Here is a 72,089-nt window from a genome sequence, read left to right on the forward strand (position 1 = left end):
AGGAGTATCAACTTTTAAACTTCAAACACTTTTGTGAGTGTAAAGTCTAACCTGTAGCCCAGATTTTTAACTCAAGAATTCATATAAAGATAGATGAACATATACATTACATATCCTGAGTGTACACTGTTAGAAATGTGATCATAAACCAAGTTGTTGTGAAATTTGAGGATTGGGGTTTAAAGCCAGCATGGGTAGGAAAGTCCTGGAGACTCTTTTCTCCAATAATTACTAGAAAATTGGAAGTGGCACTGTGGCTCAAGTGGAAGAGCCCTAGCCTTGAGCTGCGTTTCAGAGGGACAGCAACCTGTCCTATATTTCAAGTGCCACAAACAACAACAACAACAACAAAAAGAATATAAGAAAAGGAAAGAAAAAGAAATGTGATCTTAGCCACCAGGTTCATTGCTAGTATAATTCCTGTTCTCTCAAGATGGATTCTTTTTTTCCAGTTACGTCTACTCTCCTATATCTGACTTGCATTGGAAACATAATCATTCTTCCATTCTCCTTTTTGCACATTTACGTGATTAGCAAGCGTGATTTAGAAAGGCAGTGGCCTCATGCTTCATGTTCCACTTAAGAGTAATGCTTTCTCTATATCACTCCCATAAATCTACATATTGGATTTGGCTTTATTTTTTCAATGTTTTCTTATTTGTTGAGTCTTCTATATTTTATTGAACACTTATACATAAACACAGAACTTCTTTTTCTCCTATAATTGCTATTGTTTCTCTTACTCTTAACTCATGTACACTTGGGAAATTAATGTACAGCACATAGACTCACAAAAATGATCTGAGAACCTTCTTCCCATTTAAAATTCACCTTAATTTACAGAGCACATAGGAAGATGGAACAAAATGTTCTCATGGATAATGTATTTATAAGCAATTTAAATTTCATTTCTCTTTACTAAGTTGTCTCTGAAACACCTGTTACCTCATGGCCAAAAGTATCCTTGTGCTATTTCAATGAAGCCAGAAAACATTCATTTTTTTCTGGAGCAGCACCATAGATTGTTACTGGAAGTAAGTGGAAGTAACTGTTACTGGATGTGGAAACTGATCCTAGGAGAGGAATTGAACGTAGAGAAATGACAAAGTTCAAGTTAACTATTGCTTTCCTTTTTACTGTATAAGAAAAGAATTCAAAGCTTGAAGGAAACTCTGTCCCTGACTTTTGTGAGTGTGTCCTTTACTCATATAAAACTTGTCTGTGAACTTCTGGTTGAGAGTATTACAAAAGGAAACAATATGTCATTTGAAGGCCAGTATAGAACAAAAGGAAATCACTTTATTTTAAAAATATTCTACTGCAAAGAAGCAAATATATGGAGGTTTTAAAGTGTCTTATGGATGGATGTTTCACTCCTGAGATGATTCTCTTGTTGCAGGAATCAGTTATAGTCAAGTCCTGAGTTTTCCATAGCAATAAGGATTCCAAAAAAGCAGGATCCAGTGAGTATGATCAGCAAAAGCAGCCTATTTTCGGACCACCACTATTTTAAGGAGAGTCCCAAAGAAATACCCAGGGTTTGTTTTGTTTCCTTGTTTATTTAGTTGTGCTGGTGCTGGGGCTTGAACTTAGAGACTGGACCCTGTCCCTGAACAGTTGTCTTTCTTTCCCACCTGGCCCAAAGCTAGTACTCCGCTGCTTGAGCCAAACCTCCACTTCTGGCTTTTTTGGTGTTTAATTACAGATAAAGGTTGACAGACTCTCTTGCCTGGGTTGGCTTTGAACTAAGACAGTAAGAAAGCTAAGTGACATCCACTGTATGTACTTCTCTTTTGAACCAAGAAATATTAGATGAAGTTTATTATAAAGTTACTATTTGACAATTTTTAAAGAAGAGAATATGTTTAGCAAAGAAGCCATAACAAATAACTCAGCAAAAGTAGGTGCACTACTAAATCATTTGGGAAGATTACTATTGACTTCATCATTCCTTTGAGGGAAACTTAAAGCCATATTTGTAATTTTTTGTTGGTTGTGATTATTGAATATTGATCCTGGGCATTGTCTCTCAGCTCTTCAGCACAAACTGAGCACTCTACCACTTTAGTTACAGCACCACTTCCGAGTTTCTGGAGTTAATTGAAGGTAAGTGTTTCATGGACTTTCCTGACCAGGCTGGCTTTGAACCACAATCCTCTGGTCTCAACCTCCTGAGTAGCTAGGATTACAGGCATGAGCCACCAACACCCGGCTCATATTTGCATTTATGTGCACTTAATGTCACTATGTAGACAAAGAATGGAAATCTGAACCAAATGATGTGACATTGAAGCTTGTCAGAATGATTGAGTTAGCAATAAATATGTCCTCCTTTCCCATTTTGTTACATTAATGACCCATGAGCTATGGGACTCTTACATTAGCATCCTCTTTCATCTTTGTAGGTGTATTTAGTATCAGAAAATGTTCACAGAGAAATATAGAAAGACAGATTTTTTGAAAGCAAAGGAGATCAGGTATGAAAGAACAACATAGAAGGAGATACATTTATCACACAGAGATTAAGAACTAGCCTAGGAGATTTTGAATGCTAAAGGCAATGAGGAATAAGCCTAGTTGATAACTAGTTCTTCAATATCCAAAAATGGTTTCCTAGAACGGTTTCTGCTATACCTTAGTTACTATCATTTTTTCTTTCCATCTGGAGTTATTCCTTCTCTTCTGTCACAACTATTAATTAGCCTCTGCCCTTTTGGTGTGATGGCTTGCCAAAAGAGTTTCCAAATCTCACTTAGACTGTTGTTGTTGTTGCTGCTGTTGTTGTTTTGGCAGTCCTGGAGCTAAAACTCAGCGCTTGGGAATTATTCCTCAGCTTTTTTTTTTTTTTCCTCAAGGCTAACCATCTACCATTTGAGGCACAGGACCACTTCCAGTGTTTCCTTTTCAATTTATGTTGTACTGAGGAATTGAACCCAGGGTTTCATGCATGCTAGGTAATCACCATACCATGAAGCCACATTCCCAGAACCCTAAATGACTTTCTTAAGATGGCATTACATTTTCATTCTGTAACTATGTATCATAATTTTAACCAGAAATTTTTGCTAGAAAAGAGCATTGAACACAGTACTGAGTCCAGTAAGGCTAGTTGGACAATGGATTACAGTCACAGTGTAGCCAGGGCACAGAGGGAATTACCTCATGGAGCTGGTACAACAGAGTGAGCAAGACAGAGCCTGACCCACAGACTACCTCCAGAATGAGAGGGCCACCTTGGTTCCAACCATATGGGTATGCTGGGCCACCTCCTCCAGCACCCATGGAATCAGTTCCTGAGAGAGAAAGAGAAAGAAAGAAGGTCAGAATTATACTTAAGCCAGGTGCCGGTGGCTCAGGCCTATAATCCTAAGTACAATGGAGGCTGAGATATGAAGATCGTGGTTTATAGCCAGCCCGGCAGGAACACCTGTGAAACTCTTATCTCCAAAAACCACCAGAAAACTGGAAGTGGTGCTGTGACGCAAGTGGTAGCGTGCTAGCTTTGAGCTGAGGAGCTCGGGGAGCTGCCCCAAGCCCAAAGTTCAAGCCCCATGACTGAAAAGAAGTGGACTTCCCACCACAAGAAGTGGACTGAATAGCACCCATTGTCCTAAGGAGCATGGCAGAGAAGTCAGGCCGAGCTTCCTGTCAGCTAGGAGTCATTAGTAGGTCACCTGGCTTCTCTGTGCCTGTTTCCCCAGCTTCAAAAGTGAACAAAATGAAGGATCCCGTTACTCATGGGGATAGGGTAATAAAGAAAGAGAGCCATGTTTTGTTTCATAATCCTATACCTGTTTCACCATTAATAACACACACCATCTGAGATCTTTCTGGGAATCTTCCTATCATATGGTCACAGAATTGCCAAGAACAGGATCAGATGGCCCCTCCCTCTGTGCCTGTCCCTGCTCCAGAGATCCCTCTGTATTAATCCCTTGTTTCTTCAACTGTACCATGAGGAGATTGAAGTCCAATGGTTGAGGCCCAACCCAGAGCTTCACCTCTGGTCAAGAATCGGCTGCCGTGGACTGAGTTTGGGACAATCCATCTAAACTAATGACTGAGCGTGGTGCTACATGTCTACCATCCCAACTACAGAAGACGGGCCTGGTGGCTCATGCCTGTCACAGATAGGAGGACCATGATCCAGCCCAGCCTGAGCATATATTCATTCTCCATCTCAGAAATGCCCAAGACAGAAATGCTTGACTTGCATGGTAGAAGACCTGACTGGCAAGCCTAAGGTCTTTAGGTCTAACCCTAATATACCAAAAAGAACCAGAGTCCCAGTGCCAGAGGCTCATGCCTATAATCCTAGGTACTCAGGAGGCTGAGATCTGAAGATCACAGCTCAAGATTTAAGATAGGGTTGGTCTCGCCCATCAGACATCATGATGAGAAGACCCAGAGTCTGACCTATGCTGTTGCACTCCATACTAGCAGAACTCGTATCCTTACTAAGTGTTGGTCATGCTCTCTGTCCCCCTGGGAAGCCATCCCCTGCAGGCCACACTCCCAGGCCCTCCAAATCTCCCACTGCCACCAATCAGGCTCAAGGGAGTACCCAGCTCCATTGCACACAGATCCCTTGTTCTTGTAATTTAACAGTGCTGTGTCCCCTCCAAGCCTCTCACCTTTCCAGACCCCCAGACCTCAGCTGTGAAGCCCATACATGCCTCAAAGATAGCAGGTAGAAGTTACCAAAGCATTCTGCCTCCTTGTTACAACCCAATTCTACACACATACACACACACACACACACACACACACACACACACACACACACACATCCAAACCGGCGACAGAAGATTCATCCATGCAGCACCTGCAATTTGCCAACTGATCACTCACCTGAGCACAGTCAGGCTGTACAAGGAAAAAGATTATCTCTCTCTCTCTGTTTCTCTATGTCTCTCTCTGTGTCTCTCTGTCTTCAGGTGAAAGGTTGACCGAACACAGAACACAAGGGCTCACACAGCAATGGTGTCTATCTTCTGCATCCAACACCTCCCATCCCCAGAAAAAAAGAAAACGACCCCAGAAGGCAGGTGTAGACATGCTCCTCCCCACCTCTGACTAAAGCCACCGGGTTTTCACCAGGGAGAGGAAGGGTGCAGATGTGCGGCAGTGTGGCTCCCACTACTCCAGGCCAGGGGATCTGTGGCGCCCACTCCTCACCCAACCATATATCTCCCCATTTCCTGGGACACTAGCCGCTGGAGATGGGGTGAGATCCTCGGCTCAACACCCACCCTCACCCCTGGGGCACATTTGTGGCAGGGCGTGGGCCAGACTGTGGGGCACAGGGGAGGCGCAGTCCGGGTCAGAGAGGAGGGTATATGGGGTGCAGGGTGCAGGGATGTGTGGCAGCCACTCACATGTGTTGCTGGCAGAAGCTGTTGGCAGCTGCTACAGATGGGGCAAGCAGCAATGGCAGAGGCATGACACACACTCAGGCCCTGAGCAGAGGACAGGGGAGCCAGGACCAGGTCAGGGCCGCAAGCTGGCTCGTGGCACACCATTGCACCATTGCCTGAGGAAACCATGGGTCTGAGCCCACAGCACCAGGTTAGAAATGCTGCTCCATGGAGAAGGGGGGGAGGGGGCCATGGCTCAGGCAGGCACATGATGGGACTGAGGAAGGCCTTTCCTCCTAGGCCTCGAGTATCTTGCTCACCACTCAGCCACCTCTACCTCCTTCCTCAACTGCTGGTAGTGGTGTCAACAAACAGAAGGATTCATGGTGCTACTGGTCGGCATGGAATGTGGGCGTGGCCACCATTCTTGTATCCTATTGGTCAGAAAGAACCATGAAACAATGGGGGTGTGGCTGGAATTGTGTGATGCAGGCAGAATGGGCGGAGTCAAAATGACGCAGCCCATTTCCCAGGTAACTCTGTCCATGCCAGTTGGGGACAGGAGGGTGACCTGCTTTAGCCGGATGGCTGCACAGATTGTTGTCTATGTCTGTTTGTTCCCAGATGTTGAACTCAGGATCTGGGCACAATCTGTGAGTTGCTTTTGATCAAAGCTAGCTCTCTACCACTGGAGCCACATGGCTTTACTTCTGGCTTTGTTGGCACTAGTTCAACAGGAGTCTCAAGGGCTTTCCTGTCTAGGGTGACTTTGACCATGATCCTCCTTTCACAACCTTGTAAGTTTTAAGGAGGACTGCTGAGAGCCACTGATGCCTGGCTAATCATTGGTTTTGCTGATGTTCTTGGACAGACCTGTGAGTTCCCTATCCTCAGGTTGAAGTGGTAGGAGCTGGAGCCCACAGTTTGAATCCTGGTCCTACCACCAACAAATGGCAGGAGATCCTATGAAACTCATTCCTATTCATATGACTACCAAAGGAATGTAATGTATATCATGATTAAATGGGCAGTACTTGAATGATTTGAGGATAAAACTATACACAATTACATTATAGGACTCTGGTCGATATTAATTAATACTTTATGAAGCATTTAAACAATCACATTCATTAAATGGAGGCCAAATGAAATACCTACGAATTGGGCATCACATAGCATGGAGATGCTATTTTTTTTTCTGCCAGGACTGGAATTTGAACTGATGGCCTAGGTATCCCTGCTGTTGCACTGTGTAGAAAGGGGAAGCTTGCCTCCTTGAATTCAAGAAATTCAAAGTCTGTTCCTTAGGCCTGAAATCGATGCTCACCACGAGAAAACATCCTATTTGTGTACATTTTAAATATATGATTTATATTTATATATATATGTTGAGTCTATATTGCATTCAGTGTAGTTATTTATTTTATTTTTTGTTTTATTCATGTATTGACTTCTCATTTTATTGACTATTATGACTCATAGAACAGTGATTACATTGATTACATAGGATATAGGTTTGCATATGTATTGCACGTCCTTCCTGACACCCAGGACTTTCACAGAAAAGGAAAACGTGTTAGCATCAACTTCTTACTACATGACTCATTTTTTGGGAGTGCTGGCATCTGAACTCACAGCCTACAAGGCCCAATTCATGAATGGGTGAGTGTCAGCTTGGCATCCTGTGGCAAATTGAGCTGACAGGCAGTTCTGAGTACCTGAGATCGAGCCCCAGTGGTTGACAAAATAAGAACAGATTGCCATGCAGATGGTAGTACACAAATAAATATATATCGTTATAGAGTGCCAGAGATGTCTATACATTATTCGGTTATATAGACTACATTCCTACCAATTCTTGGGTATTTATAATGCCTCCATATAATTAATGTTATTGTTTTCATTCTTAACAAACTATTAAGTAAATCAATCAATATCCTGAAATTATTACATTCTGTAAGTAATATTATTTTAATGCTTCATAAATATTAAATAAAATCAGTCTTATGAAATGATGCTGTCTAATTTTATAGGAGCATCATTCACCATCAACTCATTCAACTGTGACATTGATAATATTACCTTGTTATTCCCATGGATGGGAACGAGTCTCTTAGTATCTCCTGCCATTGATTGGTGTCAGGACTAGGATTTGAAATCAAGGCCTACATTGCCACGTGGACCTATGACTTCCTCAATAGTCTGACAACCTTCAGCAATGCAAGGTGAAGTACCCTTTGCAACAGTGTCATTCAGACCCAGGAGGGTCACCGTGCAAAGGAAGAAAACACAAAAAGGCCATCTCGCTGCATTTTTTCTGTACATTTTTGCCACACAAGGCTTGGGGGTCTAGGATCTCAGGATCTACTGTATGTCCAGTGGCTGCACCCCAGCATAGGGTGTCGAAGCTGAGGCAGTGTTACCACAACCTGAGTTCAAACCCCCTACTGAGCAAAAAATAATTAAAAGAAATTAGCTCCCTGGCTTGCAATTCACCCCGTTTATTCTGCCAGGCTTTGGATTTGAACTCAAGTTCTGGGTAAATCTGCAGCACTGTGTTAGAAGGGCAAGCTCACCGAACTTGAAGATAAGAAAGTCAGGCCTGTACTCTAAGCCAAAATTCAAGCCCCAGCCTTGGAAAACATACTATTTATATACATTGAAAATGCAGGATTTGTACTTACCTATGGATGTTCAGTCCATACACGTTTGGTGTGGTTGTTACTTGTACTTTTTGTTTTATTCATTTATTTACCATTGATTTTACTATGATGACACCCATTCCCTTTATTATATTGATGACATCCTATCACATGGAATCTAAATTTGTAGACGTGTTCTCCATCATGCCTAACACTCAGGACTCTCAGAGAAAAGGAAAAGTTTCACACTTGGTTTCTTACTGCATGATCCAATTGTTGGTAGTGCTGGGATCTGAACTAAGGGCCTAGCAGGAACAATTGGTGAATAGTTCAAAGTGACCACACCAGCCTGTGAGCAACAAAGGAGTTAGGCCATTCCCAGGATCTGACATTGATCCCCAGTGTGGGTCACGATAGTCATAAATTAATAATTAAAACATAGGATCAATATTTACATATATGTTTGGACAGCATCTTGCCTTTGGAGTACTTTTTCTCCTTATTTTCTGTCTTATGTAAGTATTGTGTATTTTACTGAGTAAGGTAACAAATATAACAGTGCTTACGTGGAAGACAACTGGCTATAGGGTTTCCTATGCATTCTCCATCCAAGCTGAGACTCAGGACTCTCACAGGACAGGAAAATAGGTGAATCGATGGGCTTCTCACATCAGGATTCATCTTTTGGCAGTGTTGGGATTTGAACTCAGAGCCTATCAGGCCCAATTGGGGAAAGGGTCAAGGTAAGGACACCAGCTTGTGAGCAACGAAGCAGATAGGCCATTCCCAGGACCTGACGTCAAGTCCCAGGGAGGTCCATATAGTCATGAATTCATAATTTAAACATAGGGTCTATATTTACATACATGTGTGGACAGCATCTTGCATTCGGTGCACTTCTTAATTTGTGTCGAATTCATGGAGTTATTTTGTATTTTACTGAGTATGGTGACAGGTATAACTATGCGGACATGGATGACAACCTGTTCCCATAGTTATAGGGTTGCCTATGCATTCTACATCCTAGTGGAAGCTCAGGACTTTCACAGGAGAGGAAAACATGTTCAACGACTGGCTTCTGACAACAGAATGAATCTTTTGTCAGTGTTGGGATTTGAACTGAGGTCTGGGTAGCTCTGTTGCTCTTTGGGGGAAGGGAAATCTCACCATCCTTGAATACTACAATGTCAAGCCTGGTCCAGGGCCTGATTTGAAGCCCCAGTGCTGGACAAAATAACAAGCCCGCCTTTTTAAAACATAGGATCTCTCTTTACCTACAAGTGTGGTATGCATCTTGCATTCAGTGTAGTTATTCTTTTTATTTTGTGTCTTATTCATGGATGTATTGTGTATTTTATTGAGTATGGTGATAGATATAACTATGCTGACATGGATAACAACCCATTCAAATGGTTATAGAGTTGTCTATATAGAATTCTCCATCCTCATTGAGACCCAGTACTTTCATTGGACAGGAAAACAGGTGGATCGACTGGCTTCTCAAATCAAGGTAAATCTTTTGGCAGTGTTGGGATTTGAACTCAAGTCCTAGCAGGCTCAATTGGTGAATGGGTCACGGTGAACACACCAGCCTGTGAGGCACTAAGGAGGTAGACCATTCCTAGGACCTGAGATGAAGCCCTGGTTGGGGCCAATATAGTCATAAATTCATCATTTAAACAGGGGATCTATATTTCCATACATGGATGGGCAGCATCTTGCATTCGGTGTAGTCATTCTTTTATTTTGTGTCTTATTCATTGATGTATTGTGTATTTTCTTGAGTATAGGATAACAGATATAACTGTGGTGACCTGGATGACAAACTATTCCCATGAGTATAGAGTTCTGTATACATTCTCCATCCTAGCTGAGACCCAGGACTTGCACAGCACAGGAAAACTGGTGCAATGACTGACTTCTCACATCAGGGTGAATTTTGGCAGTACTGGGATTTGAACTTTGGGCCTGGGAGGCCCAACTGCCCAATGGGTCCAAGTGATCACACCAGACTGTGAGCCACTAAGGAGCTGGTCGGTTCCCAGGAACAGAGATCGAGCACCAGGGGTGGCCACAATTGTCCTGAATGCATCATTTAAACATGGGATGTATACTCAAATCTATGTGTGGACTGCATTGTGCATTTAGTGTAGTTATTCTATTTTGTATGCTATTCATGGATGTATTGTGTATTTTCTTCAGTATATGATGACAGGTATAACTGGGCTCACATGATAACAACCTATTTCCGTGGCCACAGAGTGGCCCATGCATTCTCCATCCTAGCTGAGACCCAGGACTTGCACAGTAAAGGAACACAGGTGCAACAATTGGCTTCTGACATCAGGATGAATCTTTTGGCACTGCTGGGATCTCAACTCGGGGACCAGCAGACCCAATTGAGGAATGGGTCGATGTGAGCACACCAGTCTGTGAGCCACTAAGGAGTAAGGCCGTTCCCAGGACCTGAGATGGACCCCCAGGTGAGGGTGTGGGGGGAGGGCACACAGCAGTCATCCATCCATTCATAAGTTGAAGGTAGTATGCAAATAAGTACACAATTGTATAGTGTAGGAGAGATGATAACCTGTGATGGAATCCAATCTACCATGTGTCTACTGATTTTTGGATCTTTCCAGATGCCTTCATTTCATGACTGTGATGATTATTGTCATGCTTAATCAACACTGCTTTACAAATAAGTGATACCCCATGAGTCTTGCCTATCACTTCCTAGTCACATCATGCATTAACTACTTATTCGATGATATCAATGGCATTCCATGACTTTTCCTGTATCTCAGGATTTCCCGCCATTGCTTTCTCATGGGAGTGGGCTGAATTCAAGCCTCAGGCATGGAAAACATACTCCGTATATACATTTTAAAGATAGGATTTATACTTCCATACAGATGGTCAGTAGATACCGTGTTTGGTGTGGTAGGATTTATACTTCCATACAGATGTTCAGTCCATATCACGTTTAGTGTGGTCATTCATTTTATTTCTTTTTTATTCATTTATTTACGATTTATTTCATTGACTTTCATGACACCTATACCATTTATTACATTGTTTACATCATATCACATACCATCTAGATTTGTAGACGTGTTCTCCATCATGCCTGACACCCTGGACTCTCCCAGAAAAGGAAAACATATATCACACTCAGCTTCTTACTCAACGATTAAATTTTTGGCAGTGCTGGGATCTGAACTCAGGGCCTAGCAGGCCCAATTCATGATTGGATGAGTGTGAGCACAGAAGCCTCTAGCCTATCAAGCTATCAGGTGGTTCCCATGCACTGAGATCAAGCCCCAAGTTTGGCCAAAACAGCAATACATGGATAGGCAGAAGGTGGTATACAAATAAATATATATTGTTGAAGAGTTCCAGAGCTGTCTATCTATGACTGAATGACATCTACTACGTTCCTACCAACTTTTAGGTATTTATTATATCTCCATTGAAAAAATATTATTCTTTTCATGCTTAATAAACTATTAATTAAGGTCAATCAACATCCTAGGATTATTGCATCCAATTTTAGACTAGACAAATGCATGAACTACTCTTTCAATCTGTATTCTTATGCATAGGAATGAATCTCTTGTGATCTCCTGCCATTAGTGTGTAAGGATTAGGATTTGAACCCAGAGCCTATGTTGACATGTTGGCTTATGGCTTCCCTGATAGCCTGCCAGCCATCAGCAATGGCAGGCCAGGTCCACTTTGAAACCATGTCATTCAGACCCAGGATGGTCACCATGCAAGGAAAAACTTGTAAAACCCTGAGCTCTCTACATCTCCCCACTTTTTGTGCTGTTGTGCTTTTTTTTTTCTTCCTGCAAACCCTCTGGGCCGAGGGTCCCAGGATCAGCTTTGGGTCCCGAGGCTGCACCCCATCCTAGGGCGAGTGAAGCTGAGTCAGAGTTGTCATGACCTGAGTTCAAGCCCCGTGGTTGGCAAAATTAATTAACTAATTAATTCATTAATTAACCAACTAACTAACTAAATTGAAATAATAAAGCTCCTTGGTTTGGAATTTCTTCCAGTTTTCTTTCCTAGCCTAGGATTTGAACTCAGAGTCTTGATGAATCCGTAGCAATGTGATGGAAGGCTCAGAGTTGCCATTACTTGAGTTCAAACCCCATGCCAAGCCAAAAATAAATAATTAAGTCACTGACATCAGCAGGGAAGTTAGTTGTGAAGATGGGAGGGAAGGGATGGTAGGGGAAAAACAAACGAGGAGGCAACAATGCTCAATAGGAAATGTACTCATTACTTTGCTCATGTAACTGTGACCCATCTGTACAACATTTTTAAATGAAAAATGTACAAAAATTATGTAGTGCTCAAGAAGCACTTTGGGGGTAAGGGATGGATGTCTGAATAGCTGTACAAAATTCTACACTGATTTTTTTCAGTGTTCAGTTTGGAACTGAATAAACGTAACTGTTTCTGTTACAAATATTAAGTCACTGTCTTGGAACTGGGGCCAGTATTTCTGCCATTGCTGGGATTTGAGCTCACTGTCTAAGTAACTCTTTTGCATCTTGGGTGAAGGCTAATCTCCTTGTCCTTGAGGGAAAGATTTTCAAGCTACTGTTCCCAGGGCCTGAGTTAAGGCCCTGCAATTGAAAAAAATATTTGTATACATGTGTAATATAAGATATATAGGTACATATGTATGTTTATTTCATAGTATGATTATTATTGATTTTGTATTTAATTTTTTTATTCATTTGTTTATTTAGTATTATTATACACATAATATTTATTATGTTGTGTACATATATTATAAAATTATACACAATAATTCAGTACATTGACTCATTTTCATTAATACTTTACTAAGTGTTGAAACATGATACATAATTAAATGGAGGCATTTGTCAAGTCATCACATGGTTAGAGTATGTCCCTAGTATGAGCTTTGTCTTATTTATCTTGGACAGCTTCCTATAGGGATTTGTTTAGATGATTTATACTCAGAAGCCTTTTCTTGTGGATAGGCAAGTTGAGGGATAAAATCGTAAGGTAGGGGCTGGGAATGGAGCTTAGTGGTAGAGAGCTTGCTCAGCATGCTTGAATGCCAGGGTTTGAATCCTCAGTGCCACATACTCAGAAAAAGCCAGAAGCTGTGGTGTGGTTCAAGTGGTAGAGTGCTAGCATTGAGAAAAAGAAGCTCAAAGACAGTACCCAGGCCCTAATTTGAAGCCCCAGGTCTGGCAAAAACAATACGCCAGATTCCAGTGGCTCTGGAAACCTACTTTCTCAGGAGGCTGAGATCTTAAGATCACAGTTTGAAGACAGCCTAGGGAAAGCCTGTTAGACTCTTACCTCCAATGAACCATCAAAATACCCCATGTGGCACTGTGGGTCAAGTGGTAGAGTGTTTACCTTGAGCTGAAGGGCTCAAGGACAGCACCCAGGCTTCAGTTTGAAACACACACTGGAAAAAGAGTGAGGGATAATCAAAATAATTTACCTATTTGCTATTTATGAGAATATGGTTTAGAAAATGAATGCTGATGTACACCAGAATTGGAGTCAGACCTCAAGGTTCAAGTGTAGCACATCCATAATCCCAACCTCTCAGATTCTAGCATTATAAACTTGTGTCCTACAAGGTTCTGAAAGGCACATTGTTGAAAGGCTTAATATGCTCCCCAAGCCCTTTGTGATAAGCAGTTGACTTGTATTGTCAAGATCATTACAGTTCTGACCCTAGCAGAGAACCAATAGCTTACACCCATCACCCTAACTCAGGAGGCTGAGGTCTTTATCACAGGGTGAAACCAGCCAAGGCAGGGAAGTCTAGGACATTCTGGCTTCCTGTTCTGAAAGGTCAGATGCTCAAGAAATTCCTGTGTTTCGCTTGGTGATGAGAAGTTACTTGCACTCTAAATGTTCTTGGAGTTCTTGAGCTACAGAAGAAGGAAAGAAATATTATTGACCCAATCGGGGTTCAAATGAAGTTCTCAGGATCCAAGCCCTAGCTCTGTTAGCAGGAAGAACTCCAGAGTAACACTGTATTTGAAGCACAGCAAACAGTTTCAAAAGCCAGGCTAGGTGCAGAAAACTAGGCCTGCAGGATTAGGAGGCAGAATGTACACACTCAACAGGGAAGTGAGCTGCAAAACCACTTCATTCATTCCAGGCACAGCCAGCAATGGGAGAAACCTGAAACATTTGTTAGAGTTACAGCAGGGTCAGGCTTCTCTCAGTCTCTTCAAACGACGACTAATTAAATTTCCTCCCTCATGTGAAGGGAGCCTCAGGCTATCTTTAGGTTACCTATAGAGAGCCAGTTTAGTGGGGAAGAGGAGAGGAACAGAATAGAAAACCCTGCTCTCTGGTCTTAAGGTGTGGGTTTTTGACTCTCCATTTTTCAGGTTTGAAGGTCCTTCTATCTCTGCCAGTCCATTCTCCTTACTACATTCTCCACATCATTAATGCAAACCCACAGTCCAAGGAGGAGCAGGGCCATTTCTCTTCTGTCTCCAAGCACCTGAGTTAGAACCTGGCTCTGCCCTCTTGACTCTGGGGCTCTTGGCTGCCTGAGAACTGGGACAGAGACAGTCATCCTGATCTGCGTTTGTGTGAAGGTGATGCTGGAGTCCTGGAACACTGCAGAAAGACTTGTGACTGGGAAGTGGTCCCTTCTTTCCTTCTGATGTCAAAAACAGATTCATCTATCAGCTTTCTTCCTTCTTTCTTTTCTTCCTTCCTTCCTTCCTTCCTTCCTTCCTTCCTTCCTTCCTTCCTTCCTTCCTTCCTTTCTTCCTTCCTTCCTTCCTTCCTTCCTTCCTTTCTTCCTTCCTTCCTTCCTTCCTTCCTTCTTTCTTTCTTTCTTTCTTTCTTTCTCTTTCTTTCTTTCTTTCTTTCTTTCTTTCTTTCTTTCTTTCTTTCTTTCTTTCTTTCTTTCTTCCTTCCTTCCTTCCTTCCTTCCTTTCTTCCTTTCTCTCTTTCTTTCTCTCTTTCTTTCTCTCTCTTTCTCTCTCTCTCTTCCTTTCTCTCTCTCTTTCTTTCTCTCTCTCTTTCTTTCTTTCTTTCTCTCTCTTTCTCTCTCTCTCTCTTTCTTTCTCTCTCTCTTTCTTTCTCTCTCTCTTTCTTTCTCTCTCTCTTTCTTTCTTTCTTTCTCCTTTCTTTCTTTCTTTCTTCTTTCTTTCTTTCCTTCTTTCTCTCTCTCTCTCTCCCTCTCTCTTCTTTCTCTTCTTTTTCTTTCTATCTACCTACCTTCCTGACTAGGTAGCTATCTCTTTGCCAGTTGTTGGGTTGAACTCAAGGCCTGGGCACTGTCTCTAGCACTCTGCTACTTGAGCCACAGCACATATTCTGGCTTTGTCTGTGTACGGGTGCCTGAAGAATCGAACCCAGGCCTTCTTGCATGCTAGGCAAGCACTCTCTCGTTAATCCATATTCCTAGCCCCTTCATTTTTTCTTAATGGTAGTTTTTTACATAAGTATGCTACCATTTATGTTCTCAAGTTTAATTTTCTGAATACCGGTTACTTCCAAGAGACCTGATCTTCTCTTCCCCTGCCTGATTTGTGATTGTTCCTGCATTGCCCTCATGATAAAATGTAAATAAAGGCTGCTGAAAGCTTCAGTGTGCATCATATAAAGACACAGGCCTAGAACTCTGGAAGAGAAAAGCAATGGCCTGAAATGAAGAGAATGATGCAGTATGCACAATTAGCATATCTGAAAAATAAACCAGTAAATAAAAGCAGAGTTTGCACTATGGGCAGGTAATTTACATACACACATAAGTAGATAGGGCACTGATACATAAACTTGGCCTTCTCTTTTTGAATTTTTTTGTGGCCATCCCAGGGCTTAAACTCAGGGGCCAATGTGTTCCTGAGCTGCTTTGCTCAAGGCTGAGCTCTACCACCACCACAGCTCCACTTCCCGCCAGCTGGTAGTTAATTGGACATAAGCAATTCCCAGGCTTTCCTGACTGTCTGGATTGTATCTCCTGCTCAGTTTTCTCTCTCAAAGCTGGAGCTCTACCCTCTGGGCCACTGCTTTACTTCTGGTTCTCTGGTGGTTTATTGGAGAAAATAGTCTCAGAGACTCTCCTGCGCAGCTGACTTGAATGGCTTTCTCCTGAGGAGGCTTCAAGTGGTTTCATCAGGGATTCACCAAGGAGCCTCTCCACACAAACCCTTAGTCTAAATTTTGAGGAGTACTAAAGAAAAATGGAAACATTGTTATACCGCAGTCGCAGGACCCCCCACCAAAAAGACCACCGAGAGTCAGACTTTACAGCTGTTGTAAGGTTTTATTTAAATGCGCTGCATCTCAGGCCTTGTCCTACACTCCTACACAGTAGCACCTAGGAGGAGCGCCCCAAGGTAAATATTTACAGGGTATATAAAGTCACACAACCAACCAGGGGTTTGTATTACCACCATGTGTTGCTCTGCTAGAAATAAGCAACAAGTGGTCACTGCCTCAAAATTTTAACCCTTCATTCCCCCCCTTGACTTATGGTCCTGGAACACAATCTTGTGGCTCCAGCCTTAAACTGAACTCCAACAGCTCTTGATCTTGAACGGGTTAGCCATATTATTAACAACTATACCAATAACAATCAGTTCATTTTTCTTTTCTTGAGGTGTATGCAGACTGGTTGGGTAAGATGCTTGGAGACTTCCCATGTTTCCCCATGCTTGTCCAGGGCAAAGGGGTCAGCCAGTCTGGCGTGGGAGCAGTGGATCCAAGCAGCAATGCCACAGTAGCAGCAAGGCTAAACACCAGTAGCACCATGTAAGGGTGGAACCATGTAAGGTCCCTTCCACCATGGCTCCAGAGATCTCAGGTTTTGCCTTCGAACAAACACCAGTGCCCTGGTTTAACAAATGGGGGTAGGAATAGAAGCAGAATCAAATAATGCTTTAAGCTGGGGCCACATCTCTTATGCACCAGCTGTAAATAGACAAGCTTACACAGAAATTCAATATCATCCAAATCAGCAAGCAATTCAGTCTGAAGGCTAGGGATAATGGGTTGAAGGTGTCCATACATTATTTCAAAAGGAGTAAAGCCAAGCTGATAGGGTGAATTTCCTACTCTAAACAGGGTAAAAGGAAGCAGCGATACCCAGTCTGCGCCAGTCTCAAAGGCCAATTTAGTTAAGGTCACTTTTAGAGTCTGATTCATTCTTTCTACCTGCCCTGAACTCTGGGGTCTATAAGCACAGTGCAATTTCCAATCCATCCCCAGTGCCACGGCTATTCCCTGACTTACTTTAGGATGAAGGCTGGTTCATTGTCTTACCAGATGGTGGATGGGAAGCCATACCTGGGTAGGATTTCTTCCAGGATCTTCTTAGATATGACGTGCGCAGTCTCATGCTTTGTTGGGTAGGCTTTAACCCATCCTGAAAAGGTGTCTACAAAAACTAGCAAATATTTATATCCTAATTTTCCAGTTTTAATTTCTGTGAAGTCTACTTCCCAAAACACACCTGGCCTATCTTCATGGAGGCGAGCTCCTTTTGTAACCAGTTGATTAGGGGCATTGGTAAGCTGACAGGCTTTAAAATTTTTAACAATGTCCTCAATGAGTTGATTTCCTTGCCTGATTTTTACTTCTGAGTGTAGGAACAAGTCCTCCATTCTTCGGGTTCCCATGTGAGAGACCCGATGGATTCTCATAAGAATCCTCTTGCCCAATCTTTGTGGCAAGATAAGTTTTCTCTCACCAGTTTTCCACCAGTCTTTATTTCTTTCTCTGTTTGGGGGTTTATAGGCCATTGAATTTTTCTTTATCCACTCCAAGTCTTCTTGGGAGTACTGAGGCTCAGGAGGCAAAGCTTGGGGCCCTGGGTCTACTTCTGCTTTGGGCTGGAGATCCACCTCCTTAGCTGCCTGATCAGCCAAGTTATTTCCTTTGGTTACTGAATCAGTTACCTTTTGATGGCCAGGACAGTAGATAATGGCAATATTTGCCGGTTCCCATAAGGCCCGGATGAGCCTTAAAATTTCTTGTTCGTTTTTAATAGCCTTTCCCTCGGCTGTCAACACCCCCTCTCTTGGTAAATGGCTCCATGGACATACACAGTGGCAAATGCATACCGACTGTCCATGTAAATGTTTAGTCTCTTCCCTTTTCCCATCTGTAGGGCTTTTGTTAGTGCCACTAGTTCTTCTCTTTGTGCAGACATTCCCTGGAGCAGTTCTTCTGCCCACACTATCTCAGTGTCTGTGGTGACTGCTGCACCAGCGTACCTTTTTCCATCTCAAATGAAACTGCTGCCATCTGTGAACCAGGTATGCTCCGCGTGCGATAGTGGTGAGTCCAACAAGTCTGGCCTCTTTTCTTTGGCCTGGTCACTCTTTTCACACTCAATTTCACATTCTCTGTCCTTCCTTTCCTGTCTTTGGTACTCTCTATTTCTCTTATTGTAAACCTTTTCCGCTATTGCTACTAGATCCCTAATAGACTTTTCACCAAGTCTGTCTAGAGCCTGCAACTTCTGCTTTATGTCTGGTGCAGCTTGATTTATATAGGCAAACATAATCCTCTGAGCCGACTCCTGGGTCTCAAGATCATATGGGTATATTGACTAAAAGCTTCCCTGAGCTGCTCAAGATATGCTGTGGGACTTTCACTTCCTCCCTGTATAACATCATAAACTTTTACCATATTAGTAGGTTGGCAAGTCTCTTCCTTGAGACCTGCCAACAGAGCCTGACAATAGACGAAGTGTCGCTCCCTACTTTCAACTGTATTGTAGTCCCATGTTGGTCAGATCTCAGGAAAATAGACAGTGATCAGGGCAGGATCCATAATAGGTGCTCTTTTGGGGCCAGGGATATGTTTCTGGACTGCCTCTTGGATACAGTCTATCTCTTCGGTGGTAAAAATGACCTGTAAAAGCGGACTAAAATCATCCCAAGTGGGCTGATGAGTAAAGAGAACAAATTCAAGCAAACGAATTAAATCTTGGGGTTTCTTAGAAAAGGGGGCATTTTGGGTGTGCCAATTGTATAGATCACTGGTAGAAAATGGCCAATATTAGATTTGCTGTTGACCATCCACATCCACAGGACCTATGGAGCATAAGGGAAAAACAGCTGCATTAGAAGGGGGATTGATCCCATGGCATCTTCGAGTGACTGGCTCCTCAGAAATGTTAAGGGCAGGTGCCGAGTGTTCTATAGCTCCCTCCTCCTCTTGATCATTCTCAGGTTCTGCAAAAGGAACCTGGAAAGGAGAGTATGGGGGAGGAAAAATTTCTTCTTTCAAGTTATCTCCCTGAAAAACAGGGGGGTACCTTTTCTTTCCCTGTGTCTCAGTTTCTTTTTGTAAGTCTAGGGGGCTAGATGGAGTGGTGCCTATGGTTTCCAGTCCTGTCAGATGTACAGTCCAAAAAACAGCACAAACAAAACACATGCAGGCCTGACAGTTACAAAAAAAGCTTACAAAGTGGAGATCTCCCAAATTGGTCCACTGACTACTGTCATGGTGGGGTTCCACACCCACACCACACAGCAGAAGGAGCAGAGCCACAGTGGGCAAGTTGGGCCTCTGTTAGGAGGCCCTCTTGGTCAGTTCTGGCCCAACACTGAACTAACCTCCGCCGCCCCACAATTCACACGGTGGTGTTCCAAGGGCAGCCCCCCCCTGCCCCACACAGCGGGGTTCCAAGGACCCCTGCCCCACAAGAGGATCTTGGACATCTCCTAGTTCCTCCAGGGCTGTGGTGAAAGGGCACCTGCTTCAACAACCCTTTACAAATCGGAGTGGCCATCCTCACAAAGGAAAATGAAAGTAAAACTGACAAATGACAGGACAAGACAAATTAATAAAGACAGCGCTGTTTTACCTTTGGAGTCTGAGATCTCAGAGGTCTTTGGGGGGGATCCCGGACGAGCCCCCACTATTATGTTATACCCAGGTCGCAGGATCCCCACCAAGAAGACCATGGAGAGTCAGACTTTACAGCTGTTTTAAGGTTTTATTTAAATGGGCGGCAGCTCGGGTCTCATCCTACACTCCAACACAGTGGAGCCTAGGAGGAGAACCCCGAGCTAAAGATTTGCAGGGTTTATAAAGGCACACAACCAACCAGGTGTTTGGATTACCACCATATGTTGCTCTGCTAGAAACAAGCAACAAGCGGTCACTGCCTCAAAAGTTTAACCCTTCACATGAAGAGGCTACTAGTGTGTTCTAGACACTTAAGGTTGGAGACACAAAGCACTCATAATTATTAGATCACTTTATAGGCTAAAGGAGCAATGCAGACTGTATGAGGATCGCTCCAGCTTTCGGTCCTCATATCCTGAGACAGTAAATTCACAGCAGCTCAATGCTAAGTAACAGAATTGGCATGTCCTGTGGATATTTGCTCCTAAATCCTGTGACACTCATTTCTCACTTTTGGCCTCAAACCTGTGACCAGAGGGGAAGATGAGGAGAGAAAATCCTTCTCAGGGAAAGCAGCTGTAAAGAACATTGGGTAGTTTACTTATAAATTAAAACCTTGGGAATGACCATTAAGAAGTCAGATTGTCCAGATTAAAAAATGAAGAAGAGAAGAAAAAAGGTGCCAGTGGCTGCTGTCTGTAATCCTAGGTTCTCAGGAGGCTGAGATGAAGAGAAACTTAGTTTGAATCCAACCAGTGTAGGAAAATCCATAACACAGTTATTTCTAAGAGATCACAGGGGCTGTGGGGCTGTGACTCAAGCTTATTGCATTACCCTTGAGCAAAAGGAGCTCAGGGACCGTGTATAGGCTCATACTTCCACCCTAGGACCTACCCCCTCAAAAAGAGCCTGTCTTTATCTTTGTATTGTATTCTTATAGGTGAAAATCCAGAGTAGCTATGATGAATCGCACCAACCTAGGAAATTTGTATTCAGTACAATGAGTTCATAACAGACAGACTTCTTTCAAGATAGTGCATGTTCCAGGGCTCCCTTCACTGTTCACATTGTAACTGAAGGGTTTCTCTGCATCACAGGCCTGCTGGAGGAAGACTATCTCATTGTCTGGACAGGCACACAAAAGCCCTCACTCCTGTACAGCTGGGTAACAAACAACTCCATCAGGGCCAGTTAGTGAGGCTGAGTGTGGGCGGGCTCTGAAGGTCACAAAAAATAATTCCTCTTTATACCCTTAGCTATCTCTCTCCCCAGTGCTCTGTTTTAACAGGAGACTTTCATTTGTGCCACCTCCCATGGCAGGCCAAGTTCTGTGCACTTATCCTGCCTTTGTGAGACTATAGTCTGGTGATCAGTTACAGTGCTCAATATAATTCAGTTGTCTGCTGAAGGGCAGACAACTAGGGCACTGAACATAATGACACGATTCATTGCAGGCAATGTTGGGCCTATGATGCCTCTCCTATGTTTCCAGAAGCTTGGGAAATCCAAGCACATGTTGGATATCACAAAGCTTCCTATCATGTAGGACTGGTGAAGCTCATCAGGTTTTGAAACCTTTGACTTCTCCTAGTTGGGCCCTGGGTGGCTAGGTTTTGGGATTGAACACAGGGCTGGGTGCTGACTATGAGCTCAGTGCAGAAGCCCAGTACTTTACCATTTTGTGTAACAACATCACATCTGGTCTGTGATGTATGTGTGTGTGTGTATGTGTGCACATCACGTTGTGTGTGTGCACGGGTGTGAGTGTGCATGCACACATATACATGAATCTTGAAGCTTGACCTCCTGATCTGAGCACTATACCTCTTGTATAATGATATCCCTCTCCCACTGGAGCCACAGAGCCACTTCAGGCTTTGTCCTAGTAATGTGGTCCTGAGAAATGAAGCCCACGATTTCATATATGAAAAGCATTCTACCACTAAGGCACATTCCCAGCCCTCTACTTCAGCTTTGTTAGTTTATTTCTGTCTTATTTTTATTGTTGTGGTTGTCGATTGAAGGAGTTGAAGTCTTGGCCTTGGTGCTGTCCCTGACCTCTTCAGCTCAATTCTTGTGTTCTACCACTTGAGTCATAGAGCTTCTTCTGGTTTTCTGGTGGTTCATTGGAGCTAAGTTTCTCAAGGACTTTCCTGCCTAGGCTAGCTTTGAACTATGATCCTCAGATCTCATCCTCCTGAGTAGGTAAGATAACCGACATGACCTCAAACACCCAGCTACCTCTTCAGGTTCTTAGTAGTGAATTGGAGATAATAGTCTCATGGTACCTTTTGTGTTTGAGATAGTTTGGAACACAGACCTTTAGGACTCAGCTTCCCAAGAAGGCAGGATGACAGACTTCAGCTACTGACCCCTTGGCCATGGCCTCTGTTGCAAGGGGGTCCATGGCTCCACGTGGTAGAGTGCTAGCCATGAGCACAAGAGGTAAGGGTCAGTGCCTCAGCCCCAAGTTCAAGGTTCATGACCAAGAAAAAACCAAACCAAGCCATTGTCTGCTGTAGACAACTCACGAGTCTTCAGTAATACATAATTTTGTCCCTGACATGGGGACCTATTTGAGCCTCAATATTCTTGTCTGTATAATTATCTGTTATGGGGCTCTTATATAGAAAAGATGTAAGAATGCACCCGGTTAAGGACATAGCACATGGCACTCTTTGTACCACTCAGCACACAACATCCTGTGAAGGACTCAGCACTCAGCACCCAATGCAGGACTCAGCACACTGCATCCTGTGAAAGACTCAGCACATAGCACCCTGTGCAGGACTCAGAACAGAGCAACCTATGGAGGACTCAGCACATAGCTCCATTCCACAAGCTGTCATTAGAATTAGGGTGCTTTCATCAGTATCACCATTCTTTGAGGAAAATTTACAAACCATACAAGTTCACATCTAATGGTTTAGAGGGGTGTTTTCCTGGGGTGTTAGCCATGGGGCTTGAACTCAAAGCTCTACCACTTGGAACCACATTTTGAGGTGTCTCTCAGACTTCCTGCCAGGACTGGGTTTTAAAGCCCCTGAGCAGCTAGGGTGATGGGCATAAGCCAGGATGACCTGGGTAACTCGTGGAGCTGGGTTGCAGCGGTTTACATGCGGTTTACATGTGGCTAAGTCAGGTTAGGTGGCAGCTGTCAGCACCAGACTCCTAGATTGCTCTGTAATGAGCAATAAGTGTAGGATGTGCACTAAGTTTAATTAATATTTTATTAAGCAGTTAGAATATCCTACCTTTTTTTGGCATCAGACCTGTGGCTTGAGTAAGAGCTTAGACACTGTCCCTAAACATTTGTGCTCAAGGCTAGCACTCAATTGATTGAAAGACAGCAGAACTTCTGAATTTTCTGTTTTGTGGCACTGAGGAATCGAACCCAGGGCTTTGTGCTTACTATGAGAGCACTCAACCCTCGAGCCTCTGGAGGGAACGAGGTGTAAATAGAGATTGCTATATATAAATATTATATACAGAAAAAGAGATTTCTGCATATTATTAAATTATAGATAATATTGCTACCAATTCTTAGGTATTAAATTATGTCTCCATTTAATGATGTGTCCCAGTTAACAATTAATAAATCATTAATTAATAATTACTCAATATCCTATAATTGTTTATCATATATGTACATATATCCATACATATAATTAGATATTTCATAGAATGAGACCAATGTCTATATATTATTAAATTATGTATCATGTGTTACTCCCAATTATTAGTTATTTAATTATGTCTCCATGTAATTTTTATTCTGTTCATGCTTAATAAAATACTAAACTTAGTGCACATCCTACACTTATTGCATCTAATTTTATCCTAGAATGATTCACTACTAATTCAATCTGTTTATCATTTACTGTAGTGGCAATTCTTCTACCTATGTTTTTTAACTTTATTACATCATATTACATAGCATATAGATTAATATCCAAATTATATATCCTACCTGACACCAAGCACTTTCACAGAAAAGGAAAACATGTGTCATGTTCGGCTTCTCACTACAAGATTACATTTTTGGGAGTGCTTGGATCTACACTCAGGGCAAAGAAGTCTCAGTTCATGAATGTGTGACTGCCAGCACAGCAGCCACTAGCCAATCAGCTGCCAGGTAGTGCACAGGCCCTGAGATTGAGCCCCGTATGTTGGCTCCAAATTGTGCTTAGTGTAGTTATTCATTTTATTTTTTTATTCATTTACCATTTGTTTTATTGACTGCTATAACACATGGAATATTTACTACATTTATTACATAGGATATAGAATTGCCTATGTATGAAACTTCACATCTGACACCCAGGACTTTCACAGAAAAAGAAAACATGTGTCACCCTGTGTCTTACTGCATGATTCAATTTTTGTTAGTGCTGGCATCTGAACTTACAGCCTACAAGGCCCAATTCATGAATGAGTGAGTGTCAGCACGCCAGCCTGGGGCATATGGAGCCAACAAGCAGTTCCCAGCACCTGAGATTGAGCCCCAGGGGTTTACAAAACAAGAACAGATGGACATGCAGGTGGTAGTACATAAATAAATATAGATCTTTATAGAGTGCCAGAGATGTCTATACATTATTTACTTATATAGGCTACATTCTTACCAATTCTTGGGTATTTATTATGCCTCCATGTAATTAATATTACTGTTTTCATCCTTAATGAACTATTAATTATATTGACCACTGTCCCAAAACTATTGTGTCCATGTAATTAATAGTATTCTTTTAATGTGTCAAAAATATTCATTAAAATCCATCAGCCTCCTAAAATCCCTCTCTAATTTTATGCTAGTATCATTCAGGAACAAGTAATTCAACCTTGGCATTCATATCTTTCCATCGGTATTCCTATGAATAGGAAAGAGACTCTTAGGATCTCCCTCCATTGGTTGGGGTCAGGACCCGACTTCGGAACACAAGGCCTATGTTGTCGTGTTGGCCCATGGCTTCTCTGGAAGTCCGACAGCCTTCATCAATGCCAGGTTACCAACACTTTTTTCAGCCCTGTCATTTAGACCCAGGATGGTCACCTTGAAAAGAAAACAAATGTAAAACCGGCAGCCATTGCAAGTTACTGGTTTTTTTTTCTATGTCGTTTTATTTATTTATTTTTCCTGTCATCCTTTGGGCCCACAACCGAAGTTCGGCTTTGGGTCCAGTGGCTGCAACCCAGCCTAGAGTGATCAAAACTTAGGCAGAGTTGCCATGCCCTGAGTTCAAGCCCTGTGCTTGACAAAATAAAAATATGTAATACATAAATGAATATGTACATATATACATTAAAAATATTTAAACAATTATTAGGCTACTTGGTGTTGTATACACGCCATTTTTTCTGCCGGGCCTGGGATTTGAACTCAGGGGCTGGGTAAATCTGCAGTACTGTGGGGGAAGGGAAAGCTCACAATGCTGGAAGACAAGAAAGACAGGCCTGTTCCTAGCACTTGCTAAAATAATATTCATATACATTTTAAATACATGATTTGTATTTACATATACATGTTTATTGCATATTGCAGTTAGTGTGGTTATTCATTTTATTTTGTTTTTTATTTAGTTATTATATATTTTAGATGGTCAATTATATATTTTAGTGGGTCAATGTTAGCCCACCAGGCTGACGCAAGTGAAGTTGTTGGGCAAAGTTGAGGACCTGAGATGAAGCCCTAGGAGTGGCCAATATATAAACAGATAGATGTGTAGATTGCAGCGTGTGTGTGTATTTACATATGTATATGAATCTATAACTAAAGTTATAGAGAGAGACAGATAGACATTTATGTAGATTCTAGTGTGTAACTCTATATAAAGAATGATGACCTATATCTTATTTTTATATATTCTATTACTATGAATTATTTGGTCTAAAATTATGCCACCATTAATTAATCACAGTAGGAGACTTAATAAAGTGTTAATTAAGTTAATCAATGACCTATATTTTTTGCGTACAATCTTATAATACAATGACTAGCTAATTAGTAGTTCAATTGGTACATTACAAAGATTCTATTATTGTTCCTATAGATAGGAACGAGTAGGTGGAAGTCCCAGCATCAAACTCAGGGCCTAGGTATCTTTGTTGGGCTCAGGCTTCACTGACAGCTCGCCAGCCTTTGGCCATGCAAGGACATGTGCAATTTTCAAGCCGAGTCATTGAGAGCCAGGATGGTCACACTGCAAAGGAAACAAGGGTAAAACTGTTGTCTAAAATTTCCTGGTTTTTCCTCCTCATCTTGGTTGCTTTACTTTTTTTTGCCAGAGCTGGGAGTTGAACACGGGTCCTAGGATCCCTGGATCATCTGTGGGTGTAAAAGCTGCACCCCAGCCTAGGGTAATCAAGGCTGAGTCAGAGTTGTGGCGACATGAGTTCAAGCCCCGTGCCTGCCCCCACAAAAAAGTTAAGGTCCTGGCTAGGAGTTTGGGCCACTTTATCTGCCATACCTAGAATTTGAACTCAGAGACTAGGTAACACTATTTTGCTCTGGGTGAAGTGAAAGCTAACCTAGAAGAAAAAAAAATCCGGAGCATTTCCCAGTGTGTGAATTCCAGCCCTAGAACTGGCAAAAATAATATTTATATACATGTATAATATATATCATACATATGTATTTGCATAGATATTACATATTGTACCTAGGGCACAATATTTCCACGGAAAGGAAATTAGGTCAACATTGGCTTCTTACTCCACCAATTGACTTCAGCACTCCTGGGATTTGAACTCAGGGCCTGGAATGTCGAATTCATTAAGGGGTCAGTTTAAGCACAGCAGCCTCAAACAAATTCAATGCCAGGCAGTTCCCAGGACCTGAGTCCTAGCCCCAGGAGTGGCCAATATATAAATAGATAGATGTGTAAATTGCTGCAAATAACTGTACATTTAAATATAAATATATTTATAGAAAATATAAATATATTTATAGAATGTGAGATGTCTATATATTATTAAATTACATGTAAAATATTACTAATAATTATTAGGTATTAAATTATGCCTCCATTTAATGAAGTATCGTGGATTAAGGCACAATAAAGTGCTTCCTTGTGTAAATGGAGCTCAGGGACAATTTGTAGGCTCAGTTCAAGCCTCAGGATCTGCACTAAAAAAAAAAGAACCAGTAACTGCATGTTTCTGCATATATATGCATATATTTCTTTCAGTGAACATCCAAAGTTGTTATGAAGAGTAGCACCCAGCTAACAAATTTGCTTTGCATAGAATGATATCATAGCACAGGAACAGTGCATGTTCCTGGTCAAAAAAAATTTAAGACCCTGGCTTCAAATTCTCACCATTTTTCTGACAGGCCTGGGATTTCAACTCAAGGTCTGATTAACTCTCTGGCACTGTGGGGGAGGGGAAACCCACCATCGCTGAAGACAAGAATTTCAGACCAGTTTCCAGGGCCTGAATTCAAGCCCCAGCCCTGGAAAAAATATTATTCATACATGAGATCTATTTACATACACGTCTTTACTCCATATGACATTTATTACCTTTATTTTTTATTTATTTTATTTAGTATTATTACATATATAACATTTATTTCATTTATTACATCTTATGACATGGATTTATTTGCATATAGATTATACATAATACAGAGACCCGGGACTTTCACAGAGAAGGAAAAAAATGAGTCAAAATTGGCTCCTGACTCCACATATAAACTTTTGGCCATGCTGGGATTTGAACTCACAACCCACAGTGCACAAATCATGAATGGGTAAGTTGTAAAACAAAAGCCTTTGCAAACTGAACTGCCAGCCATTTCTGAGAACCTGTGATCAAGCAATATTAGTGGTGGATGGATGGATAGATAGATAGATAGATAGATAGATAGATAGATAGATAGATAGATAGATAGATAGATAGATAGATAGATGTGTAGTTTGCTATGTATATGAAAGAGAGAATGTGATGATATTAAATTACATATACTATGAATTATTAGTTATTAAATTATGCCTCCTTCTAATGAAATGAAGTATCATGGTTGAATACTTATTAAAGCATTAATGTAAAAGTAGTCAGTATTCCTTAATTTGGAGAATCATACCATGGTGCCAGAATGGAAGACAGTATCCAATACTTTTTGTGTGGCATTCTATAAGGAAATCATGAACTAACTGCAAATTTAATTGTTACTTTTATAACATTCCATTAGGCATTCCCATGGATAGGAATGATTTTCTCAAGATCTCCCTCCATTTATAGGTGGCAGTCCAGGCACTTCAACTCCAGGCCTGGGTATTTTACTTCAAAATGCAAAACATTGGAATGACACTGAAGATTTCAGACTGTCAGGATGAAAGAAAAGAATGAGAAGAAAAGAAAGCCAAGTGTCAGTAGATCCTACCTCTAATCCTAGCTCTTCAGGAGGCTGAGAGGTAGAGAATACCAGTTTGAATTCAGCCAGGACAGGAAATTCCACCACACTCTTATTTCTGAGGGATTACAGGAATAAAAAATTCCCATGAATGGGGCTATGACTCAAGGGCAGAGCGCTACCCTTGAGCAAAAGGAGCTCAGGAACATTGCCTATGCTCTTAGTAAAACACCCAGACCTGCCAAAAAAAAAAAGCCAGTAACAAAATGTCTCCCCATGTATGTAGGTATGTATTTCTATTGGTGAAGTTCTAGAGTTCCTACGATGAAAGGTATCCAGCTAGGAAATTTGCTTTGAATAGAATGATTTCAAAGAACAGAGAGAGTTTTCAAGACAGTGCATCTTCCGGGGCTCCTCTCACTGTTCCCATTGTAGGCTGAGTTTTTCTCCACATTGGGGACTGCTGGAAGAAGTCTTCCTCATTGTTGGAACATGCTTCACTCCTGTACAGCTGAGTGATTAAAAAAACTCCTTCTAGGCCAATTAGTGAGGAGTGTGGGTGGGCTCTGAAGTCCAGGAGAAAAAGGCTTCTATGTACCTCAAGCTATTTCTCTGCCGAGAGCTCTGTTGTGACAGGAAGACTTCATTTGTGAACCTCCCGTGCCCAAGTTCCCTGCATTTATCCTGTCTTTGTTAGACTATGTTTCAGTGTTGAAATAACCTGTTACAATTAATTCAAGGGTCCTTCTGGCAGACAACTAGCAAGCTGAACCTAATGAAATGATTCATTATTGGCAATGATGCCTCCTTGGGTTTCCAGAAACTTGCTAAATCATAGCACATGTGTATTATCACTATGCTTCCTGTCATCTAGGGCTTGTGAAACTCATCAGATTTTGAAACTTTGACCTATCTTAGATGGGCCCTGGGTGGCTGTGTTTCAGAGTTGAACACAGTACCTGGGTACTGACCATGAGCTCAGAGCAGAAGCTCAGTTCTTTATCATTTGGTGTCAGCGCTTCACTTCTGGTATTGGTGTGTGTATATGTGTTCATATACTTGTCCTGGAGCTTCAACTCAGGACCTGAACACTGCACCTGAGTTTCCCCTGTACAAGGATAGCACTCTACCACTTGAGGCACACAGCCACGTCAGGCTTTTTTCTAGAGATGTAGTACTAAGAAATCAAACCCAGGGATTCATACATGCAACACACTCTACTCCTAAGACACATTCCCAGCACTCTACTTCAGGATTCTTTCTTTTGTTGGAAGTTGGAGGAATTTAAGTCTAGGCCTGGGTGCTGTCCTTGAGCTCTTTAGCTGAAGCCAATCACTCTACCACTTGAAAAACAGCACCCCTTGATGTTTTGGGTGGGTCACTGGAGAGAAGCGTCTCAAGGAATTTCTTGTCCAGGCTGGCTTTGGACCGTGATCCTCAGCTCTCAGCGTCCTGAGTACCTAGGATGACAGACACAAGTCAGCAGCAACTAATTTCCACTTCAAGTTTCTAAGTGGTGAATAGGAGATAATAGTCTCATAGGACCTTTTTTCTGGGATAGTTTTGAACCCAGATTGTCAGATCTCAGCTTCCTGAGTAGGCAGGATGACAGACCTCAGCTACTACACGTCTACACTGTAACACTGTGTTGCAAGGGGGTCCTTAGCTCCATGGGCGCTACCCATGATCCCCACTGGTAAGTGTCAGTGGCTAGGCCCTGAATTCAAGGTTCATGATCAAGAAACATAAACCAAAACAATTGTCTGCAGGAGACAATTCACTATAGTGAGGTACATACATAATTTTGGCCCTGACATGAGGACATATCTGAGCCACAAATTTCTCATCTGCACAATCATCTTACTTGTGGAGCTCTTACAAGAACCAGATGAAAAAAAATGAAAAAATGTACCCCATGAAGGACTCAGTACACAATAACTCATGAAAGACTTATCACATAGCTGTAACCCACATAATATAATTAGTATTAGGGTGCTTTCATCAGTATCACCATTCTTTCAGAAACAAACCACAAACAGTCCAAATTTAGATTTTAGAGGAGTGAGGTTTTTTTGGGGGGGAGGGGAATCAGCCACGGGGATTGCACTGAAATGTTGGGGGTACCTTCCTAAGGTTTTTTGATCAGGCTAGAACTCTACCACTTTAAGCCACAGCTCAGAGTTTCACAGACTTCCTGCCAGGGCTGGGTTTTAAACCCATCAGTGTCAGATCTCAGCCCCTGAGTATATTGGATGACAGGATGAGCAAGCCAGCAGCATCTAGTCCATGGAACTGGGTTGCAGCGGTTTACCTCTGGCTAATTCAGGTTAGATGGCAAATGCAGCACTAGACTCCCAGCTTGCTCTGTGATGAGGTATTTGCAGCCCTATCCTTATATGGTTGCAGTCAGAAAATTCTATCTTTTCTTTTTTGTTTTGTTTTGTTTTGTTTTGGTGCCAGTCCTGGGTCTTGAGTAAGGGTCTAGACACAGTCTCTAAGCCTTTATGCTCAAAGCTAGTGCTCGAGTATTTGAACTACAGCACAACTTCTGGATTTTTCTATGCACATAGTAGTGAGGAATCAAACCAAGGGCGTCGTACTTACTAGGCGAGCACTCTTACCACTGAGCCCCAGTAGTGACAAGTGTATAAACAGATAAATGTGTAGATTGGTAGATAGAAAGATAGATAGATAGATAGATAGATAGATAGATAGATAGATAGATAGATAGATAGATAGATGTAGATTTATTTAACGAAAGATGTCTGTAAATTATGAAATTGCATATATATTTCTACCAAATATTGCCAATTAAATTATTCCTTCCTTTTTTTAAGTATCATGATTGAATACATAATAAAGTATTAATTGAAAATTAGTCAATGTAGTATAATTGTGTATAATTTTTAATATAATCGTACACTAACTACTAATGTAATTGTTACATTTACAACATTCTATTAGTACAGATGTCTATTGGAAAGCGTTTCTTTTTGAAATTTTAATTTTAATATTTATTTTTTAAATTTTTTTTGGGGGGTCCGGTCCTGGGGCCTGAACTCTGGGCCTGGTCGCTGTATCTCAGCTCTTCAGCTAAAGGCTAGTGCTTTACCACTTGAGCCACAGCGCCATTTCTGGCTTTTTTCTTTTTGCTTATGTGGTGCTAAGGAATCGAAACCAGGGCCTCTAGCATGCAAGACAAGTGCTCTACCACTGAGCCACCTTCCCAGCACTGGAAAGTGTTTCTTAGAATCTCCTGCCAGCCATTTATTAGTGGGAGTACCGGGATTCAAACTTCAGGCCTAAGTTGCTGATTTCCGCTTGGCTTCCCTAATAGCCCGCCAAACATCAGCAATGTAAGGTCATGTATATTGTCTGGGCATTGTTATTTAGACCCAGGATGGTACAATACAAAGGTAAAAGAAAAGTAAAACCACTGGATTGAACTTCTCAGTTTTATACTTTTACTTTTTATTTTTTTGCCAGCCCTGAGATTTGAACTCAGGACCTAGGCTCCCAGGATTGGCTTTGGCAGAGATGCCAAGACTTGAGTTCAAGCCCGGTGCTTTGCCTAAAACCAAATAATAATAATAATGATAACAATAACAACAACAACAACAACAACAATAATAATAATAAGGCATTGGCTTGGAATTTGCACCATTTCACTGGCAGGCCTGGCATTTAAAATCAGGGTCTGGGTAACTCTGTGGCACTGTGGGTTAAGGGGAAGATCACTGTCCTTGAAGACAAGAAGTTCAGAAAAGTTCCAAGGGCCTGAATTGAAGTCCCAGTACTGGAAAAAATAATACTCATATATGAGATCTATTTACATACATGGGTTTATTCCATATGACATTTATTACCCTTATTTATTTAGTATTATTACAAAAAAACATTTATTTTATTACATCATATCACATATACTGAGACCCAGGACTTTCACAGAGAAGGAAAAAAATGTGTCAAAATTGGCTTCTTACTCCATGAATACATTATTGGCCATGCTGGGATTTCAACTCACGGCCTACAATGCCCAATCCACAAATGGGGTCACAGTCTTAGCCCACCAGCCTCCAGAAAACTGAGCTGCCAGGACATTCTGAGGACCTGTGATCAATCCACAGTAGTACCATATATGTGTATATATATATATATATATATATATATATATACTGACAGACGGAATGTGAGGATATTATTAAATTATATATTTTTACAAATTATTAGTCATTAAATTATGCTTCCATTTAATGAAGTATCATCATCTAATACTTATAAAATCATTAATAAAAAAATCAGTCAATATCCTTAATCATACCATGGTGCTAGAATGGAAGATATAAATTCAATAATTTTTGTGTGGCATTCTAAAATAGAGTCATGAATTAACTGAAAATTTAATTATTATTTTAATAATGTTCCATTAACATTCACATGAATAGGAATGAGTTAGTCAGGATCTCCCTCCATTTGTGGGTGGCCATCCTAGCATTGGAATTCCAGGCCTGGGACTGCAAACCATTGGAATGACACCGTGAAGATTTCAGGTTGTCACAAAAAAAAAAAGAACAACAAGAAGAAAAGGAAGCCAGGTGTCAGTGGCTCTTGCCTGTAATCCTAGATCCTCAGGACGCTGAGATGCAAATTTGAATTCAGCCTGGGTAGGAAAGACCTCGACATTCATACTTCTTAAGAGATCACAGGAAATCAAAACAAAATAATAACAAAAAAAACCTGAGTGGCCCATGCCTCAAGGTGCAGAGCACTACCCTTGATCAAAAGGGCTCAGGGACAGGGCCTGGATGATGGGCATAGAGCAGGTTGGCCATGCCCAGCCAGCCCCCCAAACTGGGCAAGCTGGAACAAGCCCTCAGAGAGTACTAAGTCTGAGCAGGCATCTTGAACAAGCATCCTTCACTGCAGTTTAAGAACTGAAGCCAGGAAAGCTTTGCGTGGGCTGGTGTGTGCAACTGGTGTGTACAACGGGTAAATTATGTCCTGGCACTTGTCAAGGGAAACTACAATTCTTAGACTGTAGGAGTTGTTGAAGGTTGTGACTCCATATCCACTATCCTTCTGTAGGATGTGAGACTAGGCCTCTGGGGGCTGGTGCCATAACTCATTCATCATTCCTCATTGCCGAGTCTCAGGCTGGTCCCAATTCCTGGGAAAGATAGAAAATAGCCAGCAATTTCTGTGCCAAAAGGGGTAATCCAATAAATCCCACTGTCATAACTCCCATTAGAAGTAAGCCTTGGGCTTCGAATGTAGTTTACTGGTAGAGTGCTTACTTAGCACACATGAAGCCCTGAGTTCGATTCCTCCCTACCACAGAAACAGAAAAATCCAGAAGTGACACTGTGGTTTAAGCAATAAAAGTGCTAACCTTGAGCAAAAGAAGCTCAGGAACATGCCCAGACCCTGTGTTCAAGCCACAAGACTGGCCAAAAAAAAAAAAAAAAAGTGAGCATGGTGAGACATTTTCTACTGAGACTTAGAAGAGGGCCAAGGTTATGGGTAACAGGTAGAGGGCAGGTGCTGTTGGCTCACCCCTGTAATCTTAGCTCCAAAGGAAGCTGAGATCTGAGGATGCCAAATGCAAGCAGGAAAGTTTATATGAGACACTTTTCTCCAATTAAACTCCCAAAAAGCCAGAAGTAGAGCTGTGGTTGAAGTAATAGAGTGCTAGACTTGAGCACAAAAGATCAGGGATAGCGTCCAGGCCCTGAATTCAAACCCCGGGACTGGCACACGCACACACACACACACACACACACACACACGCACGCACGCACGCACACACACACACACACACACACACACACACACACACACACCAAGATAGAGAATTTGACAGTCCATTTAATCAATAGTATTCTTTTAATGCATAATAAACTATGAATTAAATTCAATCCCTGTCCAGTGATTATTGGGTCTAATTTTATGCAAGACTGATTGACGGACTACTCTTCCAACCATGACATTAATCACATTCCTCTGGTGTTCCTATGGACAAGCAATAGTTTCTTAGGCACTTCAGTCCCTTGTAAGTGGCATGACTGGGATTCAAACTCAGGGCCTAGTGTCCACGTTGGCCTATGGCTTCGCTGATAGAGCCAGCCTTCAGAAATGCTAGATGACCTACAGGTTGCAGCCATATGATTTACATCCAGTATAGTCAACGTGCAAGGAAGGAAAACAGAAACTGCTGACCGTCTGCAGTTTGTGGCTTTTTTTTTTTTTTTTTGGTGCTGTTTTCATTTTCTTTTCCTGTGAGCCCCTAAGGCCTAGGACCACAGGATGGGCTGTGGGTCCAGAGGCTGCACCATCCCAGGCTAGGGTGATGGAAACTGAGGAGAAGTTGCCACAAACTGAGTTCAAACCCCATGCTTGGCAAAAATTAATAAATAAATTAATTAATTAACAACACTATTGAAGCTCCCTGTCATGGATTTTGTGCCATTTTGTTGTCTACCAGGCCAGGGATGTCACCTTGGGATCTGGGTAATTCTGATGCACTTGGGGTAGGGGATGGGAGAAAAGGGAAGCTCTCCTCCCTTGAAGACAAGGACTTCAGGCCTGTTCCCTAAGCCTGAATTCAATCCCCAGCCTTGGAGAACATAACATTTATACACATTTTTATTATATCATTTATAATTACATCCATACATTCAGTCTATATCTTGTTTGTTGGAATGATTCATTATATTTTATTATATATTTATTTGTTTACCATTTATTTTATGGACTGTGAGTGTACCTATAACATTTATTACATTCATTCAAATCTATTCCGTAGCATGTAGCTTTGCAGACATATTATAAACATCATACCTGACACCCAGCACTTGCAGAGAAAAGGAAAACAGGTATCACACTTGCAATCTTACTCCAGGAAGACATTTAGCAATGCTGGGACCTGAAATGAGGGCCTAGAGGCCGAATTCACGAATGGGTGAGTGTCAGCACGGCAGCCTCTAACACATTCAGGTGCCAGGTGGATCCCAGGACCTAGGATGGAGATACAGGTTTGGCCAAAATAGCAGTATCTTTCTATGCAAATGGTGGTATACAAATAAATATATATGTAGATACTGCGAGTGATGTCTATCTAGTATTCAATGACATATACTACCTTCCTAGTGATTCTCAGGTATTTAGTGAGGACTCCATTTAATCAATAGTATTCTTTTAGGGGATGGGAAGGTGGCTCATTGGGACAGTGCTTATCTTGCATGCAAGAGTCCTGGATTTGATTCCTCAGCAACACATGGTTAAAAAAAGCAGGGAATGGCACAGTGTCTCACATGGTACCGCCCTAACCCTGAGCTGAAAAGCTGAGGGACAACGCCCAGGCCCAGAGTTCAGTCCCTGCTACTGACAAAACACACACACACACACACACACACCCATACACAATGTATTCTTTTAATGCATAATAAACTATAAATTAAAATCAATCCACATCTTGTGAATACTGGATTTAATTTTTGCTAGACTAATTGACAAACTACTCATCCAACCATGACATTGACCACATTTCTCTGGTGTTCCTATGTACACGCAATAGTTTCTTAGGCTCTCCAGCCCTTTGTAAATGTCATGACTGGGATTCAAACTCAGGGCCTAGGTGTGCAGAAGCCTATGGCTTCGCTGACAGCCAGCTGACAGCAATGCCAGGTGACCTACAGGTTGCAGTTTTGTCATTTGTACCCGGGATGGTCACCATGCAAGGAAGGAAAACTGAGAAACCTCTAACTGTTCACAATTCATGGCTATTTTTCCATGCCATTTTCACTTTTTTTTCCTGTCAGCCCCTGAGGCCTAGGATCCCAGGATGAGCTGTGTGTCCAGAGGCTGCACCAACCCAGGCTAGGGTGATGGAAGCTGAGGCAGAGTTGCCACGACCTAACTTCAAGGCTAAATAAATAAATAAAATAATAAAATATATAGAAAATAAAATAAAATAAATTTAAAAAATATTAAAAATACTAATGGGGCTCCCTGACTTGGAATGCGTGCTCATTTTTTTTCTGCCAGGCCTGGGATTTGAACTTGGAGTCTGGGAAACTCTAATGCACTGTGGGGAACGGGGAAACTCACCCTTTGAATACAAGCAATCCAAGCTTGTTCCCTAGGCCTGAATTCAACTCCCAGCCCTGTAAATTAATTTTCATCCACATTTGAAATGATTAATATCTACATACTTATGTTTACTGCATATTGCTTTTTGTATTATTTATTAATTATATTTACTGACTATTATTACACTTATAACACATATTCAATTCACTATATCTTATGAAAATTATACAGATTTGCAAATGTATTATATCTTACTTCAGACCTAGGACACTCAGAGAAATACTATAGTAGATGATCCCATGCTTAGAAAAACAAAAAGAATACACCAACCAAAGTCTAATTTATCCCTAGGCACCAGAGTGGCTCACATCTGTAACTACTCAGGAGGCTGAGAACTGGAAGATGAAATTTCCAAGCCAATGAATGCAGAAAAGCCTGAGAGACATCATCTCCAATTAACTGGCAAATGCCAGGCTACAGGCATAGATGAAGTGGTAGAAAATCAGCTATGAACAACGAAGCCAAGAAAGAGCAAGCTGACTTCAAATGTGAGGAGAGGAGTTAGGGGGATAAAAGGGAGAGAAATCCTCCAAAAACAGAAAACAAAATGACAATATACAAATCCCACCTAATTTAAGGTACCAACCAAACTGAAAAAAAATGAAGCTTGTGCAGTTGTATAAGTTTCCATGAGCACATAAGCTCTTAGGTGCACTTCTAAGCTATGTTTTTAAAAATATATATGTAGATATATATTAATAATGCATATGTATATATATATATCTTTAAATAAAATCAGAAACCAGCCAATGAATAAATATTTCTGAATTAGTGCCTTAAACATGGCATTATAAATTATTTATACTAAAAGTGTATTCCAAGTTTCTTTTCTCAGAATCAATCTTTACGAAATTTGTTCATGTGCCTGGCACCAGTGACTCATGCCTATAATCCTAGCTACTCAGGAAGCTGTGATCTGAGGTTGGTGGTTCAAAGTCAGTCTGAGTGACTCTTATCTCCAATAAACCACTAGAAAACCAAGGTGGCGCTGTGAATGAAGTAGTAGATCACTCGCCTTGAGCTGAAGAGCAAAGGGATAACCCCTGAGTTCTAGCCCCAGGACCAAAAAATAAGTAAAAAAAGAAGTTTGTTCATGCAGATCATAAAATTCTAACATTCTGAGCTTTAGGAAACTTTTCTGCCAGGGTCTTATGCTCTTTAGGCAAGTACTCCACTACTGAGATACATCACAGTCCCATTGTTTTCGTTTTTCATTTTACAATCCAGTTTATTCCCAAAATGCTTAGAAGTACCTACTGTCCTCACAGAAGTGAGGTTTTATTCAGAAACCAAACCTTTTGTGCTATGAGGACTCCCCTAGTGTATGTCGTGGTAGGCACTGAGGAAAACTCATATGACACAAATGCAGAGAGTTTATAATTGTAGAAATAACTCTAAATAGAAATAAATTCAACTGTCCCGACATTCTAGAGAGAAATGATATCCTTATTTTCATTCTCACTCTTCAGGGCAGATGGTCAAAATAGAAACACCAATGTGCTATGCTGAAATGTAAAAGTTTAAACCCCTTTTTTGAAAAACTCTCATGGCATAAAATCAATATGTATCAAATAAATGGGAAGTGAACTTAAAAAAATATTAAAAATGCTAATGAAGTTCCCTGGCTTGGAATGTGTGCCATTTTCTTGTCTGCAAGTCCTGGAATTTGAACCCAGGGTCTGGGTAACTCTGTTGCACTGTGGGGAAAGGGGAAGCTTGCCGTGCTTGAAGACCAGTAAGTCAGGCCTGTTCCCTAGGCCTGAATTCAAGCCCCTGACCTGGCAAACATACTCCTTATATACATTTTAAAGATAGGATTAAACTTCCATAGAGATGTTCAGTCTATATTATGTGTGGTGTGATTATTCATTGTAATTTTTTATATTTTTCATTAATTTACCGTTTATTTATTTATTTTTAAAATATTATTTTATTTTATTTGTGAACATACTGTACACAGGGGTTACAATTACATGGGCAGGATAATGCGTACATTTCTTACCAAGCATTGCAGCCTCCTCCTTTGTTTACCCTTCACATCACTTCCCAGCCTCCCCCCTCCTATCATCCCCCCCCCACGCACCAACGCTCCTTTTGGACATAACAACTTGTACTTCTCATTGTTGCAACAGGTCCACCTGTATCCTTAAACGACTTGTTTTTCCCCATCTCCTCCACAAGTTATACTGACATCAAATATAGTGAAAGCAGGGGTTATACTGTGGGGGGAGAGACATACAAAACAACAAAGAAATAATCTTTTAAATGCTTTAGAAACACATGCATGAAAGAAAAAAACCATTAAAATACATATCTAAGGGATCATTTTCCTAACATCACATTATCTGACCTTTTCTGCTTGACTCATACATATACTAGATATTGCAAATAAGGGAAACCATGGGACCTATGTTTCTTTGGGCCTGGCTTACTTCACTTAATTTTTTCAATGTCTTTCCATTTCCTAACAAATGGGGCAATGTCATTCTTTCTGATGGAGGCATAGAATTCCATTGTGTACATACACAACATTTTCTTGATCCATTCATCTACTGAGGGGCATCTGGGTTGGTTCCATATCTTAGCTATGGTAAATAATGCTGCAATAAACATAGTTGTGCTAGGAGCTTTAGTGTGGTCTTGTTTGTAAACATTTGGGTAGATGTCCAAAAGTGGGATTGCTGGGTCATAGGGGAGCTCTATGTGAAGTCTTTTGAGGAACCTCCATACTGCTTTCCAAAGAGGTTGAACATGTTTACATTCCCACCAACAATGAAGTAAGGTTCCCTTCTGTCCACATCCCCTCCAGCATCTGTTGTTGTTAGAGTTCTTGATTTTTGTCATTCTAACTAGAGTGAGGTGGTATCTCAATGTTGTTTTGATTTGCATTTCTTTTATGGCTAGGGATGTTGAGCATTTCTTCATGTGTCTATTGGCCATAATTCTTTCTTCTTCAGAGAAGTTTCTCTTTAAGTCTTTAGCCCACTTATTTATTGGGCAGTTGTTTCTTTGAGGATTTGTTGTTTGGGGATTTAATTTTTTGAGTTCCAAGTATATTTTAGATATGAGACCCTTGTCCGTTGTATGGCTAGTAAAGATCTTCTCCCAATCCGTGGGCTTTCTATTGATCTTGCTAACTACGTCCTTTGCCATGCAGAAGCTCTGCAACTTTATGCAATCCCATTTGTCCAACCTTTCTTTGATTTGTTGTGTTTCTGGGTCTCTATTCAGAAAATTTCGGCCTGAGCCAAGGAGACCTAGGGTTTCTCCTATTCCATCCTGTAATGTTTTCAGAGTGTCTGCTTTGACTCCAAGGTCTTTGATCCATTTGGAGTTGATTCTGGTGCAGGGTGATATATAAGGATCTAGGTTTAGTTTTCTACAAACAGTTAACCAATTTTGCCAGCACCATTTACTGAAGAGGCTGTCTTTCTTCCATTCTATTATTTTAGCTCCCTTATCGAAGATTAGTTGGCTATAGGTCTGTAGGTCCATTTCTGGGTTTTCAATTCTATTCCATTGGTCCTGAGGTCTGTTCTTATGCCAGTACCAAGCTGTTTTGATTACTATGGCTTTGTAGTAGTGTTAGAAATTTGGTATTGATATTCCACCAGCACTGTTCTTTCCATTGAGGAGCGTTTTTGTTATTCGGGGTTTTTTACTGTTCCATATGAATTTTTGGATTGCCTCTTCTATTTCCTTGAAGAATGAGGTTGGAATTTTGATAGGTATCAAGGGATTTTTTATTTCATGTTGTCTTAATTTATTTTTAAGATGTTCACAGAGAAATGATTTATAGTAAGAACTGTTTTGTATTGCTTTGTATTACGTTTTGCTTCTACACCTATAATTCAACTGGAAAGTAGATGGCCAAAACCCTCTTCCCCCCACCAAAGTTGTAAAGTTAATTTTTCAACATAATGACTTGTATATCTCATTGTTGCAATGCGTCCACCTGTATCCCTAGTTAAACGATTTGTTTTTGCCCTTCCCCTTCACAAATTGTACCAACATCAAACACAGTGAAAGCAGGGGGAGAGACATTAAAAGCAGTATAGAAATCATCTCATAAATATGTTAGAAACAACTGCATGAAACAAAAAAATTGAATACTTATCTTGGGGTTCATTCCCCTAGCATCAATTTATCTGACCTTTTCTGCTTGACTCAGCATATACTAGTTATTTCAAATAAGGGAAGCCATGGGACCTATGTTCCTTTGGGTCTGGCTTACTTCACTTAATAGAATTTTTTCCAAGTCTTTCCATTTCCTAACAAATGGAGCAATGTTATTCTTCCTGATGGATGCATAGAATTGCATTGTGTATATATACCACATTTTCTTGATCCATTCATCTACTGAGGGGCATCTCGGTTGGTTCCATATCATAGCTATGGTAAATAATTCTACAATAAAAAATAGGTGTGCCGGTAGCTTTAGTATGGTCTTGTTTGTGATCATGTGGTTAAATGCTCAAAAATTTGGATTGCTGGGTCATAGGAGAGCTCTATGTGGAGTCTTTTGAGGAACCTCCGTACTGCTTTCCACAGTGGTTTGACAAGTTTACACTCCCACCAACAATGTAGTAAGGTTCTCATCTGTCCAAATCCCCTCCAGCATCTGTTGTTATCAGAGTTCTTGATTTTACCAGTCTAACTGTGGTGAGGTGGTACCTCAATGTTGCTTTTATTTGCAATTCTTTTATGGCTAGAGAGGTTGAGCATTTCTTCATGTGTTTATTGCCCATCCTTCTTTCTTCTTCAGGGAAGTTTCTCTTTAAGTCTTTAGCCCACTTATTTATTGGGCAGTTGTTCGTTTGAAGATTTGTTGTTGAGGGATTTAATTTTTTGAGTTCCAGGTATATTTTAAATATGAGACCCTTGCATGTTGTATGGCTAGTGCAGATCTTCTCCCAATCCATGGGCTTTCTAATGATCTGGCTAGCTATGTCCTTTGCCATGCAGAAGATCTGCAATTGCATGCAATACCATTTGTCCCATTTGTCTTGAATTTTTTTTTTTTTTTGTATTTCTGAGTCTCTATTAAGAAAATTTCGGCCTGTGCCAAGGAGACCTAGGGTTTCTCCTATTCCATCCTGTAATGTTTTCAGAGTAAGACTTCAAACTTTTAAAGTTTGAAGATCTTTGATTCATGTTGAATGGATGTGAGTAGATTGAGCTGTTGCATACACTTGTGTGTGTGTGTGTGTGTGTGTGTGTGTGTGTGTGTGTGTGTGTGTGCCCGTGTGTGTATCATTGAAATCAAGGATAAGGAACTTGGTTCCTTTTTCTGAGATATACATTATGGTGTTTCTTTGTTGGTGCTAGGCTGATTGCTTGCCTTTGCCTGATATGAACATTCTAGCTCAATTTTTCAATTAAAGTTTCTTAATTATTATTGAACATATAATGCTCTAATATTGCTTTGTCTTTAGTCTGCCATCTAGGATCTTTTTTTCCTCTTAAACATTAACATTCAATATGAATTTTACCTCCTGACTAATTTTCCCTTTAATTTGCATTTTGAAATAAGAATTATAATACCTTCGATCTCTGTATTCATGAAGAAAAACCACTTTGAATTCTCTGTTTAAAGTAATAACAGCTGGACAGATTTGTTAGCACCAAGACCTTAAATTATCTTTTGTAGTTTTAGTTTAAAATAACCCTCCTCCATGTTTTTAGCATGGGTAGAAAAGAATTCCCACAACGCCTCACAACTTTTATCTTTCACTTTGTCTATGCTTCCTTGTCAATGCTAAATTGTTCTGGATTCCTGTATTAGCTACCCAAACCCCTGCAAAGCTGTTGCTGCTACCCAATTTACTGCCAATGCAACTCAGCAATTACAGTCACAGTTACCTTTTCCGTGTTATCCTATTCTGTGCTACTCATTTTGCTACCCATAATTCTTAACACCATGGTTCCAGCCACCTGATCCCTGATACCCCTGTCTATGGTACCACATTCCCAAACAAAGGAAGGCCAGAGTAGGCACAGACAGTCGACTTGGGTACTTTTCTTGCAGGCACAATGGGACGTTATTCCTCAGGTATTTAACATGAGGAACTAACTAGTGGTGGAAAGAAAAGAGGTTACCCAGAGGGGACTAAAATCCAAGGATATCAACTTGTAACTTGTTGCTAGGAAAAGCAGGCCCTAAGGTGAAAGTTAATGGGAAAAGAAAATTTGACAAAAATATTGGGAATGATATAAACAAAAGTTTTAGCTTAATCTCTTCTACCAGTGATCTGAATTATTTTGTGACATAGATATGTAACTACTTTGCAGTTTTAAAAGTTTATGAAGTTGCACATTTATGTGGTACTTATATTAATTTATGGAATATTTGCAGATGATCATGTTAATGATACTCAATACTTTATGCTTTATGAGCTGCTCATGCGTCTGCCTTTGGCAATATGAATTGAGCTCTCTCACAATAAATGGAATTTCATTGTCAAATACTACAAGTATATTACTGAGGCTAATACCAAAATGAAAGCTGAAACAAGAAAACTGAACAAAGCTACAAGTTTGAAGGGAAGGGGTCAGTGGTAAGGGCTATGATAAAACAGAAATTCTTCACATAGAAATCTTGGAAGAATAGAATGCGTCTTGTTGAATCACTAGCTTTTTAAACATTCTTAGAAAGCAGAACATGATTTTTGATTCTTGCTTTTTGGAACCTCTTTAATGAGTGGTTAAACAAAAAATTATTGAAATGACTGAAAATCCAATGACATTAATTATTAGATTAACATTATACTCAAAGTTGCCTTGAGATGCAGGCAGGCTGGATTCCTCTTCTATTAAATTAATGGAATAATCTTCCTTTTGAATGGTTGGACAGTCCATGACACTTGTTCCAAAACAAGAAAAGATACTGGAGAGAAAAAAAAGAGGAAGGAGAGTCAAGGCTGCTGAAATTAGCATAGTTCCCATTTGGAGTTTAATGGGTTGTTACTACAAAGAATTAGAATTTCATCTTAAGATAATAATTTTAAAATGGATGTGCTAAAGGATAGCTTCGAAATGTAATATTTAATGCTGTTGAATTACTTGAAGACAAAGGTTTACAGAAAACTTTAAATTCCAGAAAAACTGTAATGTACCAATAAACACCTAGAAGAAATATAATTAAAAAATTTACCTGTTCAAAGCAAATCCTGGCATGAAAGTCTGTGAGTCAGTTATCTCCAAACAGGAAGTGGCACTGTGGCTCAATTGGGAGAGGGCTCCCCTTGAGCTGAAGAGCTCTGGGATATGTTAATACCCAAGCCCTGAGTTCAAGGCCCAGGACTGACAAAAAGAAATTTTAAATAATTAAATCATTAGGGTTGGAAGAAGACTTGTGGTAGAGTGCTTGTCTTGCATTCATGAGGTCCTGGTTCAATTCCTCAGCACCACATAAGCAGAAAAAACTGGAAGTGGCACTGTGGCTAAAATGGTAGTGCACTAGTGTTGAGCTGATCAGCTCAGGGACAGCACCCAGACCCAGAGTTCAGGCACCCCTACCAACAACATCAACAACAGCAACAAAAAATTAAAGCATCAAACAACCTGAAGATGTTGTCCAGAATAATGAATGCAGCATTATCCGTTGACATGACTTAGTGACTTGAAACCAAGTTTACCAGGGGAGATGGTGGGCATTTTGTGTGTGTCAAAACCTGCAAAATTATTTTACACTTTCCCAGGGAGGGAGAAAGGAGGAAATGGTGGGGGGAGGAGGGAGGTGTTTGGTGGACTTGCCTCTTGTTTCACTGATTGTTTTCTGTAGTCAAATTCAGAGAAATTCTGCTTGCAATCCTAGTTGCCTGGGCAATGAGGAAGCCATGTCCTGGAAGTGGTTTTGTCCTGTCCTTGACCTGGTTCCAAAGACCACTGGATATTCCAAGTCCCACTGGAAGACCAAGATGCCTTGAAGACTACTGATCCATTGGGCAGCTGGACCTAACCAGAGCCAGAATAAGCAGAAAATGCAATTCTTAGGGCAGCACTGGAAATTTACATCGGGTAGAGATTTTTTAATATATTTTTATTGTAAAAATATTGTACAGAGGGCTCAGAGTTACAGAACTAGGTAATGAGTACATTTCGTATACAGCATTGTTACCTCCTCCTTTGTTTTTCGCCTGCCATCTTTTCCCTCCCCACATCTCCAACTCCTCCTTCCTCAACCCCTGCCTGACATTGTAAACTCATTTTTGACACAGTGTCCTGTACATCTCATTGTCACAATGGTCAACCTGCATTCCCATTTAAGTGTTCTGCTATATTCCTTCCACTCCCCAAATTACAAATATATATATATATATATATATATGGTGCAGAAGAGTGGAATCAAATAAAGTGAAAACAGGGGTTTACCGTGGGGGAATAACGTACAAAAGAAAGAAAGGAAAAACCAGTTGTGTCTCTGACTTGGAATACATTTTGCTCAACATCATCTTGTATGGTCATATGTACCTAGCTTTGATCTTCTCTACTTGTCCTAGACATGTACTAATCCTTGCAAACAAAGGTAAAACAAGGTAAACCATGGGTATTATGTTTCTTTGGGTCTGGCTTAGTTCACTTAATATAATTTTTACCAAGTCTTTCCATTTCCTAACAAATGGGGCAATCCCATTCATTCTGATGGAAGCATACAATTCCAGTGTGTGTGTGTGTGTGTGTGTGTGTGTGTGTGTGTGTGTGTACCACATTTTCTTGAACCATTTGTCTACTGAGCGGCGTTGGGGTTGGTTCCATATCATAGCTATTGTGACTAATACTCCAATAAACATGGTTGTGCTGGTAGTTTTGTGATCATTTGGGTAAGTGCGCAAAAGTGGGGTTGCTGGGTCATTGGGGAGCTCTAAGTGGAGTCTTTTGAAGAAATTTCATACTGTTTTCCAAAGTGGTTAAACAAGTTTAAACAGCTACAAGTAATGCAGTAAGGTTCCCTTTTAGATACATCCCCACCAGGATCTGTCATTACTACATTTCTTGATTACAGCCATTCTAACTGGAGTGAGGTGTAATCTCAATGTTTTGATTTGCATTTCATTTATGACTAGAAAAACTGAGTATTTCTTCATGTGTCTAATGGACATTTTTTATTTCCTCTTCAAAGAAGTCTCTCTTTAAGTCTTCAGCCCACTTAGTTATTGGGCAGTTGTTCCTTTGAGGATTTGTTGTTGTGGGATTTATAATTTTGATTCCTAAGTATATTTTAGATATAAGACATTGTCTGTTTTATGACTCACGAAGAACTTCTCCCAGTAAGTGGGCTTTTTATTGATCTTGCTATCTATGAACTTTACCATGCAGAAGCTCTGCTGTTTCATGCAATCCCATTTCTCCAATCTTTCTTTGATTTGTTTTGTTTCTGGTTCTCTATTAAGAAATTTTTGGCCTGTGCTAAAGAGCCCTAGAGTTTCTCTTATCCTTCATGTAATGTTTTCACAGTGTCTGCTTTTATTTTGAGGTCTTTGATCCATTTTGATTTGATTATCATGCAGAGTGTTTTATATATATATATATATATATATATATATATATATATATATATATATATATATATATATATATATATATATCTTTAGTTTTCTACAGGTGTTCAACCAATTTTGCCAGCACCATTTACTGAAAAGGCTGTCTTTCTTCTGTTCAATTTTTTTAGCTCCCCTGTCAAAGATTAGGTGGCTATAGGTCAGTGGATTAAATGTTGTCTTAATTACAGAACATTTCTAGATGGAAGAGAGCTCATGATTCCCAACCAAAAATTTGAAAAAGTAAGTATCATTCTGTTAGAGTCCCAAGAAATGATGAAAGATTACAAAAGTTTAAGCCTGATGAAATAGGAAAGTTCATTTAATGTAGGACTTTGTAGACCTGGCTAAATTAGAATTTAGAGTTAAAATAGATATTTTTTGTTTGTGATTTAATATTCATAGGATACTACAAAATTCTTTTCAAGTAAAAGATTTAATTTACATATTCACTAATTACTCTGGCATTCTAATTGACTAGAATATTCTTTCAGCTGGGAAGGTGGCTCAGTGGTTGAGCGCTTGCCTTGCATGCCTGAGGCCCTGGGTTTGATTCCTTAGCACCACATAAGCAAAAAGAAAAAAGCCAGAAGTGGTGCTGTGGCTCAAGTGGTGGAGCACTAGCCATGAGCTGAAGAGCTGAGGGACAGTGCCCAGGCCCAGACTTCAGGCCCCACAACCGGACCCTCACAAAAAAAAATATAATATTCTTTCAAGGGAGGTATAATAAGAACTTAGTTAATAGATAATTACAACAGTTCATGTGTAAGAAGATAATGTGAATAATCTAGACAAACTGTCAACAAATTGATTATATTAATTTATATAGAAAAGGAGCAATCTTTTGAGACTTTGGTGTAACGTGGTATGAAGAGAGTAATTGTGTGACATCTTTTTTTTCTACCTATACATAACACAGGAAGAAATTTTCTTAATTATGTACCTCTGTATACAATGAGAAAAATGCTAGGTTTGAGGTTTGTTTTTATTTTGTTTTTGTTGCTTTGTTTGTCCTAGGGCTTAACCTCAGGCCTTGGGCACTGTCCCTGAGCCTGTTTTTGCTCCCAGGCTACTGCTCTACCACTTGAACCTCAGTGCCTCTTGGGTCTGGCTTTTCCTTATGAGTTTATTGGAGGTAAGAATCTAAAGAACCTTCCTGCCTGGGTGGGCTTTCAACCATAATCTTCAAATCTTATATTAATATATACAGATCTCCTGAATATCTATGATAGATAATATATATATATATATATATATATATAAAATAAGGTAAATATAAAATAAAATAAAAATAAATAATATTTGCAAGTGTTCTGATCTCAGGAATACCACTGCGGTGAAAATGATGTAGCAAAGTTTAGTGTAGTATTCTTGCCACAATAGGAAGGGCATCACATTAGGATAAGTGTAGTATTTTTTCACAATAGTGATAAAGTAGTCATGATGTGAATTTAGGGAATTTTAAGGTGCACCTTACAAGTTGGAAATTGTTGGGCTAGAATGACTTTATGGCATAAAAACTTGGGATTGATTGTCATAGAAATAATAGCTTACTCTGATGAAGAAATGTTTACTCTTAAGGAATTAATTGTTATAGATACTTCATAGTGTTATCCTCTACCAGAATGTGTCTATTTTTCCTGTTGACTTTTAAATATGTAATGCCTCATTGGAAACTACATCTATTGCTGAATTAATTAAAATGCAAACAGTTACTGTTTTGAATGTCTCTGGTATGGCATGTTCAGAATTTGAAAATGAGTTGTTAGTAGTCATAAGAATGTTGAGGAACAGATATATTCTGTCCTCTTAACAATTAGTGAGTTTTCAAAGTTAGGAGTTTCCATAGAATTGAACTATTTTCTGTTTTAGTATGAGACAATACTAAAATAATGTTTTTTAAAAAATAATGGCAAGTGTATTCTGACAATATTGTATAGTTTGATAACATTCATGTTGATGTCCCTCCGATAAATAAAGAGGTAATTCAAATTAGCAGGCAAAATGTTCATTTTTATAAAAGATAATACACATAGAATAATATTTACTATACCAATACAGTGAAATTATATATTATGCAGCTCATTTTTAAGTTAATTTTATTGTCAATGTGATATATAGAAGGGGTTGCAGTAATTGTAAGGTAGTGGATATATAACATCTCAAAATCTTTACCCCATCCCTTATTTTTCTCACACTTTTCCTTCACCCCAATACTCCTCACAAGTTGTAAAGTAAATTTCTAACATGTTGTCTTGTGAGTGTTGCTATTGCATTGGTTTTCCTTTTGTCCTTTGTTGGACCATTTTATTATTCCATTTCCCTTGCCAAATGAAGATAAATGTATATACAATACACAGGATACTGAAATCAAATACAACAGTGGACAAACCATAGAGGAAAACACAAAAGAAATCACATAGTACATTAAAAACAACAACCACAAAGTAAAACCTCTCTTTCCATATCTAGGAGTTTATTTTGCTCAGCATCATTTTATGTGGTCATTTATACATAGCTATTGAGTCATTCTACTCATCTGCTAGGACTATCCTAGATATTTCCTAGTTATTACAAATGAGGGAAACCATGGAATCTGTTTCTTTGTGTCTTGCTTATTTTTCTTAGTAGGATTTTTCCAGCTCTTTCCATTTCCTTATGAATTGGAAGCATAGAATTCCTCCATACATATATAAAACACATTTTTTCAATTCCCTCATCTACTGAGTGGTATAACCATTTAAAACATGATTGCATGTAAGTATCACTTAAGGCCATTCAAAATGACAGATGGCAACTCAGCAGATATACTAATGTAATGATTTCCAAATAAGATAGTATTTTATGGTGGTACAAGTGTTGAGATATCTGAATGAGTCTAATGTATATCTTGCACTGAATTAGGCAGGAAGATATCCAATATCATATAGGATAAAAATGGTAGTGACAAAATATTTACCTTGAGAAAGATATAGGAGGCTGCCAGAAGTATGAATTAGTTCAGATAATTTGAAGAATTTAGAAAAGCAAGCTCAATTATGTCTCTTTACATAATAATCATGTAAGTGGAAGGGCAAAATAAGGGTAAGAGAAGAAAATAACTGACAGCAGACAATTTTCCCAAGTTACAGTACAAAAAAATATAATCTATAACTACGAAATTAAAGAGATCCCAATATAATATGTCCCACTTAATTTAGGTACATGCAGAATTTTTACTTGGCTTTTTCCTACTCTAATGCTCCAAAATAAATGAATACTTATAAGAAAAGTTATGTGATTGCCATTGCTTCAACTTGAACACTAACTGTGATAAGCCCTCTTTTTCTCATTTTTGCACTTGGAAAATAGTCCCTAAGTTGATGATGTTGTGGCTGATTAGAGTCAGAGTTAGGGGCTTCTATTTGTACAATTATCCCAGAATAGTTTAAAGCCGTTTTTCCCCAGGACATCCAACTACATTGTCTGAAACTGTACATTGAACACACCCTCACACCTGAGCACATTATTTGAAATTATACTTCAGTTTTTCTTGGCACATTCTACTTTGTGCCTTTGTCTTTTTTGCACATTCCTTTTGAGTTCATAGTTGCTCTATTTCCATTTCATCTGTACAAACTGCTAAGGACATTGTTCAACTACCACTTCTTGTTTGCACACGCCCAGTCTATGTATGAAAGTACTTTGTCCATGTTAAGCAATAGAGTAATACTTACTCTCTGAGGAGAAAAGTTGCACAATATAATCCTATGCCCACATTAGAGGATGTAGAATTTAAAGCATTTTGAGACAGTGATATTAGAATTGAAAGGCTCCTTAGGGAAATTTTCCTGGAGCTCATTAGTTTACCCTAAAGAAATAAAAATACCCACAAAATTTAGAGCTAATTACTAAGTATCCGAATTAACATTAGATCCTAGATGTTGTGTTAATACAAGTCATGATTGTATTATTGTTACAACAGAAACCTTTACAACTTGGCAATGTGTATGAGAAAATGAAAGAAAGGCATTAAAGCAAAATGTCTTACCTTTTTAGGCATTTAATCCTAGTGGTGAGGGTAATGTCTGAACTCTTCCATTCAATAAAAGCTTGAAATTTATAAGAACACTTTCCTACATATATGAATTTGTGTCAGGTTGATAGACAGGGATATTTCAGCATGGAGATATACTTAACAAGAATTACATTTCAATAGAGTATTTGGCAGTTATGATGTGTCAATAGCTATTGAAGCATTTTCTATTTTAAAGAAGAATCAATTTGAGGAGTCTTCAGTCACATCAGTAAAGCTGTATGTTCAACTTAATACTTGGTGTTACTTGTCCTACATTTATAATGAGTAGGCTGATAAGATATCCAAACATATCTAAATATATTTCAATAAAATCCCAAACTGATATGGATAGATGAGTCACTAATTGGAACTGTAGGACAAATTAGGCTTGTCTGTGCTTTAGTGCAATCTATAATCTCCTGGCTAAAGTTTTCAAAAATGTTCACAGAATACCTCTAAGAAAAGTTCATGACAGTTATATCTGTATAATATTTCTAAGGTCAGGATTAAAGCATTTGTTCCCAACATTTAGAATCAACAGGACCTGTTGAATTTATTGGTCCAGAATTTTATGTCTCCACATTCATAGCTCAAAATTTTATCAATATGACTTTCACCAAAACACTGTTCTTATTAATCTTGTCTATGTCCTTTTATTTTTCAAATCCAAATAGTAGATTTCCTTACTGAAATTTCTTTCCTTCCTTTTCTTCTGTAAATCTGTGTTTATTACCTTTTTGTTTCCTTGTTTATCTCTTTCCTCCAATCTTGTCCACACTGGTACTCACATTGTTCACACTTTCGTCAGAACTTTCCTTTTCCTCTTCCCTTTAATAATGTCCCTGATTTTATCATTACATTTCATATTCATGTTCGTGGATATTTTGATGTTGTTCAAACAGACCTATCTTGGCATCTGTTTAATATAAACCTTAGAACTATCAGAGAGTTTATTTTCCTCTACATCCATCTTTTTCTCCTGTAGTCCTTATCACCAAGAATGTAACTAACACAGTTAGGAGACAGAGATGTGAAAACACTTTATATTTCTTCTTACCCTACCTCCATCCATAGATAAGATGAATGATCAAGATTTTTTCAGTTTCTGTCATAATGTAATTTCTATGTACTCCTTTTTATGCCCCTGACACCAGCCTATTGCAAATACTCATCACCAGTCACTCAGTCCTAAAACAACTGTTTACAAAGTATGCATTTTTCCCCATAGTCTTTTCATATTGGTCCTCTCCTTCACCAAATGACTCTCCTTGTCAGCACACAGAGTAAAGAACTCAGAGAAAAATTCTAGTACCATTATTTACTCACAACATTGACTGTTGGTCTTACATTTCTCATCTGTAAATGGATGTAATCTACTAGAAATATTGAAGACTATATTTGTTGAATTCTAGAGCAAGGAAAAAGAATGTAAACAGTCCTTACATTTTCTACCTTAGCTTACAAATAAGGAAAGAGTCAAATTCAGTTTGTTGGTATAAAGTCAGAAATAGTTTCATGCAGAAATAAAAATAAATTTTAACTCCTAGCTCTGTAGCTTGTGTCCTTTTATGGTAACTGCAGTTATGGAAGTGGTATTATGTAAATTGTATCATGTATTTACAGCTGTAATGAAGAACATGTTCTTAATATATCATTGGTAAACATTGGTTATTGAATAGTATCTATATGAGAATGTTATTTGAACTAATCACACTAAGTTGAAACCTACATCTTAGTCCATCAAAATATGGAAATAAATGACTTTATTTATAAGAAAATAATACCACCAAGAACAGTGAGTATACGTTAGAAAGACTGCTGGAATAACATTACGGTTTTTACTGTCTCTACCTGTTTATGTGATTGTATTTCTTGATATTCAAACTCTCCTCTTGTTATTCTGGTTCTTTTTTTTTTTCTTTTTGGTTCGTCATGGGGCCTGAACTCTGGGCCTGGCACTGTGCCTCAGCTCTTCATCTCAATGCACTCTACCACTTGAGCCACAGTGTCACTTCCCGCTTTTTCTGCTTATGTGGTGCTGAGGAATCAAACCCAGAACCTCATGTAGGCAAGGCCAGCACTCTGCCTCTGAGCCACCTTCCCAGCCTTCCTCTTGTTATTGTTATTATATGTAATCCAACTCTGTTTATAACTATGCATTCAATGTGGGAAATTTAGCTTCAAAGATATCTAAAGATTTTTTTTTTCCTTTTCAATCACAACATCGTCATTATCAGGCTACACTGTGGTCATCATCCTCTCCATCAAAATTATTATTAGTATCATAAGTGCTAATTATTGAACGTTGGATATGTGTCTATGATTTTATTATTATTTGTCTTTTGATTAATAATTTTAATGTTACCACTCTGCATGCATCCATATTGAAATTTTGAACAAATAAACAAAAAAAACTAAACCATATCAGGTTGCTTCACTATGTGCTTATAACAAATTATGGAATAGATTTTTTTTAAGCATTGAAAATTCCTAATCAGTATGAATTAACTTCCTCCCTCTCCTTAACTACAAACAAATATTTAAGAGCTTGGGCAGAACCTTTTCAAGTAATATACTGTAAATGTTACTACAATATCATATGTATATCTAAAATTCCCTTGAAAGTAATAAACTCTACTTTCTATTGAAATATTAGTTATTTTATTCCAGGAAACTTTTAGAAAAATAGAGTGTATATCTTTGAAATGAAAAAGGTCAAGAATAGTAACATGAAAATTTTAGAGGGTGTCTGTCATATATATATATATATATATATATATAAATGTTATGTGTAAAATAGTACATTTTTAGAGATTATTTGTCATCAGAAATATATACATATATCTAAATTTATTTGCAGAATGATATACATCATAGTGAAACAAACATCTTAAAACATAATTAAAATTTAAAAAAAATACTTCATGAAACCAAGTGCCGGTAACTCACCCTTATAATATGAGCTATTCTGGGTGCTGAGATCTTAGAATTGTTTCCAAAACCAGCCCAGACAGAAAAGTACTTATTAAATTCTTATCTCCAATTAGCCACTGAAAACAGGAATTAGCTCTTTTCCTCAATTTCTGGAGTGCTGTCTTTGAGCATAAAAATGCTTAGGGACAATGCCCAGGCCTTGCAAACAACACCACCAACAACAAATTGTATCACATTAATTTCACAAAGGCAACTTTTAACTGCTGTGAACATTTCTTAGAAACATGAATACATACCCCGGGAAAATGTTAAGTAAAAAAGTATAGAACATTTACGTCTGTGTTAAAGACATGACTATTTATACTGTTTAAGATATTTAGGTAATGATTAGAAGTTAAGAATAATGATAGGTAGGTCATATACTGGGAGTCGTTTTTTTATTCTATTTTTTATTCTATTTTACAATAGTAATAAAATGATATTTATAATGATTATATAAAATTACTCTTGCTTGGTATTTGAATTATCATAAGTGATAAATATTTTTAAATGATTTCCAAAGCAAAGGAGTATCAGTTCTTTTGTGATTTCAAAACAATTAAGAAAATGATTTCAAGGTTGGTTCACTCTAAGTCTATATTTGTTTTCTTGTTCTAGTTTTCATATGTTTGTAGAAATTAAAATTCCAAAAATTTAATGGATATTGACATTCAGGAACATCTTCACATACACTAATATTGGATTCCCTTAAGTGGAATTGCTTTATTTCATTTGTTACTTTCACCAATAAATCAAGATGATTGTGTATTTTGTTCTTTTCATTGCTTTTGGCTCTTATCTTGAGAATACGTTTTTCCTAGGAAAGTAGAGATAAGCAATTGGATTGAACAAGTAACATATGACTTTCATAAAATGCAGATGCATAGATTTGTGTCTTCTGTCATTTGCTAAAAGTTTCTTCCAAAAAAGTTTCTCAATTACTTAGAAATTTTTTCCCTTCCCCTCCACAAATTATACCGACATCAAATACAGTGAAAGCACAGGTTATAATGTGGGGGAGGGACATACAAAGCAACAAAGAAATAATCTTATAAATGTGTTAGAAACAATCTCATGAAAGAAAAAAAAAACATTTGAATACATATCTTAGGGTTCATTTTCCTAACATCACCTTATCTGACCTTTTCTGCTTGCCTCAGACATATACTAGATATTGCAAATAAGGGAAACCATGGGGGAAAAATAGGGATAGAGGTGAACCCATTGCAACAGTGAGATGTACAAGTCGAAAAATCAACTTTACAACAGTGGGGGGGGGGGAGGATTGGGTGGGGCGGCGGGGGAGGATGGGAAGGGATGGGAAGGGCAAACAAAGGAGGAGGCTACAATGCTTGATAAAAAATGTATTCATTATCTTGCCCATGTAATTGTAACCCCTATGTACAATTTTTTCACAATAAAAAAATAAAAATAATAAAAATTACTTATCACATATACTTTTGGATTGAGTTCTCTCTGTATAAACTCGAACGGACAAAATACCCTCAAAATAAACAGAAATCACATCTTTGTTTTAAATGCAGCAGTTTATAAAGAGTATTTAGCCAGCACCAAAAATATCTTTTTAGCAATTCTGCAGTTTGTGTGAAGAAGTTTTAACAATAGTTTTTTTTCCTGACATGCAATTCACTTACAATATAATATCTCCTTTTATTGTATACATTTTAGTGCTTTGGAAGTGAATTGTACCTTCATAGGTTTTCAAAGCCTAATTTTCACAAACTTGCATTTTTTTTTTTAAATTTAATTTAATTTTATTTGTGAACATACTGTACAGAGGAGTTACAGTTACATGGGCAGGATAATGTGTACATTTCTTACCAAGCATTGCAGCCTCCTCCTTTGTTTATCCTTCACATCCCTTCCCAGCCTCCCCCCTCCCCCCCTAATACCAATCCTTCTCCTCCCCCCCCCCCCCCCGCACCAACGTTGTAAAGCTCGTTTTGGACATGACAACTTGTACTTCTCATTGTTGCAACAGGTCCACCTGTATCCTTAAACAACTGGTTTTTCCCCATCTCCTCCACAAGTTATACTGACATCAAATATAGTGAAAGCAGGGGTTATACTGTGGAGGAGGGACATACAAAGCAACAAAGAGATAATCTTATAAATGTGTTAGAAACACATGCATGAAAGAAAAAAAACATTAAAATACACATCTAAGGGTTCATTTTCCTGACATCACATTATCTGACCTTTTCCGCTTGACTCATACATATACTAGATATTACAAATAAGGGAAACCATGGGACCTACGTTTCTTTGGGCCTGGCTTACTTCACTTAATATAATTTTTTCCAAGTTTTTCCATTTCCTAACAAATGGGGCAATGTCATTCTTTCTGATGGAGGCATAGAACAAACTTGCATTTCTTCAGATAGAAATGTTGTAAATTTTAGAACAGACATTAAAATAGATATAAAATTCAGTTCCAGGAATTTGCCCAGCATACATCCTCTATAGTGTGTCTTTTCAAAATTTGTTTTTGGGGATCATTTCCAGGGTCTCACACGTACTATTCAAGTTCACAGTCAATTAACTACATTCTCTGTCCAAAAAAGTTTTTTACTTCTGTTTAATACATTCATAGAAGTATAATACCTGAATCCTGTACAATTCTTTCACCTTTTGAAGACTTGAAAACTTGTTTGCTAAAATGATTGCAGTATTATACAAATCGATCACTATGAGAAGAATATCAATTTATCCACAAATGCATTACTATATTTTGGGTCCTCTTTTTATATTATGGTCATACTAGTGAGTTTTCTTTTTATTATTTCTTAGACACTAAAGAGGAGCTTATTTCATATGTTCCTCCTATTGACTATTAAATTACATATGTTATTTAAAGAAATATCTTATTCAGGAAAAAATTTATATAGAATTAGAAGATAGAAAAATACTTAAGTTTCAGAATCACTGTAGCATTAACAAATCTGTGCCCTCTGTTGGATGTGTTTTCATTTCTGTTATACTGTCCCTTGAGTTATGAAACGTTATCACTTGATATAATCCACTTCTTGCTTTTCTTTAGCCCCTAATGTTTTCCATGTCAAATTTTTAGAAACCTTTACTGATTAATGTCATGAATTTTTACATTTAATTTTTATAGGTTTTTACAATTCACATTTAGTTTGATAATCATTCTTTATAAGGTTTGAGGTAGGCCATGTGCCGGTGGCTCATGCCTGTAATCCTAGTTACTCAGGAGGCTGAGATCTGAGGATCGTGGTTTAAAGCCAGCCTGGGCAAGAAAGTCCATGAGACTGTTATCTCCAATAAACCACTAGAAAACTGGAAGTTTTTGCTGTTGCTCAAGCGGTAAAGTGCTCACCTTGAGCTGAAGAGCACATGGACAGCGCCCAAGCCCAGAGTTCAAACCCCATGACCGGCAGAAAAACAAACAAACAAAGGATTGAGGTAGTAGTCTAAGATCATTCTTTAAATCTAGAGAGGCAATAGGGCCAATACAACCATTTAAGTTTCTGTTTTTATTTCATAAAGTCATAGCATCCTTTTCAAAATCCGTGGATCATAAAACTAAGAATTTATTTTTGACAAATCTGTTACCTTCTTCTATGTGTCTGTTCTTATAGTAGAACTATGTTGTCTTCACTACTAAACATGGTAATACTATTCAAAGCTAATATGAAGGCTCAAGCTACACCATTTTACAAGATTTCTCTGACTGACCTGTATTCCTTGAATTTACATATGAGATTATTGAGCAGGTGGACCAATATTCTACAGAGATATCTAAATATTTGATAGTCACTCATATTTCACTCCTTGTGAAAATACAAACCCCTGATATTATATATAGAAAATGTCTTAGAGACTGCTCAATGCACCTAAAATTAATTTAGGAATGAGTTAAGATTTAGATAGCAGTACAGCATAATAAAGCTGAATGATAACTACTTGAGCTGCACTGCAGAAGAGAATGAGAGGGAGAAGAATGATGGACCACAGAAGAGCTGTATGTCATTGGTATTGTTTCAAAAAACAGAAAGATTTCAGAGAAGAGAAGGAGAAAAATAAAGTGTCCTGAATCTAGTTTCTTTTTAATCCACCTGATAGATTGGACTGAAAGTCAGATAACATGGGAAAAATAAAATAGAAAATAAAGCATTGTATAGAGCTGTTACAATGTAAAGAAGCTGTACTAGGAATATAATTAATTTCCAAGTAAATAAGAGATAGAATAACAATAACAATTGCTAACGTGGATAGAAGATGGATCACATTTTATCATACATAATTTTGAAAAAACATACTAGGAATGAAAATTTCAAAGTCATAATTTAAAATACAATTTGTATTATAACTAGATAGTATAGCTCAGAGGTAAAACATTGGCCTAACATATGTGAAGCAATTGTGTGATCTCCCAAGCATTACAAAGTACACACAAAGCACACACACATAAAAACACATAAACACACACAAACACCACATACACACATTTGTTATTATCATATTAAACAGAGGAAATTACCACAAATAGTAAAAGTATTTTAAAATATGAAATCATAATATTTCTCACACTATTAAAAAGTTTAGTAGAAATAAAATAGCCACAAGATTCTTGGATTCTTTTTTTAATTTTTTACTTTTTATTGTGAACATATTGTAAAGAGGGGTTACAATTTCATGGGCAAGATAATGAGTACATTTCTTATCAAGCATTGTAGCTTCCTCCTTTGTTTACCTTCACATCCCTTCCCAGCCTCCCCCAGCCCCGCTGCACCAAAGTTGTAAAGTTCGTTTCGACATGACAATTTGTACTTCTCATTGTTGCAATGGGTCCACCTGTATCCTTATTTAAACCACTTTTTCCCCTCCCCCACCCACAAATTATACCGACATCAAATACAGTGAAAGCAGGGGTTACACTGAGGGGGAGGGACATACAAAGAAACAAAGAAATAATCTTATAAATGCATTAGAAAGCAATGCATGAGAGCAAAAGCAATTAAATACCTATCTAAGGGTTCATTTTCCTAACATCACCTTACCTGACCTTTTCTGATTGACTCATACATATATGAGATATTGCAAATAAGGGAAACAATGGAACCTATGTTTCTTGGGCTTGGCTTACTTCACGTAATATAATTTTTTCCAAGTCTTTCCATTTCCTAACAAATGGGACAATGTCATTCTTTCTGATGGAGGCATAGAATTCCGTTGTGTATATATACCACATTTTCTTGATCCATTCATCTACTGAGGGGCATCTGGGTTGGTTTCATATCTTAGCAGTGGTAAATAATGCTGCAGTAAAATAGTTGTGCTGGTAGCTTTAGTGTGGTCTTGTTTGTAAACATTTGGGTAAATGCCCAAAAGTGGGATTGCTGGGTCATAGGGGAGCTCTATGTGAAGTCTTTTGAGGAACTTCCATATTACTTTCCAAAGTGGTTGAACAAGTTTACACTCCCACCACCAATGAAGTAAGGTTCCCTTCTGTCCACATCCCCTCCAGCATCTGTTGTTATTAGAGTTCTTGATGTTTGCCATTCTAACTGGGGTGAGGTGGTATCTCAGTGTTGTTTTGATTTGCATTTCTTTTATGGCTAGGGAGGTTGAGCATTTCTTCATGTGTCTATTGGCCATCATTCTTTCTTCTTCAGAGAAGTTTCTCTGTAAGTCTTTAAAACACTTCTTTATTGGGCAGTTATTTCTTTGAGGATTTGTTATTGGGGGATTTAATTTTTTGAGTTCCAAGTATATTTTAGATATGAGACCCTTGTCCTTTGTATGGCTATTGAATATCTTCTCCCTATCCGTGGGCTTTCTATTGATCTTGCTAGCTATGTCCTTTGCCATGCAACTTCATGCAATCCCGTTTGTCCAACCTTCCTTTGATTTGTTGTGTTTCCGCGTCTCTATTAAGAAAATTTTGGCCTGCGCCAAGGAGACCTAGAGTTTCTCCTATTCCATCCTGTAATGTTTTCAGAGTGTCTGCTTTGACTCCAAGGTCTTTGATCCATTTGGAGTTGATTCTGCTGCAAGGTGATATATATGGATCTAGCTTTAGTTTTCTACAAGTACTTAACCTATTTTTCCAGCACCATTTACTGAACAGGCTGTCTTTCTTCCATTCTATTTTTTTAGCTCCCTTATTTAAGATTAGATGGCTATAGGTCTGTAGGTTCATTACTGGGTTTTCAATTCTATTCCATTGGTCCTGAGGTCTGTTCTTGTGCCAGTAAAGAGCTGTTTTTATTTCTATGGCTTTATAGTAGAGTTTGAAATTTGGTATTGATATTCCTCCAGCGGTGTTCTTTCCATTGCGGAGTGTTTTTGCTATTTGGGGTCTTTTACTGTTCCATATGAATTTTTGGATTGCCTCTTCTATTTCCTTGAAGAATGAGGTTGGAATTTTGATAGGTATCACATTGAATTTGTAGATAGCCTTAGCAACTATTGCCATTTTCACGATGTTAATCTTTCCAATCCAGGAGCTTGGGAGTTTTTGCCAAATTCTAAGTTCTGTTTTGATTTCCTTTTTCAAGTTTTTAAAGTTTTCATCATAGAGGTCTTTCACTTCTTTGGTTAAGCTAATTCCTAGGTATTTTAGTTTTTGTGTGGCTATCACAAATGGAGTTGCTTTCCTAATTTCAGCCACACTTTTCTCATTGTTGGGATACAGAAAAGCCATTGATTTTGGGGGGTTAATTTTATACCCTGGTAATTTGCCAAAGTTTTGAATCAGCTTGAGTAATTTGGGAGTGGATTCTTATATATTAAGTAAATTGAAAATTAAGAAATAAAGGACATGAGAAATTTGTAAAAAAAGTTTTAAGTAATAAACATTTTGAAATATGTGTCCTTTTATTTTGACAAAAGATTGATGTTACTAGTGTTTTAACTCAAGATTTAGAATATGATAACCAGGTGCTCTATGTCTTGCTAGGGATGGTTATGTCTCTAATCATTTCACTCTGGAAATTTTATGATAAGGTCTCATAGTTTCTCAGTCTCTCCAAATTACAAACCCTATTTACACTTCCCACAATAGTTAGAAAATGGAAAACACAAATCACTATGCCTAGCTCAAACATTTTTTTAATTCAAGTACAAATATTTCCAAAAAGTGACGAGGTAATAAAGCCTTTTTAAATAAAGTATGTGCTTCTTGAAAATACAGTATTTGTTACATAACAAATATGTTTAGAACTGTAAGTAAATAAATTTATTTAAATTCACAAACCATATAAAATTTAAGAAAATAATTTTTACATATTCACATGTTAACTATTTTGAAAGCAAAATATATATCTGAATAATTTACATGTGTTAAAATTATGCAAAACTAAATTAACAAATCCTACAACTCTGAAGAAAGAATTATCCTACAGAAACAAAACAAAATAAGTTCAAAATTTGAAATTTAGAAAATAAAATGAAGTGTTCTCTTTAGTTGACTTAAGTAACTGTAAACCCTCTGTATATCAATTTTATAATAAAAAATGCATAAACAAAGAAAGAAATGTACCCATTGGTCAATAGTGACAGGCAAAACATCAGTAGTTTTTTTTGAGTGTGCAAAAATTCAATGGAAGAGATAACAATGTTCCTTCCATAATAAATGTACTCATTATCTTACTCATGTAACTGTATCCCCTCTGTACATTACCTTTACAGTAGAATTAAATTGAAATTAAAAATAAACTAATTAATATACCAATTAAGAATTCGTAGGGAGCTAGGAAGTTGGCTCAGTGGTAGTGTGCTTGCCTTGCATTCTTGAGGCCCTGGGTTCGATTCCTCAGCATCACATAAACAGAAAAAAAAAGCTGGAAGTGCCACTGTGGCTCAAGTGGTAGAGTGCTAGACTTGAGCTAGCCTTGAGGGACAGTGACAAGTCCAGAGTTCAGGTTCCATGACTGGACTCCCCCAAAAAAAACCAAAACCAAAAACAAAAAAAAAACACCAGAATTACTAGAAGCCATTGGTTAAAAACTTTTTAGAAAACTGCCCTAATTACTCAAGTAATATAATTTGATGATACTATTTAAATACTTCAACTTCAGCAGAGAAGCCAAAAGTTTAAAAATGTTACAAAGTAAAGTAATAAATCAGAATATATTACTATTAATAATAATCAAAAGATGAATTTATAGTGGTAGTCAAATATGTAAGAAATGAGGCAATTTGCCATTCGTTTTCACTTAATAAGTGAGAAGGAATTTTCTAGGTCTTTTTAAATATATAGTAAGTTTAATGAAGAAACTATTCTGTCACATCATATGATACTGAGATGAAGCTGATATTAGAACAAAAAGCAGATTGTACTAAGTTTTGGATGTTAATGTTTATACTTATTTTGGTTGTGGAAAATTGTGTTCAACTTGGGGTATTATTTTTGTTAAACTGGTGTCATATCAGTGGTTAATTTTAGGATAGAGGTTCCCTTTCCACAAGAACATGCACCTGATCTTTCTTTCTAGCCTTCCCATTATCAATGGCATAAGAGTTGCACCCCAACTTGTCTAGATTCCTACCTTGGTTGGCCTGGATTCTGTAGTCCTTCCAATTTTATCCTGTAGATAGTGCAGGATGGTGGAAATAATCCATTGCACCCAGCAATAAATAGAGAAGGAAGTCCACTAAACTTTTGGCCTGGGTTCTGTTCTGAAGCCTCCTCAACAATTAAGAGTTCAGATGGGAGCCCCTGGTGCCACGCAGTAAGACTATTTTTTTAAAGCAACTACACATATATATATGACTTAGTCATGTGAAAACCTCAGGACAAGAAAAAAAGATCAGTGAAGCATAAAGGACAGGCCCAATTTTAACTAGCTACTTAGAGGCTGAATAAGCTTAACTAGCTACTCAGGAGGCTGAGATATGAAGACCACTATTCAAAGCCAGTCCAATCATGAAGATAAATGTGATTATCTCCAAAAGAAAAAACAGAAGTGGAACAATGGCTCAAGTGGTAAACCACTATCCTTGGTCACAGAAGATTAGGGAGAGTGCCCAGGCACTGTCAAGCCTCAGGAATGATGAATGAGCACTTGCACATGCATGTGCGTGTATACGCGTGCATGTGTACACACACACACTCTCTCTAACACACACACACACTCACACACACACAAATGAGCATTTCAATGCGAAGTTCTTTTTTTACGGTGTCGTAATCTATTTCCCTGTGTTAGTTTACAAATTAACAAAATCAGCTAAGCACCTACTTACATACAACTCATCATGTTTCTCTAAAGTCAACTCTCTTTTTGGAAGCATGCTTTTATTTGAACCAAATGTAAATTATTCAGAAGTTCGATTTATCTCCCTCAATTCTGTAGAATTAGATGATTGTTTAGCTTCCTCCAAGCAATATAATTTTGTGAAATCCTGCATCAAGCAACGTATTTCTTTCACTAAACGGGAAGCCTCTGTCAAACAATTAATAATTGGTTTTCTTCTCCTTGCTAGCATCTGTAGTTTTATTATCTTCTTATATTTCATGATCTGTCTGTGTATGACAAAGACTGCTGTGAAAATAAAAAGACCCTTCGCAGCACTTATCATTTATATACCATTCATAGATATGAAGGTGTTTAAATATTACTGAAATTGCTTTGGAATGAATCATGTTCACCTTGACTATCATGAAAAAGAAGAATTGGTTTCTCAGAACTTTAGGTAAGAACTTGATTGAAAGAAACAAAAGGAAAAGCGAGGAACAACTCAACACATACATTCTAATGAAACAAAACAACCCAAGAAAACAAATTAATTAAGTACTGAAGAACCTGCAGGAAATGCAAAGATTTAAAAAATATCAGCTATGACAAGCTTATGAAAATCCTGACTACATGGGAGTCTACTCTTGTGAGGATAGAGGTTAAAGCCCAGACTGGACAAAGATGTGTACACAATGCCATGCACCTGATATTCTAAATTCCAGGAAGAATAACATAATGTGGACTGAGCCCAAGATCATATACAAGTATCTGAAAAATAATCAAGATAATTTAGGGCTGGAGACATGACAAAGTGGTAAGAACACCCATTTATGAGGCACAAGACACTCAATTCAGACTCTAATATTATGGGTATTAAAGTAAAAAGCTATGATTTTTAAATAATTGGAATAATTTTAAGATTTGAATATTTGAGTGGAAAATGCATGAGAGAGATAGAATGAACCCATGGTGCAATGCTTTCAACTTAAGTGAAAATATTTTCTGGTACTTCAGACAAAACAGAGTTACCTTGCAAATGAGCATGGTTGTATATTTGGGTGATGGACATACTTTACTTACACAGGTGTAAATTAAATAGATTTTATTTGGGTAGCTTGTACTTCTTGAACTAAGAGCCTTGATGATGTCCCTGAAATTTTTCTCTCAAGGCTACCACTCTACTACTTTGAGCCACAGTTCCAATTCTGATTTTCTGTTGATTGGTGATAAGAGGCTCCTGGACATTCCTGCCCAGGATGACTTCAAACCATGATCGTCAGATCTCAGCCTCCCGAGTAACCAGGATGCCAGGCATGAGCCGTCGATAGTTTTAATAAATTAGTAAATTGTACAGTTACTGAAGTTATTCATTATCATTATAATCTGTGTAATATATGTGTGTATGTATGTAACAATGCATACAGATAGAAATATTTTAACATATTTTTGTATCTACAGTAGGTTTATGAAATCATCCATTATAAAATAAAATGGAGACAAAAGTTAATAAGGAGCAAAACAAAGGAAATTATCACGTTTCTTGTTGTTGAATGGAATACGAATTGCAAAAATCAGTTTGGGAAAATCATCTGTACGTTAACAAAATGGATAAGAGCTATTAATTTCAATCCATCTATTTGCCCATGTTGTGCAACCTCACACATGAGTGTCAAAATCAAACCACAATTTTTGCCTTTGCTTTTAACTCACCTGTTATAATTTACAGGTTAGATGAAGTAATCAAATAAAGATTAAAATAATATTATGTGAGGCTATGAATTGGAGCTGAAAATTATATTAAATGTGATAATAGCTAATTCAATTGCATACGTCTTACTTTTACTCTGTGATGTCCCTCATTCCCACATTAGGAAAGTACATAGAAGGTTCTCACTAAATTATATGTACAATTATGAAATAATATATTGAAAAAATATGGGAACAATGTGGTTTTAGCTTATTTAGACCTGTAGGGGGAAGTGTGTTTTTGAGGACTTGCAATACATTGTGATGAAGATGAAGGGAGGGATGTTCTTATTCTGGAAAACTGGCTAGAGGATTGCTCCCATAAAGGTAGTGATGAATTCTACCAAAAGATTACAATAAAATCACTTTCACAACCATGTTCACTGCTGCACTATTCACCGTAGCCAAGTTACGGAAACAACCCAGATACCCTTTGGCAGAGTGATGGTTGGAGAAAGTGTGGCACATATACACAATTTGATTGCACCCATCCATTCTGAAGACTGTTACATTATTTGCAACTAAATGGATAGATCTAAAAATATATTAAGTGAACTAAGTCACTAAGTGAACTAAGCCAGACACACAAAGGACCCATGTTTTGTCTCATATTTGGAAGCTAGAACTTTATACAGGTTTACACAAATATATTAACCAAAGCGTGCTATTTGCAGAGGAGTATTTCAAAGGTGTAATTTCTTATAAAATTGAAGTTTTAATCCAACCAAAATATATATCAGGAAACTATCACTTGGAAGATGTGAGGGGAAGTCAAAAGGAAGGAATAAAGAGAGTTATGGAGGAAGAGAGTGAAGGTATAATATTCAATGCAGATAGTATGAAACTAGAAAAAATTAAAGTGGGGTGAGGTTTGGAAGGGTGTGGAAAAGTTATATAAAGATCCATTATACTTAAAAAAAATACTGATTTGTTGAATGGAAATTCCATTGTCCAAGTATTTAAGATAATAAAAATATAATTAAAAACAATGGAGACATCTGATCTTAAATTCTATTTCCATCTCTTTTAAAAAATTAAATTATTTGCTCTATAAATTGATCAGAGGGATGGATTTTGTGGCTAGCTAGATCATTTCACATCTGTCCCTCTCTTCCTCTCTCCCTTTCATGGTTCTCATAGGTAATATGATTGCTCCATAATTATCCTAATTTATTTTGCTTTTATATTTTTGGTTGCATCATTTCACTTTCTGCTCTGCCATTTCCCAATTCATTTACATAGAAGGCATTATTTCCTATTTTCTCATTCCTAGAATAAGCTGCACATGAAGACACCACTGGTCCTCATTTTCAGTCTGTACCTTTGAATACGGAGGAAAATCTTTCCTCTGCTCTCTACCAATTCCCTACTCTCCAGTTAGAATAATTTAGAATAGTAAAAATTAAAAAGGAGAAAATAAATAATAGTGAAAAAAAAACAGATGCAGAAAATTTACTGGATTTTTCTGACCAGTTCATCCGATGTGAACTATTGGAGAAATACATGGACACCTCATTCTCACTGGCACTCAAAATCTCTGGCTAGGCAATTCTGATGAAGATGAGGAACAAGATGAAAAAGTAAGAAATGGTATCAATTGCAAAAGAAAAATGGAGAAGGATTCAAATAAATTTCTTCTTTGGTCTGCTGAAAAAATTCGCCTTACTACAGTGTAGAGACTACTTTCCAAAAAGGCCACTCATGTGAATGCTAGGGATAACGATGAATATACCCCTCTTCATGGAGAAGCCTACAGTGGACACTTAGATATTGTCCATGAGTTGGTGGCTCAAGGTAGATATTCATGCAATAATTGTGAATGTCTGGACAACCCTGCACAGTACTTATACATGGAATAACCAGAGTGGCTTCTTTATTTCATCATGATGCAGATACAAATGGCCAAACTCAAGGTTTCTTGAGCCCCTTGCATCTTTCTGCTGAAAATAGAAATAGCAAAGTTATGCTAGATCTCCTTCTGTTGAACCATTATATCAAACCAGGTCTAAAGCACAACTTGGAAGAAACTGCATTTGATATTGCCAAAAGAATAATTATGTATCACTACCTCTTCGAAGTAGTGGAAGGCTGTACAAATTGTTCTCCTAAATCCTAATGGTTTGGGTAAGTTTCTTAAATTTCAAAATTGCCAGTCCATCCTATGTGTCCATACAAAATATTTTTACAATACAACAGCAATATCTTACTTTAAAAATTCATGGATTCCATGGTTTTCTTCCAAGTGAACTGCCTGACTTTGATATCAAAATATATTTGAGTTGTTTTTATACACCTATAATGATTTTTGTGATTTTTTGAATCAGAAATAATTTTAAGTTATCTGTTGAAATGAGTAGTACAGAAACTAAAGATAATTCTGGTGCTTGTCTGAAACAGTATATTTTAAAATATTTAATATTCTGTTTGTATAATGTCCATAATCTATTTCATTCTCTCCTAGATATAATACTTTGAATTCGACATTGTTTTACAATATATAGGTTCATTAATAAATGTGGCCTTTCAGATTGCATTCCATATAGAAACAGTTTAATATTCCTTTAATTCCTAGGTCCTTATAGAATTTTATTTCTTTGGGATAAAATGACAATGTTATCCTATTTCAAAAGTTTTATAAAAGTTATGCTATGTAAAGGCCTTTCTAAAAAGGTGAAGATTGAATACACTGATGTCAAACTAACTTTTATTTCTATTAATTACATGTATTATTACACTTGTATATTTGTAATCAATTTTTTAATTACTGTTTAATTTCTTGCATCTGAAGAATGAAATATATGGAATACTTCACAAATTTTCATATCATCCTTGTACATGAACCATGTAAAACTCTGTATTGTAATTAGGGTAGACGTGCTGCTGAAGCATGTAGTATCCTGTAAATTTAAGTAGTTAATGATGCAATCTTAAGACAGGCATATATCCTTGGTTGCCTATTTGTAACAAGGAAATCTTATTGTTCCCAAAATTTCTATTCATCTTATTTCTGTAAAATTCTGTGTTTGGTGGAAAAAACATATTGTTTGTTCGATTCCTCACATTTGCAATTTTTATCAATGATTATTTTAAGTCTTTTTCATTTGAAATTTGATCATACTTTGAAGCCTTTATAGCTAGGTCCAAAGGTGATGGCTTTTCAAATACTTATTTATCAACTGATTTAGCTTTGTGGAGCTAATGGATTCAAAGTAAGCCTTACTTAAGAGCTACTTCTAAACTTCGGCAGCATAAAATTTCCCAAATGAGGGCTTACTGGCACAAATGTCTCCCTGACCCTATACCCTTGCTCCATGTAGGAACAGACCAACCAGAATATCTTACCCTGATAGCATAGATTGTCTTACTGGAGCAAAACTAATCTTAGTTACAAGGGATCATAGAGAGACGAACAGTTCAGACAGAAATGTTCAGACTAGAAGATATTTTTTCAAAATATAATTGTTTATTACACCCTACTATTTCAAAAGTAGCTAAAGCCAAGAAGGTGAAAAAATTGTTCTTATGCATGATTCCCTAATGTCCTGTCCTGTCTACCATCCAACCAGGCAGGAACTTACCCCACTGATTTTCTATCACCAAATATATTCCATAGCGCCAGGAGAAGTCCATATGTTTCTCCTCGTTATTAGGCCTTAATTTGGTAATGTTTTAATCACAGTGTTTCCTCTTGTCTCTAGGCTGTACATCTCCGAATGGTAATGCTTTCGTTCTAATTCTACCAAACACTGAGGTAGAGGTAATGGAATAATACTTTCAAACAATTGGCTTTGATACCATAACCACAACAGAACAATGCAAATCATTTTCATATATTATATATAATTATATATTTTATATTTACATGTGCTGATTTTACATTTCACACAGTGAATTTTACTAGAATTAATTGATAATTTGACAAATTAATTGATATTTATTCCAATAAATAGATTGGAATATAAATAATCAGGATTTGAATATATATTAGAATATAAAAAGTATCAATGCAATCTTTTCGGTATAAACTTGTGATATCTTCTAAGTGTTCTTGGTTTCTGAATTCACATGGTAAAAAAAAAAAAAAAAACCACCAATGTTGTTTTCCTCTAATCTATAAGGGATTTTACTCTGCTGATGTTTATTGTTTTAACTCGCTTGTCCCAAACTGTTTTTCTCCATATTTCTGAAGCATTCCTACTGATTATACTCAAATTTTATTGATATGATGTATAAAAGCTATTATTCTTCTACAGGATCCACGGGTCCTAGGATCCCAGGTCCCAGTTATCCGCATCATCAGATAACTAGGGCAAGAGTTCTCACCTAGGCCCATGCAACATGCCAGCAGAAAGTAATTGAAGACCCATCTCAATTTCTCATTTCCTATATTTCAGAGCCCCAATTCCTTGAAATCCAGCAATTAGCAGTAAGCAATTGGGAAATGCAAGGCAACCTAAAATGCAAGATGAAACCACAAAATGTGAAAGTACAGTAATTCAAACTTTCAATTTTCAGATGACCATCCCATATGAGTGAACAAGACCACAAATGTCACAAGATTATTTGTAATACCCCTCTCCTAATGATTAATAAATGATTTCAGTCCAACATCATCAGGCCAAAAAATAGTTCCTGGAACGATAGATTCATAATTGTCTACCAATGCTAGGAATACTTGACATAGAGGTCAAATATAATTCAGAAAAACATTAATTGAGAAGATCCTTAGTGCTTCAAAACACTGGTACTTCAGTTAAGCTTGGTTCTGTAGTATAAAAATGTTGTCATTCTCAAACAAATGATAACCTACATTGAATCTTCTGAAAGTATATTCCTTTTCAAATAAACTTTTTAAAATCACATTTGCCAAAATAACACTTTACAAGTAGATGATATTTAGTGACGTTACAGGTTTTTCAAGTGTAGGGAGCAAGTTAAAATACAGTTGATTTATTTACTCAGCACTAATGCCAAACCATTCATTAAAGTGTAGAAATAGTACCCCCCTCCATTTGTGCTTTTCAGTAGGTGCCTTCGAAAATTTGTTAACTAGATCAGCCTCCCATATTTCAAACCAAAACATTAGCTAATAAAGTAAATTTCATCACATAATAAGTACATTTTAAAAAGTCATGAATAGTTGCCTTATCATATGGTGTTTTATGTTTTCCCTATCTGTCTAACATAGTAAGAAATATGACTTTAAGTCTTGAATATGGGTACTCATCAGAGATTTGACAAACATAAAACTGTCTTCTATTTCTATCATATTCCTCTACAGTAGTAAATTTTTAGTTTTCTTCTTTTGCCAAAACTTATAGTAGTAGAAAATATTATCCCATGTAAAATAGAGTAATCACAAACCACTGTACAAAGCCATTTATAAAACTGGTGGTTAGGAACACATTCTAAGCCATTTTTAAATTTTCTTGTTGACTACAGATTAGTCAAAAAAATCAATACTGTTTGGCGTCTAATTTGAATTAATTATCCATTTTTTTTTGTTTTTTTTGTTTTTGGGTCCGGTAGTGGGCCTGAACTCTGGGCCTGGGCGCTGTCCCTCAGCTCTTCAGCTCAAGGCTAGTGCTCTACCACCTGAGCCACAGCGCCACTTCCGGCTTTTTTCTTTTTGCTTATGTGGTGCTGGGGAATCGAACCCAGGGCCTCAAGCATGCAAGGCAAGCGCTCTACCACTGAGCCACCTTCCCAGCCCCTTAATTATCCATTTTTAATCAGAGGACCATCAACTTGAATGCTATCTGACTAGACAATATTTTCACAATATACTTACCAATATTTTGAAAAAAGAATAAATATAGTCCATTTTCATACTAAAATGGAAAAAGAGATTAATTCTATTGAAATTTATAACTTTTAAAAGTAAATAAGTTGTTAAGAAGACAGAATGTATGTGTTCTGTAACATTCCAATGACTAGTAACTACTCATTTTCAAATTCGGAAGATTCCATACCTGAGAGATTCAAAAAAGTACCGGCTTGCATGTTATGTAATTCTGCAATAGATGCATTTTCCAAAGGGATGTTACAGATTGAGGGTCAACAGAAAAAAAAACCACATTCTGGTAGAGGATAAAACTATGTAGCATTGGTAATAATTAATTCTTCAAGAGTAAGCAATTGTTTATCACAGTAAGCTAGTTTTTTTATGACCATCAATACCAATATTTATGATATAGAGTCATCCTAGCCCAACAGTTTCCAACTTTTAGGGTGCACCTCAAACTTCCCTTCATTCACATCATGAATAGCTTATCTCTATTGTGAAAAAAATAGAACTCTACTAATGTGATGCCATACATGTTCTGGAAAGAATACCATAATAAACTGGGTTGCATCATTTCCCCTCCCCCCATCCCCGCCACTGGTATTCTTGAGATCAGAACACTTGCAAATATTATTTATATTTATACTTTTTAAACTATCTTTTAAATTCTGGATGCTAAGATCGGAAGATTACAGTTCAAAACCCACCCAGGCAGAAAGAATCCCTAGATTCTTATCTCCAATAAACTTCTCAGCAAAAGCCAGACGCAAGTGGCACTGAGGTTGAAGTGGTAGGGCACGAGCCTTGAGCATAAACAAGCTCAGAGACAGTGTCCAGGCCCAGAGTTTAAGCCCTAGGACAAACCAATAAAACAAAAACAAAAATAAAAACAAATCCAAGCCTAACATTTTTCTCAGGGTATACAGTAGCAAATAATTAAGGAAATTGCTTCCTGTGTTACATACAGGTAGAAGAAAGAAGATGTCACACGATTATTCTCTTCATACCATGTTATACCAAAGACTCCAAAAATTGCTCTTATTCTAAATTTATAAATTAATATCATCAATTTTTTGGCAACTCTGTCTACAACATTCACATTATCATTTTATACATGAACTGTTGGAATTATCTATTAACTAAGTTCTAATTATAACTCTCTTGAAAGAATATTCTAGGGAAATAGAATGCAAAATCATTTGTGAATTTGTCAATTAACTCTCTACTTAAAAAGAATTTCGTAGAATCCTATAGAATATAAAATTTCAAGCAAAAACAAATTATTTTAAATCTAAATTCTAATTTAGCAAGATCTTCAAAATCCTATATTAGACGAACATTGCTATTTTTCCAGGCTTAATCTTTTGTAATCCTTCATCATTTCTTTGGGATACAACAGAATGATGATAACTTATTTTTCATTTTTTTGGATGGGAATCATAAGTCATTTTACATCTAGCAATGTTCTGTAATGAAGAGAGAATTTAAAACACAAGTGAGGATTAAGTATGAGTTGCATTTCAACAGGAAATTTGACTTCTCAAAACATAATGACAAAATTAGCCCAAATGTCCAACTATGTATTCCTTTCTTGTTTGTTTTGTTTTATTAAGACAAAATTACCTGGTCCAGGGAACATATCACTACGTAATTCCATTCTCTAATCTCCTGTCTTAATCTCAGTGCTAGAATTCTAAGCTTGTATCACATTGCCCTGCCATAGTTTCTTGGTTTATTTAATCTAGATACATACTACCAATTCTGAACTTCTCCAGTGATATTATACACCAGAGTGACTGCTTAGACTGTTTTCTATTTTCAAGGATGTTCTAATATTTGACACAGGATATGAATATTTTCAGATGCACCTGCGGGATCTCTGATTCATTCCGCCATGGATCTGATACCTTTAATAATGATTATTGACTCTCTTACTATCTCTGATCCCTACCAATGAAATATTCTCAAACTTATTTGAAGGAAGTTCATTTGAGGACTTCTAATATTAAAAATTATCACTTGATTCTAGTCTTGTTCAGGACATATATTTATTGTTTTCTAACTTTTCTACACATTCTGAGAGTTGTTTCATTTGTGTATTTGTGTGTGCATATATAAGTGCTTCTTTGTGTATGTGTATGCTTGCATAAATATAGGCAAAAGCCTCAAGCTCTTATTCAACTCATGACTGGTATTCCATCACCTGAGCCATTCTTCCAATCCAGCTTTTGACTGCTTAATTTTATATACAGTTGCAAAGAGTGTTCTGCCCAGGCTGGATGCAAACTGAACTTCCAAGACTCCTTTACATTCTTAGGTTTTATTTCTCCAGGACTTTCAAATTTTAAACTACAAACATTTTTTGAG

The sequence above is a fragment of the Dipodomys spectabilis genome, unplaced genomic scaffold (genome assembly GCF_019054845.1).
Source record: "Dipodomys spectabilis isolate Male_0828 unplaced genomic scaffold, ASM1905484v1 ptg000304l, whole genome shotgun sequence".
Taxonomy (NCBI): Eukaryota; Metazoa; Chordata; class Mammalia; order Rodentia; family Heteromyidae; genus Dipodomys; species Dipodomys spectabilis.